The sequence below is a fragment of the Melanostigma gelatinosum genome (genome assembly GCF_949748355.1).
Source record: "Melanostigma gelatinosum genome assembly, chromosome: 15".
Classification (NCBI taxonomy): Eukaryota; Metazoa; Chordata; class Actinopteri; order Perciformes; family Zoarcidae; genus Melanostigma; species Melanostigma gelatinosum.
Window position 1 is genome coordinate 13,111,247 of NC_136648.1, and position 68,583 is coordinate 13,179,829.

The 68,583-nt window shown below is 43.6% G+C and overlaps 10 protein-coding genes across 10 annotated transcripts in view; 8 read left to right on the forward strand and 2 right to left on the reverse strand.

Moving 5' to 3' along the window:
* The window catches only part of nmnat3 (nicotinamide nucleotide adenylyltransferase 3), a 7,363-nt gene extending 6,916 nt beyond the window's left edge, over positions 1-447 (forward strand). Inside the window, exon 5 of the mRNA XM_079285313.1 lies at positions 1-447. This exon is cut by the window's left edge and continues 294 nt beyond it. Coding sequence (XP_079141439.1) covers positions 1-113 — 113 coding nt within the window. The 3' untranslated portion in view covers positions 114-447.
* Positions 448-1,732: 1,285 nt separating this feature from the next.
* On the forward strand, positions 1,733-4,009 carry LOC306789091 (retinol-binding protein 1-like; the record flags this gene model as incomplete). The annotated part of the gene is made up of 4 exons (XM_079284879.1): positions 1,733-1,856; positions 2,213-2,391; positions 2,852-2,953; positions 3,959-4,009. Exons 1-4 carry the CDS (start codon positions 1,784-1,786, stop codon positions 4,007-4,009), a joined length of 405 nt encoding a protein of 134 aa, XP_079141005.1. The 5' UTR covers positions 1,733-1,783.
* Positions 4,010-5,693: 1,684 nt separating this feature from the next.
* Positions 5,694-7,244, forward strand: LOC306789813 (retinol-binding protein 2-like; the record flags this gene model as incomplete). The annotated part of the gene is made up of 4 exons (XM_079285881.1): positions 5,694-5,722; positions 6,086-6,284; positions 6,884-6,985; positions 7,191-7,244. 4 exons carry the CDS (start codon positions 5,694-5,696, stop codon positions 7,242-7,244), a joined length of 384 nt encoding a protein of 127 aa, XP_079142007.1.
* A 3,501-nt stretch (positions 7,245-10,745) lies between these two features.
* Positions 10,746-17,931, forward strand: copb2 (COPI coat complex subunit beta 2). The gene is made up of 22 exons (XM_079284326.1): positions 10,746-10,861; positions 11,343-11,480; positions 11,593-11,679; positions 11,989-12,115; positions 12,266-12,414; positions 12,631-12,777; positions 13,032-13,131; positions 13,221-13,363; positions 13,561-13,760; positions 13,947-14,057; positions 14,152-14,240; positions 14,337-14,443; positions 14,585-14,728; positions 14,918-15,048; positions 15,282-15,489; positions 15,619-15,729; positions 15,925-16,139; positions 16,222-16,360; positions 16,564-16,701; positions 16,804-16,881; positions 17,033-17,191; positions 17,478-17,931. Exons 1-22 carry the CDS (start codon positions 10,859-10,861, stop codon positions 17,571-17,573), a joined length of 2,820 nt encoding a protein of 939 aa, XP_079140452.1. The 5' UTR covers positions 10,746-10,858; the 3' UTR covers positions 17,574-17,931.
* A 4,679-nt stretch (positions 17,932-22,610) lies between these two features.
* LOC306789064 (segment polarity protein dishevelled homolog DVL-3-like) lies at positions 22,611-36,498 on the forward strand. The gene is made up of 15 exons (XM_079284835.1): positions 22,611-23,173; positions 26,156-26,225; positions 28,378-28,493; positions 28,991-29,103; positions 29,465-29,600; positions 30,280-30,370; positions 30,513-30,582; positions 30,813-30,952; positions 31,253-31,329; positions 31,462-31,529; positions 31,621-31,770; positions 33,162-33,293; positions 33,573-33,740; positions 33,851-34,054; positions 35,221-36,498. The coding sequence occupies exons 1-15, from the start codon at positions 23,013-23,015 to the stop codon at positions 35,574-35,576; spliced, it is 2,052 nt and encodes a 683-aa protein (XP_079140961.1). The 5' UTR covers positions 22,611-23,012; the 3' UTR covers positions 35,577-36,498.
* A 776-nt stretch (positions 36,499-37,274) lies between these two features.
* Positions 37,275-46,708, forward strand: LOC306789464 (AP-2 complex subunit mu-A). Its single transcript, XM_079285427.1, has 11 exons — positions 37,275-37,396; positions 38,755-38,876; positions 42,080-42,345; positions 42,479-42,580; positions 42,890-43,045; positions 43,315-43,462; positions 44,261-44,380; positions 44,627-44,762; positions 44,931-45,028; positions 45,198-45,309; positions 45,628-46,708. The coding sequence occupies exons 2-11, from the start codon at positions 38,803-38,805 to the stop codon at positions 45,760-45,762; spliced, it is 1,347 nt and encodes a 448-aa protein (XP_079141553.1). The 5' UTR covers positions 37,275-37,396; positions 38,755-38,802; the 3' UTR covers positions 45,763-46,708.
* Positions 46,709-46,980: 272 nt separating this feature from the next.
* Positions 46,981-53,864, reverse strand: pcyt1aa (phosphate cytidylyltransferase 1A, choline a). Its single transcript, XM_079285348.1, has 9 exons — positions 53,524-53,864; positions 51,846-51,959; positions 51,439-51,535; positions 51,114-51,230; positions 50,845-50,996; positions 50,545-50,623; positions 50,217-50,359; positions 49,927-50,115; positions 46,981-49,199 (listed from the first exon to the last, which is right to left on the reverse strand). The coding sequence occupies exons 2-9, from the start codon at positions 51,957-51,959 to the stop codon at positions 48,987-48,989; spliced, it is 1,104 nt and encodes a 367-aa protein (XP_079141474.1). The 5' UTR covers positions 53,524-53,864; the 3' UTR covers positions 46,981-48,986.
* Positions 53,865-56,904: 3,040 nt separating this feature from the next.
* LOC306789814 (uncharacterized protein) lies at positions 56,905-59,037 on the forward strand (the record flags this gene model as incomplete). Its single annotated transcript, XM_079285882.1, has 5 exons — positions 56,905-56,916; positions 57,016-57,079; positions 57,283-57,327; positions 58,297-58,445; positions 58,555-59,037. The coding sequence occupies 5 exons, from the start codon at positions 56,905-56,907 to the stop codon at positions 59,035-59,037; spliced, it is 753 nt and encodes a 250-aa protein (XP_079142008.1).
* Positions 59,038-59,912: 875 nt separating this feature from the next.
* LOC306789438 (dynein, cytoplasmic 1, intermediate chain 2a-like) lies at positions 59,913-67,807 on the forward strand. Its single transcript, XM_079285391.1, has 16 exons — positions 59,913-60,023; positions 61,969-62,077; positions 62,182-62,314; positions 62,785-62,869; positions 63,549-63,676; positions 63,784-63,873; positions 64,085-64,247; positions 64,363-64,462; positions 64,588-64,713; positions 64,929-65,075; positions 65,275-65,388; positions 65,487-65,620; positions 65,760-65,904; positions 66,016-66,156; positions 66,395-66,520; positions 66,627-67,807. Exons 2-16 carry the CDS (start codon positions 61,970-61,972, stop codon positions 66,726-66,728), a joined length of 1,842 nt encoding a protein of 613 aa, XP_079141517.1. The 5' UTR covers positions 59,913-60,023; position 61,969; the 3' UTR covers positions 66,729-67,807.
* A 134-nt stretch (positions 67,808-67,941) lies between these two features.
* The window catches only part of LOC306789437 (electrogenic aspartate/glutamate antiporter SLC25A12, mitochondrial-like), a 7,904-nt gene continuing 7,262 nt past the window's right edge, over positions 67,942-68,583 (reverse strand). The window contains exon 18 of the mRNA XM_079285390.1: positions 67,942-68,583. This exon is cut by the window's right edge and continues 299 nt beyond it. The gene's annotated coding sequence lies outside the window, so the exon portion shown is untranslated.

Below are 68,583 nucleotides of genomic sequence, written 5' to 3' on the forward strand. Positions count from 1 at the left end.
TGATAGAATATATTCACCAGCACAACCTCTACACACATGACAGCGAGAGGATAAATGAGGACACGGTGCTCAGGCCGCTCGCCAAACAGGCTGTGAAGAGTCTGGATGACTGATAGATGGACTGCTGCAGCATAGAGCTGAACAGTCACTCACAGATTGGTGCTTCTCTTCAGAGACTGGAAGTTCTCTTAACCTCCACTGAACTGCAGCGTGATAGAGGTTTGCACAACCTGAAAACATACAGTTACGTGTTGCAAATACTTATTTGAAAATGAATTTGTCTGAGCGGTGCGTGTTCCTTGTAGCTGTCTCAATGTATGAAATAATAACCATGACCAGGATTTTAGAATGAATGAGTCCAAGTCGTCCCAACAACACAAAATCCCACAATAATCCTGGACTTTTTATCGTTTATTTCTGTTTTTGACACAGTTGACCAACCTTTATTAAAACTGAAACATTTATTGTCTGACGTTAAGATATTTTAGAAAATAAGAACTAAAGACCTTCAAAACTGAATCCTATGAGCAAATAATTGATTATAAGCAGGCAAGGTAAAAGCAGCAAAAATGAAATCATAGTTCAAGGTGCAAATATCCATTAATATGTTCAGGAGTTGTCATGTTTTTTTAAAAATTGACAAAATGGCATAAAATGCTGTCTAAATGTGTGACATGCTGGTTGAGGAATACGGAAACCTTTATTTATTAATTTTTTTGTTTGCCTTTTTATATCTAACAATCTAAGAATCGGCCTTAACATCAGCGCCGTGTGTGTTTGTGTGAGTAGATTGTTCATCCTCGTCGCTAGGCGACCAGAACGCCACATAGGCACGTTTTTTAATTGTAGGAATCTAAACTGGATCCTCTCTTGTGAAGATCATTGTTGGTGTCCCTGCTCTGCAGCAGCCGTTGTGGATCTGTTCAGTTTCGCCATTATCATCCACACACACTGTCTGTGAGCCGCTATTTTTTTTCCACCAAAGGATTTAAAGTAATCCTGACAGTTGCTCAGCTACACGAGGTTTTTTCTCACTGAGGCCAGTGGCTGGAAGCGCCACTGTGACTGATACTGACTAGCTCTGTGTGTGTGTGTGTGTGTGTGTGTGTGTGTGTGTGTGTGTGTGTGTGTGTGTGTGTGTGTGTGTGTGTGTGTGTGTGTGTGTGTGTGTGTGTGTGTGTGTGTGTGTGTGTGTGTGTGTCAGTAAAGGATTTAGACAGTGGGTTCGCTGCAAAAGAGAGATTATCAAATTAATTGAGTTATCTAGGCGAAACAAAAGATATGACAGTCCTGTTGTGCGACATTTCATTTTTCCTGCCAGATCATTTTAAGCTCAGGGGATTCTGCTTTTGTACTGTGCATATTATCCACACTTTGTGGTCCACTCTGGTGATTGTTGATGGCCCAGCATCATAATTATAACATGATTCAAATTACCTCAGAACCAGGCCAAATCTGCCACACGTAGAACTCCATATGAATGCACCTGTGACAATTAATAAAGGAAGTGGATTCATCCTAATCCCTATAGGCAGAGTAAGCCCTCTCCAACATAAGGCTGTTCTACATTATGCATACCAGCATACAATATGTAGGAAAAGCATTGGCAGCCTTGAGTGTTTACGTGGAGGTGACCCAGGGAGGGAAAGTGGGAGGTAATCAGATTAAAGTGAATTTGGTTCAAATTGGGGCTTTTGACAGCAGGTTCTGCACTCTGGCACAAGTAGCCGTCACCAGCGGACCTCTTCATCACTCACTGGGAGGAAGGAGAGCAACCGCCAACATGCCAGCTGATCTGAATGGATATTGGAAAATGATTTCCAGTGATAACTTCGAGGAGTACCTGAAGGCTCTTGGTGAGTTTGTAGCAGGCGATAGTGGAGCACAGGCCTTGGGGGATAACATATCATCATTAGAGCTCTCAATAGCAGCAAAGCTTGGCATTAATACCTGGAAATAATCCTCTACTATTTATAAAAAAATCCTAATATTTGAACTCTTGGGCAGTGATTGCAGCTATCCAGAATGTTGTTTCATGTCTCACATTGTACTATAATGAGAGCAGACCGAATTTGCTGTGATACATATTGTTAGGAATATCAGCTACACATACAAACACTGCTGTATCTAACCATTTGTAAATCTGTATACTACATATGTCTGAAACTTTCTCGGTATCCATTTTCCACCTCCCTCTGTGTACCTGTTGCAGATGTCAACGTTGCCATCAGGAAAATCGCCACCTTGTTGAAGCCAGACAAGGACATCTCCCACGACGGGGACCACATCGTCATCAAGACCCTCAGCACCTTCAAAAACTACAACATGGACTTCCATGTGGGCAAAGAGTTTGAGGAGGATCTGTCTGGAGTGGATGACAGGAAATGCAAGGTGAGTATTTATAGCCAGTGTTTTCCTCAAACTGTTCACGCTTGTCTCAATGAATTGATGTAATGAAGAGCAGCGTCAAATACTGCGGGGAAATAAGTGGGAGAGGCAGAGAACTACGTCAAGACTCACACTTTTTGAGTCCGATTGCGTCCATGAATACTGAATAGGATCAAAGATTATCTGTGGTCCCCCTTTAAAACGCTTTTTTTGTATGTTGATAGGCTGATTACAGATAAGCTATAAGCTGGAGGTGGAATGAGAGAAAAGGGTCACGTGTGACTGTATGTGCAGATTTTTGTCAGAATCATTGTTTTTAATAGGGTTGATGGAAGACAGCCTCTCACTCAGCATACATGTTTATATCCATATGTTCATTCGTCCGCATTGTTAGATTGGAATACATCCTGCACCTTCATGTATTATAATCCCATTGTCTCCCTGACCTGTGACCTCATGCCAGACCACCATCACCTGGGAGGGAGACAAGCTGGTGTGTGTGCAGAAGGGAGAGATTGAAGGAAGAGGCTGGACCCACTGGGTGGGCGGAGATGAGCTTCATCTGGTAAGAAAACATCAGCTCCTGCCATGAATATTAATGCATGCAATTTGGACATTTTAATCCAAATCCAAACTGCCCCTCAGCACTGTATGTGTGCTGTATTTTTATGTGTGACTCTTGAATTGGCCCACCAGCTCTGGCAGCACTAGCATTAGACTGTGTGAGGTGCATGTGCATGTGTATGGAACTATTTTAATGCCAAGTAAATCATACTATTTCTGCATAAGGAACTTCCTCTAAAGATACTGTTTTTAAGGGGAAAAAACAGACTGATATATTTTGGTTCTCGAGTGTCTGGTACTGCATTTACTTGTCCACGCCATGAACTGAGACCCACAGTACATAGCAATAACAGCCACTGTTATTATCTTGACTTTTCCAAATCTAATTTCTGTTAGAAGAACTTCAATCACTTTTGTTTAAACATCGCCTCTGTGAAGTTCACAGTGCGGCCCAGTGTGGCCTGTAATGGAACCATTAGCATCTGAAAAGATTTTATAATTAATGACTAACACATTACCATTTCCATTAGCTCAGCATGATCAGATTTCCCTCTGTGTGATTACTGCTATCAAAGCTAAGCAAAAATAATCTCCCAAATTATTTGGTTGCAAATGATGCCAACAGATCTTTTTAATCAGCGGCTATGAAATTCGTTATTAGTTGGAAAATTCCACGAGCTGAAAGAGGGTTTGAATGTGAAGCAACCGTGGCCTCTGGTGGCAGAAAATACCTTCCACCTATTCCACAAAACTGTACCTGGCCTCTAGCGTGTCCTAAATTATTCAAAATGTTGTGTATTCAATGTCTCCATGCATCCTTTACTAATAACTGACCCATCCTCAGGCCTTCCCACGCATATTTACTGTTGCTAAGTCAGACAAATTGTTATCTAACATTGTAGGCTACAATTCAAGGGAGAGGGATAAGCTTCTGTCATCCACCTGGTCATTCCCATTTGTCAAAATGAAAATCTAATAAATCCAAAATGTGTTTTGTTCTCTGCAGGAGCTGAGAGCTGCAGGAGTTGTTTGCCAGCAGATTTTCAAGAAGACCTAAGATGGCTTTTATTGAACGCGGCGGTGCCCCCTGCTGACATCGGCTTACAGAGAGACGCCAGACACATCCCACGCCTTTGACATACCATCCAACCCCGCTTCGGTCCATCCATACATCTCTCCATATGTGTCTGCCCAATGTGTTTATTGTTATAAATGTAATTTATATTCCACCAAGACTGTTACCGTCGTCTGCAGAAGCCCGTTTAAATAGGCAGGGCAGTGTGTATATCATGTAACATCAACAAATGCAATACTGTGTATCTGTCAGTTTAGATGTGTTGGACGCATGCATCCCGCTACTGTAGGTGTAGCTGATCTGATAGGTGAACCACATTGATAACGCGACGCGCTGAAATGAGCAGTGGGAAGGTAAAGGCTGGCAGTGAAGACAAGAGAGCAGTGAGTTAATCCCATTGTAGTCCTCTGAATGACAAAGCTGAAGATCTGAGTGTGTTTGAAGGCTTTAAATTACGACTACTGATGCTTTGTCTCCAGAATGGATGATGTGTGTATTTATCCCTCCCAGCTCCTTTGGGAATGTGCCATTGATCGTAAAATCAATCAACAAAGTAAACAGTGCTCAATAATGTAGTTTGTCTTTTTCTGAGCGGTTAAACCTGAAATTTCATTTGTGAATCAGACTTGTTGGAAAAAGGAAATGATGTGTTCGGCAGCTCAGTCACACAAACAGACAAAGCGTTAAAAATGGTCGGTTGCTGTTTTCTGAAGTTTCACAGGCCAACAGATCAGCAGTTTGAAGCTCCTTTTAACTGAAAACGCCTTTCCAGACATGCTTTTAAAAAATCCAAGTGGCCTCCGCTTGAGAATTTCAGTGAGCGAAGTGAAGCCCGCGGAGCTCCGGCCAAACATCTTGAGCCACGCTGTGCTCTGAATCAGCTAATCTGTCAGCTCACTTTACGCATTTCCATGAAGCCTACCAATTGGGCAGTCTGCATAAACTGTCCAACTTACTTGCTCATTCTTTGCCACATGGTGCTGCTGCTCGCCCTGCTGTTCAGCCTCCCGCCGGGGCCTATACCTTGCGGGCTCTGTTTATTTATGGTTCCCCAGGGGGTTTGTTATTGATCTCTCCCTGCTCTTGCTCTGACTGGTTCAGAAAAGTGATGGTCTCAGGGAGGGGTTGCAACAGAGTCATGGCGCCAGGATAAAATCTGCATTTGCATTTATGCTCAATAAAACGTTTCTACTAAGTGCAAGGTTGGTCTGCAACTCAACTCTTATTTGGATCAGCAATCGACAGGCAAACGGCTCAATCGGAGAGGATTTTTTAACCACTGCTTCATCTTGAAGTCCCCCTTTGCTCAAAAGTTTTGTTTTCTTATTGTTGCTTCACTTGGCTGTTTGACCTTCACTGTGCAGAATGGTTCATGAGCAGAAATGACACACGGGAGACTGTTTTCACGTTGATCTGCTGAAGGAGGAACACTTCTCTGTGCTCACAGAGAATGGAAGGTGAAGTGGGAGACATCTTGTGGCCAGTAGTAAAAGTTGTTAGCCTTAAGATGTTAGTCCTGGTTGATTTGGAAACACCTGTGGTCACTGGTGGTAATAAGAACTGTGTTCGTTCAGATAGGACCCGTTTATCGATCACTGAGAGCACAAGATGCCCGTTGAGCAGTTGCATGCTTAGTTTCCTGTCAATCTCTTGTGCATAGATCGGAATGGCGGACTCCGCCACTGACAATGCAAAGTATAAAGAAAGGTTTAATAAGTGTAAGCCCGTTTAATAGCTGAAGCAGATAAATGCAAACCAACAATAGTATAAAAGTGGGTTTGCTATGATGGAAATTTCAAGGATTATACCTTTAAACTTTTCAAAAAAAACATACGTACCTTCATGTAGCATTATTCATGGTCATGAGGTCTTGATTTCTGTATCATGGACAGAAATCCAGACCTTAAGTATACTAACTTTGGACAAACTAAACACAGAAGTGAAGGAAATCTCCACATTACTTTATCTATTCCTGTAAAAAAAAAAAAAAATGTATGTGTGTGTGTATATATGTATATATACTAGAATCTAGCTGTTCTGAAAAGGTTTTAAATCAAGTCTCTCTATTCTGGCCCTAGATATTGACTTTGCCACAAGGAAAATTGCTATCTCCCTATCTCAGACCAAAGTGATAGCCCAAGATGGAGACGAGTTTAACTTCAAAACGTTGAGCACCTTCAGGAAGTATGAGCACGCCTTCACTGTAGGGGTTGAGTTTGATGAGCACACCAAAGGACTAGACAACAGAAACATCAAGGTGGGTTGATCTCTCATATACAAAGTCCTTGAAGTCAGTCTACATATTGAGCCTCTCATAATATCCCTGACATCTAATGACTTTGTTGCACAAAATGACATGACAATGGTGCACCTGCAGGCATTTTGGCCATTCCCTTTTCATTATCAAGCCATTACTATTTTCCTGTAGTAAAAAAGATTTTTTTTATTTAATTCATGAAATACCTGGAGGTAACATGGGAAAAAAACAAAGCATTGTATTTTCATAAGCCAGTAAAATATATTAAACTGTTTTTTTGATGACAGTGTTCAGTTATAATTTCTCCACAGAGGCCCACTGACATTTAGTACATTTCCATGCCAAAAGAAGAGCAACTATAATAAGTCTACAGTAGAAGCTGCTTTTATTCAATGCTAATTGAACATCAAGAAGAAAGTAATCCTAATTTGCTGAGTCTTCATGTGAACCTGGTAAAAGTAATCATGTAAGAGGTGGAGGCAGGGTTTTTTTGAGAGGACATAATCTAACATGGTTTAAGTAGAATATACTTTAAATGTGTATTAAATAATGACTTATGTTTGTTGTTTAATGAATGTACTACATGTGGTGTCTTGTAGTGTCTGGTGACCTGGGAGGGGAACAAGCTGGTGTGCACTCAGAAAGGAGAGAAGGCCAACCGTGGCTGGAAACACTGGATCGAAGGAGACAAACTCTACCTGGTGGGTTGACAGTATCTATCTGTCATGATAGTTGCATTTGTATTTGAACCAGAACATGGGCTGATGGATAAAAAGAGGAATGTGTTAGATTTGTGGCATGTATTGCACAGCAGAATGTGATTGTTAAGTATGATGAGGCCAGTTTTAACACTGTTATTGCTCTGCTTTTGTTTTTTATAATTACCCCCTTTATTTCCTCCCACAGGAGCTGGCGTGTGAAGATGTAGTTTGTGTTCAGATGTTCAAGAAAAAAGAATAAAAGTCAAATGTATGTTTTTATTTTTCATTTACTCGGTTGACAAGGTCTTTGTTTGCTCCACAATAACATGGTTTCCCAAACATATAAACAAAATGAATAAAGGTGCTTTTTACACATAAACATAGTGTTGTGTAGGAATAAAGACAAACATGTTACTTTAATTATTTAACTTCAAATGTGTGTGTTTACAATGGGTCTAACATCAGGAGAGAATGAAAGTATGACATTATACAAGGTGGCTGCTAGACAGCCAAACTAATATCAAACTCATGAACTAACTTTTAGAAGAGTTATAACTTCACATTGTTTTATCTGCTACACATTACATTGAACACATCTTACAGTGTATTACAGAGGGGTATATTATAAACTAATGCTTAAACTGCCATCTGCTGGGGAAACATGGTAGTCTCTTGGGGGTGAGATGAGATTATATTATAAATATTAGTATTACATTATATATAACAATAACACAAAAAGATCTAAGCCTCAGATATTACAACTTTCAACTTTAAGTAGTGTAAGACTTTCTGTGTCTGGAAAAGTTGATACAACTGAGGACTATGATTACAGAATGCTATTACTGATAAACAAACTCAATAAACAAATGCGATAATTGAAAGCGACACATTGTAATGATTGTGTTTATTCTAAAGTTAATTTCTAAATGGTTCAATTAAAGTCATGGTTTGTCAGGAAACTAGTTGGTAGATCAGAATCAGAATTAGAATCAGCTTTATTGGCGTACGCATGCAGGATTTGACTACGGTTTTCACATTGCTCTCAACATACATAGAATATACAAATAAACAAGACAAATATGAAAACAAGGACATTAAAGACAACAAAGTAGAACAGAGAAACTAAGCATTTAATATTTAACAACTATACAGTATAAAGATGGATAAGTATATGAAATAATTCCCTTCCCTCTTTACTCGCTATCATCGGTTTGACTGTACACTTACAGGTGTACTCCATATGTAAATGAGCAAAAACGGGAGATGGGGGAGAAGCGCCGATCCTGTCGGTGCTTGGTCTTCGAGGAGGTGCCTTGGTGAACCCCTATGTAAATGGGCAAAAACGGGAGATGGGGGAGAAGCGCCAATCCTGTCGGTGCTTGGTCTTCGAGGAGGTGCCTTGGTGAACCCCTATGTAAATGGGAAAAAACGGGAGATGGGGGAGAAGCGCCGATCCTGTCGGTGCTTGGTCTTCGAGGAGGTGCCTTGGTGAACCCCTATGTAAATGGGCAAAAACGGGAGATGGGGGAGAAGCGCCGATCCTGTCGGTACTTGGTCTTCGAGGAGGTGCCTTGGTGAACCCCTATGTAAATGGGCAAAAACGGGAGATGGGGGAGAAGCGCCGATCCTGTCGGTGCTTGGTCTTCGAGGAGGTGCCTTGGTGAACCCCTATGTAAATGGGCAAAAACGGGAGATGGGGGAGAAGCGCCGATCCTGTCGGTGCTTGGTCTTCGAGGAGGTGCCTTGGTGAACCCCTATGTAAATGGTCAAAAACGGGAGATGGGGGAGAAGCGCCGATCCTGTCGGTGCTTGGTCTTCGAGGAGGTGCCTTGGTGAACCCCTATGTAAATGGGCAAAAACGGGAGATGGGGGAGAAGCGCCAATCCTGTCGGTGCTTGGTCTTCGAGGAGGTGCCTTGGTGAACCCCTATGTAAATGGGAAAAAACGGGAGATGGGGGAGAAGCGCCGATCCTGTCGGTGCTTGGTCTTCGAGGAGGTGCCTTGGTGAACCCCTATGTAAATGGGCAAAAACGGGAGATGGGGGAGAAGCGCCGATCCTGTCGGTGCTTGGTCTTCGAGGAGGTGCCTTGGTGAACCCCTATGTAAATGGGCAAAAACGGGAGATGGGGGAGAAGCGCCGATCCTGTCGGTGCTTGGTCTTCGAGGAGGTGCCTTGGTGAACCCCTATGTAAATGGGCAAAAACGGGAGATGGGGGAGAAGCGCCGATCCTGTCGGTGCTTGGTCTTCGAGGAGGTGCCTTGGTGAACCCTTATGTAAATGGGCAAAAACGGGAGATGGGGGAGAAGCGCCGATCCTGTCGGTGCTTGGTCTTCGAGGAGGTGCCTTAGTGAACCCCTATGTAAATGGGCAAAAACGGGAGATGGGGGAGAAGCGCCGATCCTGTCGGTGCTTGGTCTTCGAGGAGGTGCCTTGGTGAACCCTTATGTAAATGGGCAAAAACGGGAGATGGGGGAGAAGCGCCGATCCTGTCGGTGCTTGGTCTTCGAGGAGGTGCCTTGGTGAACCCCTATGTAAATGGGCAAAAACGGGAGATGGGGGAGAAGCGCCGATCCTGTCGGTGCTTGGTCTTCGAGGAGGTGCCTTGGTGAACCCCTATGTAAATGGGCAAAAACGGGAGATGGGGGAGAAGCGCCGATCCTGTCGGTGCTTGGTCTTCGAGGAGGTGCCTTGGTGAACCCTTATGTAAATGGGAAAAAACGGGAGATGGGGGAGAAGCGCCGATCCTGTCGGTGCTTGGTCTTCGAGGAGGTGCCTTAGTGAACCCCTATGTAAATGGGCAAAAACGGGAGATGGGGGAGAAGCGCCGATCCTGTCGGTGCTTGGTCTTCGAGGAGGTGCCTTGGTGAACCCTTATGTAAATGGAAAAAAACGGGAGATGGGGGAGAAGCGCCGATCCTGTCGGTGCTTGGTCTTCGAGGAGGTGCCTTGGTGAACCCCTATAGGACGTGTCATCATCCGGGGCTAAACGTTTATTTGATTGCTCTTATTTTGTGGAGAAGCTGCCTTGTTCAACACAGTATCTCCACCTAGTGGTGAAACTAAGAAGTACAATACAGTCAAGCGCAAGTTTCAAGTGTGGGCCATATTACATTATATTTTTAGAAGTTGCTGCGGGCCAATTAAAAATGGACCGCGGGCCGTACTTGGCCCGCGGGCCGTAGTTTGGACACCCCTGCCATTGATGTTTTGTAAAGGACTGAATGATGGCCATTTGTAATCAGGCCAATTGTGCTTTGATACTGCACAGTCGGGTTATAATATGGCCTAATTAATGCATGTGTATATTGTTTTTTTGTTTTTCTTCTTATAAGAAAGCCTTCTTGTCACAATGACATTTTACTCATGATTAACAACACTTAATATGTGTAATATTTGTATGTAGCTATAATGAGAAAAAGTTAAGAGAAAGGGAAGAAAAAAGAGAAAGAACATCTTTCACAAATTCAAGGCCATATCAAGGATCTCAGTCACCTCTAGTGTCATGAATTGAATTCAATCAATTAAGTGATGATTTACTTGATGTGCTGCAATGGGCCTCCCACCAAGGTTCTATTGCTCAGTAAATCTCAGACAAGTGCGAAGTAGAGCACATTAATCATCTGAAATGATCATGATATAATGGCACCGCAAAGGCATATAACAAACCATGCAGGTTTGTTTCCTGTCACCGTGACGCCCATCGACTGTAGATCAGACCTTCATGTCACGTCACCACTTCCAGAGCACAACTCACGCGAGATTGAAATGGAGGAAGTTCCACGTCAGTAGTGCTCTGTTCACCAGTCGGTCCCCTATTGCAACTGCTCCCATCTAATTTAACTGATTTTATTGTGACAACACGGGGATAAAACATGGTAAGAGACATTTAATGTAGTCCCCAGCATGTTTTCTTTCCGTACAGCTCATCGGAGTGTCCTTGTTCATGTTTGAAAGAACGGTGGAATTGTCAAATAGAAATGCATCATTGGAAATAGCTTAGCGGCTAACTAGCTTGAGCTAGCAGGATAACTTGTAGCTAACTGCTATTTAAATTGTTAAACAACGACTGTTTGTAAGCTTACGGTATATGTGGTTGCATTTGTTTTGAGTCAGTTGTCGAATTAATTATGATGGAGTGTAGCTATACATTTAGGATTATTGGAATCATTGAAATATATAACATTATGCCTTAATGTTAACATGCTAACGGTTATTTGGCTACCTGTCATTATTGTGGGTCTTTACTCGGAAGCTACCGAGTATCATTAGCTAAATGACCCTGTAATGGCACTCATATTGAGAGTTTGAACGGCGAAGGAACAAGGAAAAGACCCAAATGTCCTCTTGTGTTTTCAGCCTCTGAGGCTGGACATCAAGCGGAGGCTGACTGCTCGGTCCGACCGAGTGAAGAGCGTGGACCTTCACCCAACCGAGCCATGGATGCTTGCCAGTCTGTACAACGGCAGTGTCTGTGTGTGGAACCACGAAACACAGGTGGGATCACTTATCGATGGGCCACCCATACAAAGCTGCATTACGGAACACAGATCAACACTAAGTATGATGATGTTGCACACACGGATTCAGCACTGTTCTTTGTTTCCAGACTCTCGTCAAGACCTTTGAAGTATGTGACCTCCCGGTCAGAGCCTCTAAGTTTGTGGCAAGGAAGAACTGGGTCATTACAGGAGCGGTGAGTTTCATGACTCTGACAGTTGTCATCCTTAACACCAGCAGTTATACAAGCTAGTAGTGTAAACCTGCGAGTGTGAGTTTAACAGGTGTGGTATGTATGTTGTGTGGGCATGTGCAGTAAACCCTTGAGCAGTGGTGCCACATCAATATTTTACATCTGCTGGTTTTGCGTTACATTTTTCTCATTGTGTTTGACTCAAATAGCATATACCAACTGTTTATATTGGAATGTATTTTACTCTCGTCTTATCTTTGTGTTCATTAAGTGTATTGAACTAATATTCCAATTGTTTTTCTCCCTGAGCAGGATGACATGCAGATCCGAGTGTTCAACTACAACACCTTGGAGCGTGTCCACATGTTTGAGGCCCACTCTGACTACATCCGTTGCATCGCCATCCATCCGACCCAGCCCTATATCCTCACCAGCAGTGGTAAGCCCATACAACTTAATATATCATATATTGATGGGTAGCATCCTCTTCTGACATAATGATTCAAAAAAACTCAAAGGTCTCTTTCTACCAGTGTCCTCAAGTGCATTTGTTTTGAGTGCACACAAGCATGAATGTATTTCTGTGCAGATGACATGCTGATCAAGCTGTGGGACTGGGAGAAGAAGTGGTCATGCAGCCAGGTGTTTGAGGGCCACACTCACTATGTCATGCAGATTGTCATCAACCCCAAGGACAACAACCAGTTTGCCAGTGCCTCCCTGGACAGGACGATTAAGGTAGGGGCCGCTTCCTGATGTGTTTACTGCTACCAATTTGATCTTGTCATTGGGACCGCGGGACACCCAGATCCTTCTGCCTTACAGATTTATAATTACTATAAATGAAGCACATTCTTGCCTTTTTAATTATAGACATAATTATGATGTACTTATAATTAACGCTCTTTGAAGTGCATTCATTGATTTTCTGCTGTGTCCTCTGGGTTTTTTCAGGTTTGGCAGCTAGGCTCTTCGTCTCCCAATTTTACTCTGGAGGGTCATGAGAAAGGGGTCAATTGTATTGACTACTATAGTGGAGGAGACAAGCCCTACCTCATCTCTGGGGCTGATGACCGCCAAGTAAAGATCTGGGACTACCAGGTAAATGATTTTCATTTACTGCATTCACAAGAAGGTGAAAGTAAGCCACATAACACGAATCATGGAACTAATTAACTCTTAAGTAGAACACAGGTTAATTTCCTTTTCTTACATTATAAAAAATACACAATTCTAGCTTGCTGAAAGAGTTGAATGCATATTTTCATCATTGGTCAGCTACATCATTTCTGTGAGCATCCTTTAGCATTGTGTCTATATATACATGTTTAACTTTCTTCCTCTTTGTGTTGTAGAACAAGACCTGTGTTCAGACTCTGGAGGGCCACGCCCAGAACGTCTCCTGTGTCAGCTTCCACCCCGAGCTGCCCATCATCATCACTGGATCAGAGGACGGTGAGCAGGAATCACACTCATCCTCAACTCTGCCCCCACAATGCATCTCACCGCATGGCCTGATTGATCATTGCTTTATGCAACTTTAGGTACGGTGCGTATCTGGCACTCAAGCACTTACCGCCTGGAGAGTACTCTGAACTATGGCATGGAGAGGGTGTGGTGTGTGTGCGGCCTCAGAGGCTCCAACAATGTGGCGCTGGGCTACGATGAAGGCAGCATCATTATCAAGGTGAGCAGAAGAGAGGGGGATTCTTACAAATGTGTTTTAATTGAAAATAAACTCTTACTATACGCCCTTACATACTGCTAAATAGTAATATAGAAGAAAAATGAGTTGTGTAGGACATTTTTTTTTATCTTTAAAGACATCAAGATGAAATGTATTGTGTATACAATCAAATATCTCTGTCGACGTCCGCTGTGTAGGTGGGTCGGGAGGAGCCAGCGATGTCTATGGATGCGAACGGAAAAATCATCTGGGCTAAACACAGTGAGGTACAGCAAGCCAACCTGAAGGCCATGGGGGACGCTGAGATCAAGGACGGAGAGAGGCTGCCGTTGGCTGTCAAAGACATGGGAAGCTGTGAGATTTACCCCCAAACCATTCAGCACAACCCTAATGGAAGGTATGCATGCACTCAACCCAGGCCCTTTGGCTGGTTATGAGTATTTCAGAACCAGGCAGACATGAGCACCACCACCACTGTTATGAAAGTGAATGATCCTTGAATATGTTTATTTTTGTTTCCCACATTAGAGGTGAATTTGAAATCATGTTTGTCACTCGTTTATGCATTTTTTGTGTGCACCAGGTTTGTTGTGGTGTGCGGAGATGGAGAGTATATCATCTATACTGCCATGGCTTTGAGGAACAAGAGCTTCGGCTCAGCACAGGAGTTTGCCTGGGCACATGACTCATCTGAGTAAGTATGCTGTTGGAAATAGGTGCGATACTTCCCTGCTGTACACCTCTGTATCAGAGAATTAATGGCTACTTTTTTTTTTTTTCTATAACAGATATGCCATCAGAGAAAGCAACAGTATTGTGAAAATCTTCAAAAATTTCAAAGAAAAGAAATCTTTTAAACCTGACTTTGGAGCTGAAGGTAATGTGAACATTGTTATATCGTAAACTTGTGGTTTTTGAAGTGGATGGTTCCCACTGTCTTCCTCACTGGATGTGTTCCCATTCTTCCCTGCAGGGATCTATGGCGGTTTCTTGCTTGGGGTGAGGTCAGTGAATGGCTTGGCATTTTATGACTGGGAGAACACCGAGCTGGTCCGCCGCATTGAGATCCAGCCCAAACACGTAAGACTTGTATCCAAATATCTTTAACAGCACTGTATGTAAATACTTTATAAAAGGCCTAGAGGGGTTCTTGTCCAGTCATTCGTATCTCTGTTTCTTCATCAGTCTCTCTTCATCCTTTTTTTTTCATAATCAACACAGATCTTCTGGTCGGACTCTGGTGAACTGGTCTGCATCGCTACAGAGGAGTCCTTTTTCATTCTGCGCTATATGTCAGAGAAAGTAGCTGCTTCTCAAGAGAACAATGAAGGAGTGACCGAGGATGGTATTGAAGATGCCTTTGAGGTGCTTTTAACTTTCAGTGCTAAAAAATACTCCCATATCCTAATTAATCTGGGTTGTACCCACAGAGTTCTATTCCATAGAATAGCTTCAACTCAATGCTTTATATTCGGAATGAAGGAGTGTTTTCTTCACTTTAAACTATACCTTACAGTCACAACCTTTTGTGTGATTTATTTATTTTATGTCCAGGTCCAGGGAGAAATCCATGAGATCGTGAAGACTGGACTTTGGGTAGGAGACTGCTTCATCTACACCAGCTCTGTGAACAGACTCAACTACTATGTAGGAGGAGAGCTCGTCACGATTGCTCACCTCGACAGGTACAAATACAGACGGTTTAGCTTGAATTTAAGTAGTAAGTAATGAAATCGAATACCTGCCTCTTAAAAGACCCTGCGTGCAACTTGTAGACTTTATGCTCATAAGAACAATACGGTACGTTTATCACAGTTGCATAGACTGTCTAGAAGGATAACGGCAAAGCTGTAAATGTTTATTTCACTGCTGTTAAGGATGCTGAATCTTTCATGCCAACTGGTTTCTCTCCCTGCAGAACCATGTACCTGCTGGGTTACATCCCAAAAGACGACCGTCTGTACCTTGGAGACAAGGAGCTCAACATTGTAAGCTACTCCCTGCTGGTCTCCGTCCTGGAATATCAGACTGCCGTCATGAGGAGGGACTTTGGAATGGCTGACAAGGTGCTTCCCACAATTCCTAAAGAGCAGCGCACCAGGGTCGCACATTTCCTGGAGAAACAGGTAAGGAAATACGTTAGGATTTGATTTCCTTGTTTATTTAATGCAAGTCAGTTTAATTGCAATAAATATTTCTTAATAGCAGTCTGTGCTTGTAAGATGCTGATGGGTTTTGTTTCTTTGTCTCTTCAGGGCTTCAAGCAGCAGGCGCTGGCTGTGTCCACAGACTCGGAACACCGGTTTGAGCTGGCGTTGCAGCTGGGAGAGTTGAAGATTGCCTACCAGCTGGCTGTGGAGGCAGAGGTAGGAGCAGAGTAGTCGGCTCTTGAAACTCAGTCAAGCTCTATAACGTATCACAAGGCGAGAGTCTTCTTAAAAACATTACCGGACAATTCACAATGGCTCACAACAGTTTGGCTGCTGTTGTCATTTCATGCCATTACTGGTCAGGTTCTCTGTCCGGTACATTTCTAATATTTGTCATTTTGACCCCTGCAGTCGGAGCAGAAGTGGAAGCAGCTAGCGGAGCTGGCTATCAGTAAGTGCCAATTCGGCCTGGCCCAGGAGTGCCTGCACCACGCTCAGGATTACGGTGGCCTGCTGCTCCTCGCAACAGCCTCCGGTAACGCTACAATGGTGGGCAAGCTGGCTGAGGGGGCAGAGAAAGACGGCAAGAACAACGTGGCCTTCATGACCTACTTCCTGCAGGGGAAGTGAGTACCAGATGAGTGTGACATTGGTGTACACATTACAGAATAGATGTGTGTTGTTCTACATGTCGTCTTTTCTCCACAGTCTGGATCAGTGTTTGGAGCTTCTGATCAGAACAAACCGACTGCCGGAAGCTGCCTTCCTGGCTCGCACCTACCTGCCCAGTCAGGTGTCCCGTGTGGTGAAATTATGGAGGGAGAACCTGGCTAAAGTCAACACGAAGGTCAGTTCTGTTATCATGATTATCGTTTATTTGAAGAAATATTGATACAGCAAAGAACTTTGAAACTAAGATCAAGAAAACAATCGGCACCAATCTAGGTGTAGAAAAAGGGTTTAAATTAACAGGATTTTAGATTCTTAAGAGTTTGATGATGTGGATATTTCCTCTTGACCGTGACGCATTGTACTGGGTCGTCATTACAGGCGGCCGAGTCTCTAGCAGACCCCACAGAGTACGAGAATCTGTTCCCCGGGCTGAAAGAAGCCTTTGCAGCGGAGCATTACCTCCGAGAGTCCTGCTTGGGCACCTCTAGGCCTGCCAAAGAGTATCCTCTCGTCACGGTGAGTTGCACAAGTTTTAAATTCACAAATGAGGTTGTGGGCCGACAATATTTCTAAAGCTTTATCTCAATCCTATCTCCTCTTTTTTTACACATTTTTCAGCTCAACGAAGACAGGAATATTCTTGAGGAGGCTCAGGGGTACGAGCCCAAAGGAACCTTCATTCCTACAGTCTGCAAGGTTTGTCTGCAGTGTCCAACATTTTCTTTTGAGCCAACCTTTATGCAATAGTTATCAGTCTAAATGGGATTTTATAAAAAAGTTCAAGATAAACTAGAGGAACCAATGGGCAGTAATATTCAAACTTTATTTGACTCCCTTTTTCTGGCAGACACAGGCCAGTGAGGAGTCAGTGGCAGCAGCTCCAGTCGCTGCAGCAGTAGCAGCTGTGACTTCTTCACAGCCTGAACCTGCTGCTCGTCCAGCAGTGGACAAAGAAGAAGAAGAGGAGGAGGAAGAAGAAGAGGAAACCCCTGAATCACAAAAAGAGGTTGGACTTGTATTTCATCTCTTTTTATCTTCTGATTATTGTTTTGTTTCTCACAATGGTTACTGCTATTTAATCCAAATAAATTAGTCAATCCAATATTGTGTACTGCAATTGTTTTAATGATTAAAATAGAAAAACATTTGGCAGTTGTGTTAATGTCTTTTTCATAAGAAATACAGTTCCAAGTGTTTCACATAAAATCTAAAAAGAAACAGGATTCAGGGATAAAACATGAATGAATAATTAATTGTAATTGAAACAAATGATCCTTTGTGTCTTTATGTAGACTCTGGATGAGCTGGATGTGGACCTGGACAACATGGAGCTGGACGACATCGACACCACAGACGTGAACCTTGATGATGACTTTCTAGATGACTGAGACCTGACGCCACTCTGTCACCCAGCACTCTTCAGAGCTTATTTAAAGAAAACAAAAGAAAGAGACCAAACTCCCTTTCCCCCTTTTTGTATTTGTACGTAAAAATATTATATTGTCATGTCCGCCGCAGTGGCAGGATTTAAGTAGATGAAGATATCGGTATGGTTTTATTCTCAGAAGAGCAGTAGACACGTCTATTCAGACTTTCCTCCATTTTGTACACCACGTATTGATTGCTTGAGAAACTTTCACTAACTGTCCATTGAGTGATAAGGTATATTTACTCTTTGCTTTGTGTTGTCTGTAATGGCAAATCAAAATGCATTCGGTCCAATAAACTTCGGTTGCTGTAAATATTCTCATTTGAATTGAGTGTTCTGTACGAGATGGAAAAACACGGCGATACTACAGGCTCATAGTTTCAATATGTAGCCGTGGGACAGATCCTTCGATTAAAGGGGAATAAATGTAACATCTTCCAGTTAACAGGATGTTAACGTGTTACTAGTTGTGTCATGCCATCCAGCTAATGTCACTAGTTGAGGGTGAACCATTTTTTATAACTTAAATCCTTTTAATTTAGGGTTAAGAAACCCACATTACTCTATCAAAGATCAAACTATTAAAGAAAATATCAAAGACCAATTACAGTAACTTTGTTCAATGCTTAAAATCCTTTCAAGGGTGCGTTTGCACAATCCCACGTGAAGTATTTCATGTGTTGTAAAGCCACGTTTAAAGTAGTCTTCAATACACTCACAATACATTTCCATGTCAAGTGTACAGTAACCAGCCAAAGAGCTGTGACTGTCTAAGTATCGTCATTATGACTTTCTATCATCATTTCGACTATGGGGATATTTTTATTATCAAATCTAACATTATTTTTTTTATTAAAAAAAAGAATTTGTGGCGGATTGGCGGCCCACATAAAATGACGTGGCGGCACCCCTGACTTAAACTGTCTGAGAAGTTCGAGGGAGGTGAGAGACTTTCTGGGTTGGTGGTTTTGCCCGTCCTGGCTCTCTGTCCTCTCCAGCCCCTGCTCACTCCCCAGACCTGCCAGTCCTGGTCACATGACATCCCCTCCCACCGACACACCTGTTCCCACTTTCCTCATCAGACCTGTAGTTTCTAGAAAACACCTAAAACATTTTACTCTACTATATATTTGGAGTTTTTTTACGAGAAGTAATTGTTCTTTGTATATAAGAAACATTCCACCAGCAAAGACCACGCTTCTTATGATTGCAAATTAGTTTGAAATAACGTAACATACATCACAAAAAACATAATAAATAGAACTGAAGCCACCAGGAGATAATTGACAGACTTATACAGGGAGACACAGGTTGTTAAATCAGGAGAAACTTCATTTACAGTGAACAAATACATTTATTAAATTGTGCAAAGTAAAGTTTAAATTTTGGAGAGTCGACACTGGTGGAGGTGTTGAAGACAGTCGGGGCAGGCTGAAGATCTAGATGATGGCATGTTTGAGTGGGACGGCCCTCAGTGGAAGACACCTTGAACACCAGATGTGATGATGAATGGGGAGGAGGGTCACATCGGTTTGTTCTGAAATGACAGCTGACTGCACAGAAGAGAACAGGTCTTTAAAGTTTGATGGGAAATGATTGGCTGAGGGAGGCCGTGGCGAAATCGCCCACTGTCAGCTGATAGAGTAGGAGCCAGAGAGATGTGTGAGTGAATGAGAGCATAAAAACACTGTCCTAATGTTGGAAGTTAGAGTAAATCCCCAAACTTTACATAGTTTTACTGTACTTTACTCTCAGTAAATAATCAATGGTAACAATTTGATATTCAAGGAGGTATTTGGTAATCCTTAAATTATTATCATGGCACCAAACATACTAAGCTAAATTACGAAAAGTGCTAACGGACAAAGTCTATTCTGAATCCAAAGTTACAGGTCAGATATGCTGCTGGTTTACACGACAGGAGTTTGGTGCGAGTATATTACCCCATCATCGTACATCGGACACCGGAAGTACCCTAACGCATGTTGGCACATGATTTGAAGACTGTCCATCCCCTTGTTTGAGACGACTGAAACAGCAGCCCAACACAGCGACATGTCACCGTTCAGGACTCTCACTCAGGAGATACGCGACTGTCTCTCCCCGACAGTTCACGCTCACTGTCACGATCAGGGCAACCAGGGAAGTTACTCTTGCATGTGTCACAACTACGTTAGAGGCAAGACCAGTGTCCAGATATAACAATGATCCATAGAAACTTGTGAGGAGAGAAAGCACAGAGTGAGTGAATGAGAGCATGAAAAAACTGTCCTAATGTAGGAGGTTAGAGTAAATGCCAACATTTTACACAGTTAGTTAATTATTTTACAACTGTATGATTATAAATACTACATTTCAAAATATCCCTCCTCTAAGCAAAGCTCTCTAGGTTTTACTGTCCTTTACTCTCAGTAAATAATCAATGTTAACAATTTGATATTCAAGGAGGGACTTGGTAATCCTTAAATCATGATGGTGGCACCAAATATCCTGAGCCAAAATACGAAAAGTGGTAGCAGTCAAAGTCTATTCTGAATCCAATGTTACAGGTCAGATATGCTGCTGCTTTACACGACAGGAGTTTGGTGAGAGTATCTTCCCCCAGCAGCCTACACTGGACACACTGGAAGCTTGAAGTGAGGTTGAAAAGCTTGCAAGTTCATCTGCCAATTTGCCAGATGATAGACCTTCACGTCAACAGGGAGCCCCCCAGGAAGCCTGACCAGTCATATAAAATAAAATAAAATACTTTACTCGACATTTTGAGGAGTGGTTTTGCCTGTGGCTTACCTCAGAGCTGTCCAGCTGTCCTCTGTGGAGCACCCAGCTTCATCCACAAGATGTCACTTCAACATTCTAATTCATTCCACAACTCTGCTGTGTTCCAGTCCATCCAGCATTCTATTCTATTCTGTTCTATTCTCAAGGGCAGATAATGTCTCCTTTTATGAATTCATTTGATAGTTCATCATGTTTTACATGGCACAGTTTTCACAAAACTCCACACATTATGACCCATTAGCAGTAATGATACAACACTGTATATTACAAAACTATTATTTTGTCTGTTGCTTTGCAGACATTTTAAATCATACATGCAACAAGTCACAACAAAAGTTTAAGCTGTTGCAAGTAACTCCACAAATTATCCTTTTTAACATTGTTAAGCTGTCTATGTTTGCAAATTCATATTCAAACGCTAATATGTTGCATCCCGTGTACTGTATATTATAGCCACACCCAAATCTCACCTGCACCTGAGTTTGGGAATTCGGCAATTGATGGATTTAAGACCTTGAAACTGTTCTGAACTGAATTATTTGGTGGATAATAGTGAAGACAAATAATAATAAGTCTTTCTATAAATCATTTTTTGTTTGGGTGGCACATTTCACTGCTCTGATTGGAAGAAAAGATTACACAATTTACATTTTACTGCTATGACCTTTTTCGACATGTCGGCTGTGCTGTTGTCCCTCCCCAGACAATCGAGGTGCACCTGATACTCTAACCCAGAGGTCCCCAACCTTTTTTGAACCACGGACCGGGTTCATATAAGACAATATTTTCACGGACCGGCCTTCAAGGTGTGGCGGAAAAACACGACGAAATAAAATGATACGATCGGCATGAAAACAAATATAAAATGCATAAATAAATACAACTCACAATAACGCTGAATCAGTGGCAGCCCTGAGCTTGTTTCTCTGCAACGAGACGGTCCCATCTGGGGGTAATGGGAGACAATGACACTCGAAGTGTGTTCCTGATGTCCACTCTACTCCGTCATTTTGTTTTGATTGCTGTCACTGCAGAACATCCCGCTTCACAGAGATGATGTTGGAAATGGAAGCAGGGTTTTCAGTGCTTTAGTGGCGATCTCAGGATATTCAGCCTCGATTTTAATCCAAAACACCAGCAGAGTTGTGACCGAGACAAAGCGTCTTGACATGTCAAGAGGCACAGGCGGATGAACTTGTGAGAGAATCCGGTCATTTTACAAAATAAAACTTCCTTCAGACTCTGATAATCAATAAAACGGAAATAATATAATATTAATTCTTCCTGTGCGGCCCGGTACCGGTGGTTGGGGACCACTGCTCTAAACTAATGCTAACCTCAGTTACTATAACCAATGATATAATTATCAGTGAGGTTATGTCGGCCATATGATTAACATGCAGTAGATTCAGACTAAATCATTATGATGGGCCTTAATGTTGCCACCTGTCCTCTAAAATGCATTTATCAGCTGTTTTTTTAAATTTATATTATGTTCTGCTGTCCCCTTGTATCTCATCATTATGACTTTATATCTCACAATTTTGACTTTCTATCTCATAACTTCGACTTTCTATCTCATAATTTCGAATTTCGACTATGGGAATATTTTTATTATCAAGTCTAATTTTAAATTATTATTATTATTATTATTTTTTTTTTATCTGACGGATTCGCGGGCCACATAACATGACGTGGCGGGCCGTATGTTTGACACCCCTGATCTACCACCTGTGTATTTGTCTTGGGTATATTTCTGTACTCCTAAAATTCACAGTGACAATTCCATTTTTAAGATGCTATTGTGTAAATCTGAAGTATTGACATTAATAAATTACTGAAGACACCCAACCCAAATTCTACAAGGAATTGATTTTACTTAGATAGGCTGGAGCCCTCCTGTGACCAGAGTGTGTGTATAGAAGAAAGGAAGGTTATGGTGTCGTGACTTTTTCTCACCAACATTTCTTTTTTAAATTTCTCCCTGAGCCTTTAATCCCACGTCATATAATGTCCTGTCCCGAAGAAGGGTGGCCCCTCTGGCTGTAGGGGCCTAATGGCCCTGTGCGTGTGTGACCGCCTCTGTCGGCTCATGCACTGCGGTGACTTTACAGGGAATTAATGTCCAACGCTGTCACTCTCCTCCTCTCCTGTGGATGGCGCCCCTCCTAGACAGGCTTGGACGATTTTGAGCAGTTTCGTGTGCAACAAAGTACCGAGCTTGGCAGCTAGCGAGAAGAAAAAACCCCGACCCTTCACAGACTGTTTATCTTTACTGCGTTTTCAAACTGTTTTTTCATTTATTTCTAAGCTTTTATCGGCACATTGGAAGTTGGATACAAACGGGAACTAACGCGATTCAAACCTTCGGACGTTGGTTGGAAGCTTTTTGGAAGAGCAAGGTGCTTCTTCTTTATTTTGTATAGAGGCAGGCATACGGTTAGCTAACGGTAGCTGTCGTGGAGAAGAGAACCAGGGCTACGCAGCGAGTAACGCTAGGTCAACAAGGGAGAACCGGGAGGACCACCATCGCCACGGGGAGTCGGGGCCCGAGAGGGAGCCTGCCAGGCCCGCGGCTTGATGCACCCTGCCTGCTTCGCCTTAGCCGCAGTCCGAGATGGGGGAGACCAAAATTATCTACCACCTCGACGACCAAGAGACGCCGTATCTGGTGAAACTGTCGGTACCAGCGGACAAAGTCACTCTAGCAGACTTCAAAAATGTCCTCAAGAAACCAAATTACAAGTTCTTCTTCAAATCTATGGACGATGACTTCGGGTAACTTGTTTTAAAGGGTTTATTGTGTTTAACATGGGACCAGCGCAACCCCCCCTCAGGTTTTTTTTTGTTTTACGTTAGTGCAGCTAGATTTACGTTAACTTGGTTGTTACTTCTCTCCGCTGGCTTGTCATCAGCTTTAACGTTACCTGGCTGCCGATCGTTAGCTAGCTTCTTGCATTGCAGTTCCTTTGTTAGCTAGCTTAGCTGCTAGCGACGAGCTCGCGGCGTTAGCAGGTCTGGTCAGCGTCCCGACCCCGTTTGTTTACATTGCTCGTGTGACTAGCCTGTGCCTCGACTTTGTGTGACCAAGTTTGGTCTTTGTCAGTTTCACGAACCCCAATGAAAGTCCCGACTGGCATGTAAAGTTATATTAGGTAAAGTGGTAAACGGGGGTAGTTGATAACACTGATAATAACCGGTTAATGCTGTCAGTGGGTGCTTAATGTAGTTATGGTACTTTTCTGGGCGTAATGTCAGGATGCAAACGGCCAGTTTCAGTTAGTCTGTGAGTCCAGCAGGCCCCCGCTGTTGTTGTCTATTAGCCTGAGGAATGCAGAGTTGGACACAGGAATGCCCTGTTCATCACCCTGGCAGCTTTATGAGCACGTCCTTTTGTGTTAAAACATAGATGGAAGAGTAGACGTTTTATGTTCCTCCAGACAGTGCCTTCTGCAGGGGGGGGGTACTATTTAAAAGAAAAGATCAGCCAGACTTCCAAAGTTGTTTTTGGCTAAACTCAAACTAGGGTGGGGGCAACAACTTCTTATCATTTGCAAGTGGGAGAGACATGTTTTGAGAGAACCCACAGCTATTCATGCTGTGAAGAGGGATAGGTTATTCTGTAAATAGACTAGGGCTGGGCGATATGGCCTAAAAAAAAAATCTCCGATTTTTTTACAAAAAATCCGATTCACGATTTAAATCGATTTTTTTCCCCCAAAATTTTTTGCAGATGACAGAAGCTGTTGAAAACAATTTTTTCTTTTATTTTGTGATGATTTTCCCAAGTAGGTTGATAAAAATAAAGTGCAAACAAAACCTGAACATTGTAGAAAGGTGCCTGTAGTATACAAAAAGTATTTGGTCACTCTTTTGTTTGCCTGAATCATTTAAATATAAAATTTAATTAAACATAACATTAAATGGCATTAAATAGTAGCCTTCCATTGTAAACAACTGTGCAAATGTAACTTTTTACAGTAAGCTTTTCTAACTGAATACACTGATACAAACACAGCATGAAATAAAATGTATATGACCCTTTAACATTCACATTTTCAAAAGTGCAACATCTGATCTAACATCAACATAACATATTTTGCACAGTAAATAAGTGCATGTAAACAAAATCAAGTGCATTCACAACATAACCAACAGTATTAAACAGTAGTGCATGTTTTTTCTAAATATTTTTTGCCAGGAAGACAAGCCTGTCTACTACCTCTGGCTTCAGGCATGCACGGTGGCATGTAACAATGCCCCCCCCCACACACTGAAAAGCCTCTCAGAGGGGGCACTTGTAGCTGGCACAGAGAGGTATTTCTTTGCTAAAGTACTTAGCCTTGGAAAGTTAAGTTGGTGACGCTTCCACCAGTCAAGTGGATCGGTGTCTGGGTCAACCTGCTGGACCACAGGTCAGTTGTTGCGGAGTAGAATGACATCCCCTCCAGCTCCGCAGAGATCCTTTGGCGTGTACTATTGTACAGCCGAGGCAAGGCAACGTCAGAAAAATGTTTACGGCTTGGTAGCACGTACCTGGGGTCCAAAGCTTTGAGACGGTGAATAAACCCCGGCTTTTCCACGGTGTATATGGGCACCATATCTTTTGCGATATACATCGCGACTGCATCCGTGATGGCTTTCCACCGGGCACTCTTCTTCTCATGCGGAGTACAGTTGGTGAATGTCTCCAAAATGCTGGGTTGTCGTTGTGAGGTGGCGGCGGCGGCGGCCAGCAGTGAAGCTGCTGGCCGCCATTGTTTTAGTTTGTAAACAATGCGCGCGCACTCTACTACGGGAACCCAACGGGGGGGAGGGGTGGGGGCGATTTTCTCGATTTTCAATAAAACACATCGCCTTAAAGCACACATTCGAATTAATCGATTAAATCGATTTATCGCCCAGCCCTAAAATAGACCTTACTCCAAACGGTCGTAGAGATGGACCAACCGGTCAGACTGGAATAGAGACTAAGACCGTCTCACTGACCATCACTATTCACTGTGGTCTGAAAGGCACCGCTAACCATCACTGGTCGTCTGAGGCACTGGTTAATAAATGCATGCCTGGTTTGTTCTTGGTTCTTTCAAGCAAACAGTCTGTTGAAGAATGATTAACTGGAAAGGTTTGCAAAAAAAAAAAAAAGAAATCCAGTCGAATTGGTTAAAAACACACGGGAAGAACCATGTTTGTACAGGAAATACTTTTTATGTTTTGTTAATTTCAGTGCCAATAGCTTTCCTTTTTTTATATCAGGCTTTGATGTATAGACAGACACGTCTTACATATAATGCCTGAACAAATTGCCTTCCTTTGACGTGACTGTCCTCCTGAGATTTTGTTTAGCAGTGCTGAAGTGTACGGTAACATGTTGCTCGTATGCTTTCCTTGATTCGTTAAATATGTTCTTTCCTCAACTTGATTATATATTACCATCAAGTTAATACTGACATCGGCAGCAAAGTATGAAGGAACAGGTTTATCTTTGCAGAAAGGTTTAGGGGATGCATTTACATTTTTTGACTTTATTGCACAATAATCAGCTCTGACATTTTACCGTGGCATTAGGCAATATTGTATATCTCTGACTGGTTGTGTGTCACACCAGTGTTCAGAGTGGACTATTAAATCAGCTTTGGGTTTCCCAGTTGTCAGTCCGTCCTGTCGGAAGTGTTGCCCATCCCCTGCCTCGTGTTTATTGCCCCGAGAGTGCTATTGTGTTGGTTACGGTTTACTGAAACAGCTTTGTTCTCTTTACAGGGTGGTAAAGGAGGAAATATCTGACGACAACGCTAAACTGCCTTGTTTTAATGGACGTGTGGTGTCATGGGTAGGTTCGAAATGCATTCATTGTCATTCAATTTGTCATTTTCTGGCTTGTTTATATTTTGTTGTTGTGCACTTGTCTGTGTTGGCTGTATTTGTGTGGTTAAGTGGCTGCGTGGCAACTGTTTGCGTGCGTGTATAACAATGATTCCCATCTGTTGGCCAGTGACCACGTTGATACTTGGTCTCTAGGGAGATGCCCCATTCGTCTGGGTGATAATATCATTACCACATAATGATCCCACGAGCAACAGACACATACAAACACTCTTTTTCCCTCCTTGTGTGTTTAAAGCACCTTGAGAGAAAGTGAGCTGCAATAATTTTAAAGTAATTTCATACAAGTCTTCACCTATGCTAGTAACGGCACGCAACACATGCCTACTTGCATACATGTACTTGCGTGCAGCATCTCATTTAGAGGCTCTGAGCAGTAATTCTCCCGTCTCCACAACACAAGAGACATCTGGTGCTGCTTCTCCATTCCTCCCCTCCACTTTGAAATTAGGTTAAAACAAGTGAAATCACAGGATAGGCAACAAAATACCCCGTAACAAAGAGCCTCACTGCATGTCCTCGAATAAGAAGATTGAGTCTCACAAGCTGGGGGAAATACAGTTGAGAGAGTGCTCTGTGTATTGATGTGAACGGCTAATGCATTTGGTTAATTTACTACAGTGTGGTTCTAATTAAAGGTTTTATTTGAGAGTCATCAACACAGGGTTATCATTAGATGTTTGAGTTTATAACCCAGTGTGCTCTGTTGTGGTGATTTTCATTCCACTATGTCGTGTGTTGTTGAAATGTTCCATGTACAATGAAACGTTATCTCTGCTGCAGTGTGTCCATTTGTTTGTCTCCACCATTCATCTGTTGTTTCAACCATGTGATTGATTGTTCTCTGGGGTCCGAGGGCCTGGCTCTCTATCGTCACATCATCACAACAGACTAGCACCCTCAATGTGGCCTGTTGTACTTTATAGTCAGCTGACAACCAGATTTTGTCGATCACATTCTTTTTTTTACACTTTTTCTCAGGGCACCTCAACTTTCCTGCAGTAACTACACTCCTGCCCTTCCTGCACACCAACATGTTTTCCCTATAAATGGAACAAACCCGATGAATGTATAAACTGGATAAAAAGCAACCTGTGTAATGTCCGGACAAGTCAAAACAGTTGATGGACAGTCTAGTCAATCAAGACAAAAAGACATTTGCAGGGATCACCTGGGCACTTTTTTACAATCATCTGACTTTTCATAGTCCAGATCATTTATTATTTATGAAAACAAGCATGAATTAACCTGCCCTAATGTGTGTTATGGCCAAACACAATGTATAAAGTAGACAATGTGTAATTAACATGATGGGTGTGGTGACACTGACATGACACAACCTGGGCATGCTGCGTATAAAATTAAATTTTACCAGTGAACTCCAGTTCAAATGTCTTTTTCTGCTCATTACACCGAAGAAACGGTAGTAAAGAAGAATTATAGTCGTAGCTGTGACATAAACAGCAAGCACATGTGAGCTTCTTACCCAACTGTGTAGGCTGCTTTAAGCTTGTTCATGCTTGCATATCATACAAGTAATATGCTTCATTTCTAACATGGACAAGATCCAAGATGCCAAAGAACTACAGAGCTATGGCAGAATGTCGAAAAAGATAGTGAATGAGCCGGACTAATGTTCGCTGGAATCTGCTACAAGTAAAAAGGGAAGACGATGGTAATGTTGAAGGCCGAATGTCATAATGTTAAAATCTATTGCTCATGTCATTTCCCCTGAAAACTCGCTCATGGTCCGTCGGATCCCACTTTTTCCACACTTTGGTTACTTGGGCAACACTGTCAGGTAGACAAATAACAACTTGGCACACAGTCTGTTACAACTCTCTGAAACCACAGCTGCCTTTGGATCAGCAGGAAATGAGTAGACAACAAATAGATTTCTACATTAGTCCCTAACGGTCCATAACTACTGCCGAGCCTGTAGTTAGTGACGACATACCACCCAGTGCTTGGACATGGTGTAGTGTAAACACACCAGGGCTCCGGCGTGGGTCTGCTGCCCACTTGTCTTTCAGTGTTTTCTTTCCCCTGAGTGTTTGCCTCAGTCCTCTGACTGACCTGACTCTCTCGTCTGTTGACAGTTGGTCTCTGGAGACGGGGCCCACACAGATGCCGGCTCCGTGGCAGACAGTACAGAGGCGGCTCCGCCTTTGGAGAGGACCGGGGGCATCGGAGACTCCAGACCACCCTCTTACCAGTCAGTATATTCAGAGATAGTGGGCTGTATTTCTTTTAGTGTGCAAGAGTGCGATTTAGAAATAGAAATTAGAAAAGAGTGAGAAATAACATCTGCCTTTTTCTTCTTCTACTCTTTTATCATTAGATTATCTTCATTCTGCAAGTTAATGTAGAGCACTGGTGTCTCTTATTCATGCTTCCTGTTGCCAGTCTGTTAGATCTTAAATATGCTTCCTAAAACGTGTGTTTTTAGCATTTGTAAGCGCAGTCTGGTTCATCTGCAAATAAAGCAAAGTGTGTAGAAGACACATGATGGAAGTGAGAAAGAAACCAGACTGAGTGAGCGAAGGCTTTATACTCAACACAGTTTGTATTGTGTTTATGACAAGAAGCGATTTTAATATAAACATTTGTTTAAGTGGCTGTTAAATGAGCTCAACGTTCTGGATAACGACGTAGTGTAATTCTCTCTTTTTAACACCAACTCTGCCGTCTGTGCACCGTCTCTGTCTGAAGTGGGGTAGCAGCCAGCGGTCGGGACAGCCTGGACAATGACACGGAGACCGGCTCCATCGTGTCGCAAAGGAGAGAGCGGGAGAAGCCGCGACGGAAACACACCAACGACCACGGTCAGAGAGATGTCCGCTTCCTTTTTCTCATTGACCTGCATTGTGTCTCACAACTCACCGATGTCATTTAACTGGTGGGGGAAATTCAAGGGTTTTACCGTGCACGGGGTGGTTTGCATCAGTAAAATGTGTTGCCACAAATGAAAAGCTTTGACTTGAACTTCCATTCGATATGATCAATAAGGAACACGCAGGGTTTGAAGAGAGTTATTTAGTAACAGGTGACAAGGTTAGATAAGCCTAAAGAGAAGAATCTCACACCTGACTGACACGCTAAGTTCTTATCTTTTGTAACAGAATATGTATATTTTCATGCCGTGTATTCATGCGTCATCCTGACCCTAACGCTGTCCCACTGCAGGTGGAAGGCAGAACGGCTACTCGTCGCGTTCGATTGGACGCGGGGGCCCCGAATACGACAGCTGCTCGTCCTTCATGAGCAGCGAGCTGGAGTCTACTTCCTGTTTTGACTTGGAAGATGACGACGCAACCAGCAGGTCAGACGTCCTGTGTAGCTGTCCAACTTGTTGTTCATTAAGTTCAGTTCCCAGTGAGGAAACAAAGCATTTTGCCTCGAGCAATGTGTCTGCAATTACATATGATGGGGTTTGGCAGAGATTAGCACAGTCTAATTGTCTGGTGGTTTTTGTGGTTACCCCCCCCCCCCCCCCCCCCTCGGGTTCTCCTCCAGGAGTCGTTAAAATATCTGCAACCCACTTTAAAGACTGCTGTTCTCAGTCTTCAGGCATCTACCAGGATGTTTTTTTACCCCCGTTGATGCAGATCTGGAGAACAGCTTCGTCAGTATATGTGAAAGAAATGTCTGGATATTGATGCCACTGATCATACATCTGTCAGGATATAACTTGTAAATGATGTGGGTTGGATGCCGTTAAACAGTTAAAGCTGTTCCTGACTCCTGGCGAGCACCACTCTCATCATGGAAACAGGTTTTAAGGGGCTTTTTATTTATGCAGGTAACATTCGATTTGATGCTGAGACCAGTTAAATGGGGAAACATTTCTCTCCAGGTCTTTTTATTCACACTATGATGTGTCGTGTTTTCTTTTACTTTGATTCAAGTAGCGCTACATATTTGGTCATATAGTACAACCCTTTCCATGTGCGTGTGAATAGTCTCTAAAACAATGAGCTTTCTTCTTTTCTCGTGTTCAGATTTAGCAGTTCCACAGAGCAGAGCTCCTCTCGTCTGATGAGACGACACCGACGCCGCCGACGGAAACCCAAGGCCTCCAATATCGACAGGGTGAGACGGCACACTTGGGACGTACAGGACTGCACATTCACCGCAGGCGTCTTTGTTAAAATTGTCTCCTAGTTTGTGACTTTTGATTCTTCTTTTCATATTTAATGTCTTTCCTCCTAATTGCCATAATTCGTCTCTCCAGTCTTCGTCGTTCAGCAGCATCACGGACTCCACCATGTCTCTGAACATCATCACTGTCACTCTCAACATGGGTAAGTCACACAGAATGCAACTAGATTTGTCGGGATGAATGGAGAGTGCATTTCTTCAGAATAACGCCTCTTTATGAAGTCACACCCTTGGCCCGAGTTCAAACATTTCTTTCACAAGATGGGGAAATATGCAAATGTAGGTCATTTCTTCCATGTTGATGACCTCACCTGTCTTTACTTCCTCCACTTCCCTCTTGAATACACATTGTCTGTTCCTCTCCTCTTCACAGAGAAGTACAACTTTCTGGGCATCAGTATTGTGGGTCAGAGTAATGAGAGGGGAGATGGAGGAATCTACATTGGCTCTATCATGAAGGGAGGAGCTGTGGCTGCAGACGGACGTATAGAGCCCGGGGACATGCTGTTGCAGGTGTGTGTCTGTATGCGTGTGTGAAAGACAAAGAGAGAGCGACAGGTGTGTGTCTGTGCATGCCTGGGACTTGGACCAGGAAAGTGTGTGTGTGTGTGTGTGTCTGACATACCTGTGTACCTGCCTGATATCTTTTACGCAGATGCCCATGTGTAATGGATAACAAAACGCACTGCATGTGTTAGTATTTTGTTACGATTCCTCTTTTCCCATCAGTCTTTGTTAACATTATGATGTTACAGATGTATGTTTACAACCTTTGAGAGATTGTCTTTCTGCCTTTTTTTTTTATCGCCGTAGGTGAACGACATAAACTTCGAGAACATGAGCAATGACGATGCGGTTCGAGTACTGAGGGACATCGTGCACAAACCAGGGTGAGCAGCAAACTGGCACACATGATGCAAGCGTATGGCACACAGAGTATACACAGAAGATGCAAAACATGACTGAATTCGAGTAAAGTTGAAGCTCAGACCATTCTTTGTGTCTGTGTTTTTTTTGACCAGTCCTATTACTCTGACCGTGGCCAAGTGCTGGGACCCAAACCCTCGGAGTTGCTTTGCTCTGCCCAGAAGTGAGTGTTTGTCTCCTCTTATTCCCTTTTGTCCTTTTCATTTCAGTAAATGAATCCATGCAAACTGCTTATCCTACCTTTAATTCAACAGGCGAGCCAATCCGGCCCATTGACCCAGCTGCGTGGGTGTCCCACACGGCGGCCATGACCGGGGTCTACCCTGCATATGCCATGAGCCCTTCTATGAGCACCGTCACCTCCACCAGCTCCTCCATCAGCAGCTCCATCCCCGAGACTGAACGTGAGTCTCGTCACCCGCTGCAGCTGCCTGTTACTGCTTCTTATCACTGTGTTTTTAGTCAAAAAAACTTACATCCCATCATAACTCTTCATCACAGTTTTTGATGTTGCAATGCACATATTCTGCCTCTCTATTGTGTTTTCTCTTGGCTTTTTGTTAGATACAGTTGACTATTCAACCTACTTTGATCGGAGGCATTAAGTCCTCCAGGATTGTTGATACTCTGGATTTTACTTTATGATCATTCTGCTCTCATTCTGGAGCCCCCACCCTCTGTCCTCCATAAAGTGCAGATGTATCCGTGTCTTCCTCAGACGTGTTAGTAAATTTGTGTTAAGCGTGGCCCTGCCCTCTCACTGCATTCCTGCGACTACTCTCCGTTCCAGCTTTTACCTCACAGCCTCACAGCTGCCATCTGCTCAATAACTCTTGTCAAAACTGAGCCATAACTCACGACTTTCATCTTCCATGTAATCTTTGGAAGAACGGGGGGGGTTCCTCTTTTCTCTCAGGAAACAGCGGTCCTCTCTTGACACACTTTCTTGACCAAATTGATATGACCCCCCCCCCCCCCCCCCCCCCAAGTGATCACATGTTTGTTTATTTCTGGCTACAGTTTCTGGTTTACTGGTGCATTTTTCATACACTCTGCATAATGGGACAACTGTATTGGTGCCAGAAGTTATTTAAAGTGCAGCAACAGTGATGTTTTATTGGAGACAAAAAAAAATAATCTAAAATATCAGTTCAGTTGTTGCCATCATTTACTTTTGCCTGTTAACAACTTATTAAAAACTGAAAAATGTAAATCTACAAGTATCGAACTGTCATATGTACAGTACTCACAAGAGAAGATGATCGTACCCCTTTTATTGGGGGTGGTCACAAGGCATTCTGGGAAATAAATGAAATCACTGATTGAAGTGGCGATAGATTAAACAGGTTGAGGGAAACCAAAAGGTAATTAACAAACATTTATTCTCTTCTCTTCTAAGCTCCCTGAGATGATATGTTACGATGTGATCGTGTTCTACGGAGGACATTTCATTCATTATGATCAGGCTTTTGTTGCGGTTTTGTGAAGACCAGTTCAGTTGTAGTCCAATTCAAACAAAGATCCAGCCTCCTCAGTCTGATTCATGATCTGTCGCATTACAGTCCAGACCACAGGAAACCAAATATTAACTCGGGCAAATTCAAAAAAACTGATTTTTTGGAATCGTCAGCGATACAGTAATGGCACGCAGCTGTGCTCTCGTTGATTTAGTAGGAAACACAACAAATACACCAGCGGTTTTGATTCAAAGCAGGTTCAGTGGTGTTAAACAACCAACTCTGACAGGAGGATGTGGTTGAGCTCCCGTGATAACGTGTCTTCTGATCTTTCCCAGGATTCGATGACTTCCACCTGTCCATCCACAGCGACATGGCAACGGTTGCGAAGGCCATGGCCTGCCCAGAGTCAGGTCTGGAGGTGCGGGACAGGATGTGGCTCAAGATCACCATCGCGAATGCCTTTATCGGTATGTCTGTCAAAGCAGAGGGCGTGATCACAGAGTGTCTCAGTGAAAACCTCTCATTTTATTGCTCCAAGTTGCATATCACAGCAGTAGTGTCTTCTTTATTTCATCCAGAAAAAGATGTGGCTTTGTTGCTGACTAAAACAGTCCAGAAGCACCTGTGGACAGATAAATGTCACATAAATATAGATGATTCAAATCATCTTGGATATCATTCTAGATCCTTAAATAGTCATTGAATGTGATGAGCTGTGCCTAAAGTGTGTGTCTTTGTGTCCTCAGGTTCTGATGTGGTGGACTGGCTCTTCCATCACGTGGAGGGGTTCTCAGATCGCCGAGAAGCCCGTAAATACGCCAGCAACCTGCTGAAGGCCGGCTACATCCGGCACACCGTCAACAAGATCACCTTCTCTGAACAGTGCTACTACGTCTTTGGAGACCTCTGCGGCAGTAAGTGGATGCTCAGATCTGCTTTGAGTGTTGTCATTAAAAGCAAGTCTCCATCTCTAGGTGGGGTGGTACTGTGGCAGTCTAAACCCGTCCTTCTTTCTCTCTCTCAGACATGACCCATCTGTCTCTCCATGAACACGATGGTTCCAGCGGGGGCGCCTCAGACCAGGACACTCTCCCCCCTCTGCCTCACCCCGGGGCAGCGCCCTGGCCCATGACTATGCCCTACCAGTTCCCCATTCTACACCCATACGACATGCAACAGCCCTTCCATGGTGGACCAGGCGCTGGCAGTGCAGGAAGCCAGCACAGCGGTGAGTGCCGTTAGAACATACTGACTCTGGGGTATTGGTGGACAACTACAGGATTCATCTTCTCCATCATCCATGTGTATGCTGCAAACACCATGTTGCCAAAGCACATCTTAAGTATGACGCTTCCGGCAGAGCTCACCGGAGGCAAACACAGAAACAGTAAAAAGATGTTCCAGTCTGTAACTGACATGAATTCATGCTAGCTACTGCTGCATTTCTTGTTATGGTGCAAATTTAACCTAAAACATTTTGCTGTGTTCAACATCTGGTCTTATCCAAAAAGGAAAATCAACATAAATTTGATCGCCGCACTTTCTTTCCAGTTCTAGGCCCAGTGCATGTTTTGATTAGCTTACTTCAAAGGCATGAAGGGAATAACTTCGTCATTTGAAGAATGAAAAACATTCCACCCAACAGCTCCGAAGCTGCCGGGTTTACTTGTTTGTTTTGTGTATTTAACATGTGTAGAAATAGAAAACCAGACGTTGTGGTTTTAGGAACAGTTTGCTTACGCAATGAATATATTTACTGACCAACAGCAGCTGGACCCACTTTCTGCAAAACGCATCTTAGATGTCCTATCCTCATTTTTTTTGGTTGCACACGAACATTGAATGTACTGCTAATAGTTAACCAGGTTACAAGATACAACGTGGATTTTGGAGTTGCTATATGGTTATTTTATTGCTTTTTATTCTCTAGCCTTCACAGTTGGTGCTCAGCTAGTCCCGTCTAAAAGACACAGAGAAATAACATGTACCTTTTCATCTGTCTTTGGCAACAAGTATAAATACAAAATCTAAATATCAGAATGTTCCTTTAAGCGTGGAAGCAGGTCTGGTTTTGAATCCGTCAGTCTGAAGAACACTCCTCTAAAGCGAGCAGCCTGTTTGTGGTAATAAAATGAAAACATGTAATTGCCTTCAGTAATGGCTGCGCTGTCTGGCCTGTGAAAGGCAGTGGATGCTCCGTTCGCATGTCTGCATTAGTCATGCAGCTCTCCTGAGAGTCTCCCACAAACTGGGTCACGCCTGCCTGCGTCACTTCACTGGCACCCAGATGGGAGTGAGTGGCTCAAATGGGTCACTCAGATTGAATGAACGAAACGTGTTGTTTGTGTGTGTTTTACGCTTGGATAATAATCGCATCTTCTACTCTGTCCACAGGAAGCAGCGGCTCCAACTGCAGTAAAAACGAGGGGCGGAAGTCCGGCGGCAGTGGCAGCGAAACCGAGGTCAGGAGCCACCGAGCTCCAAGTGAGCGCTCGGCGGCTCCCCCTAGTGAACGAAGCATCCGTAGCGCTGTCAGCCACCGCAGTGCCAACTCCCACTCGATAGCCTACGCTCCGGGGCTCGTCTACGGGCCCCCCGGCCTGCCCCCCCAGCCCCCACTGTCGACTGCCGCACCTGGCGCCCCACCGGGCAGAGAGCTCACCTCTGTGCCCCCCGAGCTCACCGCCTCACGCCAGTCTCTGCGCATGGCGGTGGGCAATGCCGGGGAATTCTTTGTCGATGTGATGTAACACTGGTGTCTTAGGCCAATAAGAAAGTCGCAGATGGGGCTTTATCTGAGAAGGACAGCATGACAGGATACGGGGGAGGGAAGATTGCAAAACAACAACCAAGGCCATGATTCCACTCTCCTAAAAGCAGAAATGGAACTGTTGTCTGTTGAGAGAAAATGTTCCTCTTTCTTTGTGCTTTTCTTCCTCGTAGTACTAGTGGCCATACTTTCTTCAGTGAAGAAACCCCCCCCCCCCTCAAGGTGGAACCAAAGCGCCTTTCTCCGTTTCCGCTCCTCAGTGGGGCAGAGTTTGCGTAAGGACTAAGAGCAAAGAGAGGGAGTGAGACGGTGTAAACCGACAACTGGAGGAAGATGACGCCGCATTTTTCTACACGGATGTTTTTCATTTGTTCTTCTCTTTGCTCTACCTCCCTTATCTTAATACTCTCTGTCCTCCCCCTCTGCTGTTCACATCAAAACTGAGAGCAAGAAGCCTCTTTCCTTCCTTCTGTTCTTTCAATTCCAACTCACTGACCTCTTAACAAGAAAAACATAATAACCCGAAATGAACACTAACTGTTAACCTTATTCAGACTTTTTAAATGTTTGCTTGACTTAAGAGAGAAAGAAATGGAAACATGTGTATGTAGTGCAAGAGAGAGAGACGGTCCTTCTTACTGTAAGAATGCATTTCATTTATTATATATGTAGTTGGTCACAACTAGTTTAATTTTTAAACGCTAAACAGGAGCATCCAGCTTCAAGAGTCATTTTTACACTGCATAACTGCATTTTCATCTGTTAACCCAGAGCATTTTCAGACTCTGTCTTGTGATAATGTATAGTGGGGAAACAAATTCTTACCATGTCTTTCACACTACTCTTTTATCAAGGAAAAAATGTCTTTTTATTTATAAATATAGTTTTATGACTTAACTTTGCTGCTGTGTGTTGTGTTTTTATTTGAGTGTGTACATGTGTTTGTGAAGCCATAATTAGCCATTTCGGGTTTATTTCTTTGTGTTTGTTTTTTCATGGTCTGTGGGGTCATGTTTGCATTTAAAGGCAGTGGAATTCAGACTGTCCAAGATTAGGAATGTGAAGGTTAGGCAATCTGCTGCACAGATGTGTGTGTGTGTGTGTGTGTGCAAGAGATCAGCCTGTGTTCATTTAGATTTGCTTCACAACTGAATGACCTTATGCAAAAATGTTCCCTGTGGTTCTGGGGGAGACTCTTGTAGAGAGGTAGTTTGATTAAACTTGGACAAAAAAAGTAGAGTTGGATCAGATGGACTCTGCATGGCAGAATAAAAAAAAAAGACCACCCACACAACCATTTGCTGAAAAGAAAAATAAATTCCTATTTCCTAATTCCATTCAGTGAAGGTGGGAGTCAAAGAGCAGCTGTCCGATGAGCTAAAGAGGAATACACCGCTGTGTTACTCAAGAACATTTAACTAAGCAAGTTGAATACATGCCAACATGCCCACCGGTCAATTTTATAAAAGGGACTATCCCACCGTGCTTGCCCTGTACAACGTTAATTATCACAAACATAACCGTTAATGAACTACCATAAAATAAATAATTGACTCGTTGGCTTTACTGCTTATCATAACATGGCCTGGGTGCGGTTTACACATCGCTCCAGCCGCGCCTTTTCCTGTCACAGCGGAACGGCTGTGCGTAAGGACGGCGGGTCAGCTGACAGCTACCAGAGGAAGAGGGGGAAGGAGCGGAATTAGCGGGTGTGTGAACGGGGAACCTACTGGATCTAGCTATAAAGCTATACCTGAGGCCAGTGAGCATCACACTGGTGGCGTTCGCGAGAGAACTAGGGTAAGTTCACCAAGGTCGAGACGAGTACATGTTTCTCATCAGAAATGATCAAATGTATCCCGATAAACGTTTCGGAAAGCCGGCGAAAACTGTTACAATCGGGGGGCGATGCTAGCATTAGCTGCCGCTGCGTCAGCTAACGTCAAGCTAGCAGCGGAACGTTGTATCATGAACTAGAGGCGGGTTTTCTCCTAAAAAATAAAAGCATACATTTTGTAATTTCTGCAATTTATAAACTATTTGATGTTATTGGGGACAGTCCGTGCTCTAATTTTAAATGTGTAAGTTTGTCGATAGTTAATAACGTAAGTGTTGCATGTTAAATGGATGTCAAACTGTTTGCTTTTTATTTTCTCCGGAAGTTCGTTTAACATCTCGCACGACTCGACGCTAGTTGGCTGAACATCGCCGTCAGCTAACCTGCTAAATTAGCTAGCTACCTCTCACTCGGTCTATTCTCCATCACTCTGCTCTTAGCTGAAGGTCGAGCCTCCATCAATGTTATCGCCACTAACGGTCCTTCTTTAAAGTATTTCAAGCCAACATGTTATTAACCAGTCGAGGAACAATTAAGGAAAATATGAAAAATGTATGAACGTTATGACATGGCCCGAGTGAGCAGACATCTTGACTTCGGCCAATAAAAGGGCGATTTAACTAGCTCCAGTCTTGTGCACGGTGTATTCGGTCACGACCCGGATAAATTGTTTTACTGCTCTTGAACATATGCTTGTGTGGTACACTTCCTCTGGGCACCGCGTGTATTCGAGTTGTCTGGCCTCTGTCTTCGAGGAATTTCAAGCACGTCCTTCATCCCCTGGTTTGCAGAAGCTTCATTCTTGAATGAGAGGAAATTGCTATGATTTGTTTGTCTAAGACAACTGCACCGCCTATAAATGAATTGTGCGGTCTTTAGGTTTTAATCTGACTTTAGATTTCATGCTTTAGTCTAACCAGATCCAGGCTGCACCTCGTAGTAAAGTGCAACCCAGCAAGAACAGATTTGTAGCTGGATACTTGATGGTGTGCTGCTTCAACCTGGTAGCTGCTAATCTGCTGCTAATCTTACAATGGAAGGAAACCAGGCTTCGACTGTGGTAGTGGAGTCTCTTAAGCCTGTATTGGAGTGATTTTTCTGTGTGTATGCACATGCACGTAACAAAAAGGAGTCACCACAGTGGGGGCAGCTGCAGGGTATATTCAACTGGCAATAGAGTGGTGTGTGAGAAAGCGGATGTGAAGGAGAAAGCGGATGTGAAGGACAAGCGCTTCCCTGTGCTGTTGGTCGCTGCCTTCACTTCTCTATCACCCCTTTTTGCTTTCCCTGTTTTCTTCCTGCTATCTCGTGCTCTTCTCAGGCGGGGTTTGTTTTCACCATGGCCAGCTGGGACTGAGAAGCAGCCACAATGATCGGAGGATTGTTCATCTACAACCACAAGGGGGAGGTCCTCATCTCCCGGGTCTACCGAGATGACATCGGGTACGTTTCACTGGAGCAACGCTGCAACACTGCTTAGTTATGAGGAACCTCATGTCAGTGAGAGGGGCATGATCCGGGGGGGGGGGGGGATTTTGTCCCTCTTCCTGGCTAAGTTTACATTTGTCTGTTTTGTTATCGCCTTTAAAATGTGTTTTAAAAAATAGCTAAACCAGGATTATATTTAGGACAAGGTTACTAGCCCTTTGACAAAGAACACCAAGTTGGTATGATTTAGAATAAATTGTATTTATTTACAAATACCAAAACATGAATCAATGATGCAATTATTCTCCCAATAAATAAATAATAAAACACAGGGTCATGAAAAAAATGCACAACAATGCAAAAGTACCGTTATACACAACCTGCTCATTCAATATGTTTCATGTTATGAGGTAATGATGCTGTTCACTTTCATTCGTGCTTATCAAGCCACACCTTCTCCTGTATGTAAAAGATTAGGTGCGGAGGATTTTTTTTTATTTTATCTGTACCATATGGAAATGAGATGCTGACTACGATCTGACTTTTACACTCTTTCTTCCTTTCCTCTTCCTTATTTTTTTGTTTTTGACACATTGTTAATGTGATTCACTTTTAATGGACATACCAGGTCTCCATGCTTGCACCCTCTTATCACATCCTGTTGTGTGTGTGTGTGTGTGACCCACATTCAGGGATTGAGTCGAGTACAGCCACCAGTCCAGGGCCTTGTACCGTAGATGTACACAGTGAGGGTTGGCAAGGTGCCGAGAGGGCACAATGCTAGAAATGGATTTTCTTCTGTCAGTTATGGTCACCGCCGCAGCAATGCTGGGTCAGTAGGTTATCGTTTGTGTAGACCAGGGGTCGGCAGCCTGCGGCTTTTCAGCCCCTCTGTTGCAGCTCCCTGAGTCTACATCAGGGGTCCCCAACTGGCGGACCGGACCCAGGACCTAAATCTGATTGATAATTTGGAATTATACGTATTAGGCACTGAGTTTATACTTTAACCGGCACGTCTTGGCACTTGTTCGGCAGTGCAGGAAACACACCGACCAATGCATTGTAAATCACATCAGGTGCTGCAGCTCAGCCAATCAAATATGAGTATTCTGACATGTTTCCTGACTCGAGCGAGGTTTACACACACACCATGACACTGGGGAGAGACGAGGAAATAGAAAGAAGAGCAGGGAAATTGCGCTGATCGAAGAAGATATCTCTCATGACGTTCTCCAAAAAGCGACAAATTTTATTTGGTGGAAAATGGGACAAAATGGCTCTTTGGATAGGAAAGGTTGCCGACCCCTGGTGTAGACCCTTGAGGCATTTCTAATCCTTTAACGTCGAGCTGTAGTTGTCGTGAGGCACAGAGGAGATAAGGAAAGAAACAGAATGTATAACACGGTTCATCAGCAGACTGAGCCTCTAAGATGCCATTTAATACTCCGTTTGTATTAGATCAATGTAAGGTCTGTAGGTTTGTCATACAGACGTATATGTGTGAGGATCTCTATCTTGTCAGTAAAGTAAATGCGGTTGCTTAATTTCTTATCAGCAGTGGCACAAACACTGCGTCTGCTTTCCTCTGCCTCCTCAGACTGTTGGTCCTCTCTGTTGCTGCAGCAGCTCAGAGTAAACCAGGCGTACTGTTGCGGTGTATGTGCCGTGATGTTGTGTCGACATCTATGGTCACACCTGTTTTGTATTGCAACAGATATAGATTCAAGAGCATTACAGTGCAGCTGACTTGTTCCCAACGTATTCAGTCCCAATGATGGTGTCGTAATGAACACCATGTTACTCACACTGTCTGTGTACGTGATGCATGAAAATGTCTTTGTGCATTTTTGTCTCTTTCCCCTCCTTTTTTTGCTTCATCCTTTTTTTCCTCTGTATCACCATTATCCTCCATCTGTCCATCTTGGCCCCTGTAGGAATAGGTAAGAGATGCTCCAGCATATCAAGCATGACCCCGCCTCCTCCCCCACTGCTCTCATGGCCACCGGTCAATGACTCCCCTGAAACCCCCGACTGCATGCCCATCGATTCCACAGGTCAACGTCCCGATACTTCCTCTTAAGCATGAGTCACCTGTCATGACGTTACAGTGGTGAATACACCACCTGATACTGAGATCCAACAGATGGAGCCGATGCATTCAGCCACTACTGGAGCCCTTCTATGAGTCCGGATGCTCACAAACAGCCCCACTAGTGCCTCAGCATGTAGTCTTGAGCATGGGGTATGATGGTTGGTTCAGTCCTTTTGATCCTCGGATTCTTCTCCGGTCTTTCATAATGAAGTTGAGAGACTGTATCGATCATTCTAGGTTCATTTGATTGGGTCATTTGTAGAGGTGGGCCTTGAATTGCGTCAAATCTGCTGCAATCAACTACAAGTTTGGGTGTGGTTAAAATGTTGTTGACGTTTGCTACAATTCAAAGAAAAAATAATTTTTGCAAGGTGTTAATTAATACTTGTTAATATTGCAGCAGGCAGACATCATGGCAGCCTCTTGGTCCATTTCAAACTGTAGCAATCAGTAAGAGGGTGGCTACATGTTCAACCCGCAGGCTTGGTTCGTTTTAACATTAATAATATTAGATAAAAGTAGTCTGGAATATCTCTAAGATCGACAGTTTGGACCTCTCTGAGTTCTCAGGAGGATTTAGTGTTCCTGTAAGAACACGCTGCATCCTCTGCCCTGTTATTCATAAATCCACATGAATCAGGGTGCTACGCTATGCTTTAAGTAAACATCAAAACTGAATATAAATGTAGCCTGTCAAACGTTTTAAAAACAAAAATAGCCCATCTTGAATCACATTTGGACAATACATTGTTGCACCTTATTTTTGTTCCCATGGAGTCCATATAATTATGATGCTGTATCCTGGGTGTCCCCCTCCCTCCTGGTAATTATCCCCATTTACACACAACAGCACTCATTGTCTCGTCTCAACGCACCAACTCTTTTTGATAATGGCTCATTCCCTGACATGGGTGGATATGCTGTTGAGGTCTGAAGGGGTTATTTACTCTGAGTCCACTGCAGAACTGGACATCAAACTTCAAAGCAAATATTTCCACAGGGTGGGAGAGGGACAGTCTCACTGTTCTGTAAAATCCTGAAACGATTCTCTCAACTCCCGACTCAAAGGTCCGCCTCTCTGTGTCTCTCGTCCCGTTCCCCCCCCCCCCCCCCCCCCCCCTCTCAGGCGTAACGCGGTGGACGCGTTCCGCGTCAACGTGATTCACGCCCGGCAGCAGGTTCGATCCCCGGTGACCAACATCGCCCGAACCAGCTTCTTCCACGTGAAGCGCTCCAACATCTGGTTGGCGGCGGTCACCAAGCAAAATGTCAACGCCGCCATGGTGTTCGAGTTCCTTTACAAGATGTGCGACGTCATGACGGCCTACTTCGGCAAGATCAGCGAAGAGAACATCAAGAACAACTTTGTACTCATCTACGAGCTGTTGGATGGTAAAAAAGATATCTATCTATCTATATATCTATCGCTCTGGGTGGACTCGGTTCTTTCCATCACTCCATGTCCTAGTTTTTCCTCCTGCCCGTCTTATCTCTCACCGGCGGTTATCTGTTTGTGTTCACACAGAGATCTTGGACTTTGGATACCCCCAGAACTCAGAGACTGGAGCTCTGAAGACCTTCATCACCCAGCAGGGCATTAAGGGACAGGTCAGTGAGTCTCGTACTAGTACCGCCATGAAGGTGGTAATGTTCAGTTCATGCAAATTGTACAAAACATTAAAGGAAATCTGTAATGTCGGCATTTTTTGCAGAGCAATTAAACTGCCAATCATTTTCGAAATTGAACTGGTAAATATGTTTCTGTTTTTCTCTCCTTGGTTCCCCTGAACTGTGATCTTGGACACTTCCTACTTCAGCACCAGGTAATAACCAACGATCCATTTGATCCACGTTTGGAACCCTGCAGCGCTACCGATCCCTTCTCATTGTCCTCGTTCATTTGCCAGCCGTCTCCTCTCGGTTGGTAGTGATACAGTTTCTCTCCCTGCCTCCCAGACAAAAGAGGAGCAGTCTCAGATCACCAGCCAGGTGACGGGGCAGATCGGCTGGCGTCGCGAAGGCATCAAGTATCGCCGCAATGAGCTGTTCCTGGACGTACTGGAGAGCGTCAACCTGCTCATGTCCCCACAGGGTCAGTCTATAGGGCCTCGTCTCTCCTAGTTAATATGTACATGCATATTTGTGAATATACAAAAACAAATATTTGGTAGCTGTTGTGATGTGCTTTCGGTCACATGTCGCCCATCTTCCTCAGCATATGGGTTTGGAGGGAGCTTCAGATGGAGAAAATAGTTTTTCTCAGCTAAGAATATTTAGAAGTCCAGACCTTTTTTTTGTTTTTGTTTTTAAGTCTCCAAAACAACAAAATAGAGATAAATATGATTTGTATTTCCTGTCCAGGCCAGGTCCTCAGTGCCCACGTGTCGGGCCGAGTAGTGATGAAGAGCTACCTGAGCGGAATGCCAGAGTGCAAATTCGGCATGAACGACAAGATTGTCATCGACAAGCAGGGCAAGGGAGCCGTCACATCTGACGACGCAGGGAAGAGGTGAGTGAGCCAACAAGCAGACGGCATGTTGAATATCTGAAACCATATTTTGATAAGCGAGGCTGTAAGTCAACTCTGACTCTTTGAGTATGGTGCTTTTCTATATTCTTTCCATCTTGGAAACCCTGACAATGACAATTCATTGTTGAGTGAAACTTTAAGAGACCACCTTGTCTGTTAGCCCTTTGTCCTTGTTATGAGCGTTGTCCTTGTTATGAGCGTTGTCCTTGTTATGAGCGTTGTCCTTGTTATGAGCGTTGTCCTTGTTATGAGCGTTGTTATTTTACAACAAAGACGGGCTGTGCAATTTATTTTTTGATTTTTCTTTCCTTTGGATGCATCTCTCCTTTCTTTCCCTCTTTCTTTTCTATGTGCTGTACCTCAGTGATTTAGGGGGAGGAAGGTACTGTACTGACAAGTGTCCTCACCTTCTGCCACCTACACACACACACACACACACCTGTCTTGTCTAAGCACTTTCAGAATCATCTCATGCACAAATCAAACCATACCGTGTTAACTCTTCAGTGTTGTGTCCCTATTTTGTGGAATAGTTAGTTTTGTTTGATTACCCCATCTAACATCTAACAGGGACTGTGTTTTGTGTTACTGCAACTTCCACCAGGTTTAATGTCTCGATAGTAGCAGTTGTGTTCCCATGTGTCCTTTGTTTTAAGTTATGGTCATTAATTGAGGGAGAGTAATGGTTTTATAATCATTAGATATCGTTTAGTAGTGCTAAACAAGTGAATTAATGTTGCATCGTCTCGTGTGTCTGATGTATTTTTCTCCCGACAGTGGGAAGCAGTCCATAGCCATCGACGACTGCACTTTCCACCAGTGCGTGCGTCTCAGTAAGTTTGACTCTGAGCGCAGCATCAGCTTCATCCCCCCCGATGGAGAGTATGAGCTCATGAGGTCAGTGGTTACAAATATTTCCAAAGCATTTGTTTATTATTTTTATTAAGATTGAATTGTCCAGATAAGAGGGAGCGGTCACAGGCCATGAGTGACACTCGTATTTAAAGTAACGTGTGCTAGTTTGTGTCCTCGTGGTATTTTGAGAACGGCACCGAAACAACCGAAGGAAATCCCTTTTTCTGCTTTTGTAAAACCAAAATAATTTTGGAGCATGACGCACTTTTCTCCCCTCCCTCTTTACAGGTATCGCACCACTAAAGACATCATCCTGCCGTTTCGAGTAATTCCTCTCGTCCGGGAGGTTGGGCGCACCAAACTGGAGGTTAAGGTGGTCATCAAGTCCAACTTCAAACCCTCGCTGCTGGCCCAAAAGATCGAGGTGAGCTCTTATCAAAGTCCAGATGCTAATGAATGCTAACAACCCTTAGTAGCACACTGAGGTACATTTCTACTCTCAGCGTGAACATGAACAAATGTGATCGGAGATTAACGTTTGATTGCCGTAATGTGTTAAAAGTTTTGCGCCTCTTCATTATCAACTCCTCAGGTGCGTATCCCGACACCCCTCAACACTAGCGGCGTGCAGGTTATTTGTATGAAGGGAAAAGCAAAGTACAAGGCCAGCGAGAACGCCATCGTATGGAAGTGAGTAGTGAAGAGACAACCAAACTCTCCGTGTCAGGTTAATGATTAACAGTCTGTTTGTTTACCCTTTTTGTACTTCTCGTGAGTTTTAAAATTTGGATTTGTTGTTGCTGAAACCTGTAAAGCACTTACAAAACGTGTGTGTGTGTGTGTGTGTGTGTGTGTGTAGGATCAAACGCATGGCTGGGATGAAGGAGTCTCAGATCAGCGCTGAGATCGAGCTGCTGCCGACCAACGATAAGAAGAAATGGGCCAGGCCTCCCATCTCTATGAACTTTGAGGTCAGAACACATAATGTGTTGAATTTGAAACTGAAGTTGGTGAACAGTTTTATAATTAGGCTTTACTGCCTGATTCAAATATGAGAGATTCTATTTGCTTACTGCATCGCTGAACTTTGGGAGTTGGCAACCAAACGGATGGACTATGCAATACATTTAATCCCAGTAACGATCATGCAAATCACAACCTGCTTACTGAGAACACACACACACCCTGCTCACTTGATGATCACGCCCAGAGTAAGAACCAGCGACCTGTGTGGCCTACAGCTCCCAGCATGCCCAGACACGTCTTTGCCTCTCTTCTCGTCTCTGCAGGTTCCCTTTGCTCCCTCTGGTCTGAAGGTGCGCTACTTGAAGGTGTTTGAGTCCAAGCTCAACTACAGTGACCATGACGTCATCAAATGGGTGCGGTACATCGGCCGCTCCGGCATCTACGAAACGCGCTGCTAAAGTTCCGCCCGCTCCAGGCAGCGCAGTGACCACTTTTCCTCCCGTCGATCCTGTTAACATTCGTTTTTCTTCTCCTGCCCCGCCCCCTACTTTGTCTCTCAATCCTTAAATCTTATCTCATACACCCCCCCTCCCAACCATCTCCACCCTCACCCCTCCCTAACTAAGTGTTGGAGATTGAATTACATCGTTTAAAAATAAATTTAAAAAAAAGTAAATATGATATGATGCACAGATATATGCAAAATGTGAACCATTGTATCGTATATATCTCGTAGTGATGAGTAAACCTGTAAACCAACTGGTGTCTGAAAGAAAAGAGACGAGTGAGGCAGATGGGGACCAGGGGGAGAGGACTGGAGACGCTCTCTCGTGTTTAAGTGTTATTATTCCACTATCTACTCTCCAGTTACTTTAGAAGTCCCACAAGTCCAAGAGGTAATCCCTTGTAAGATGATTTGTAGCTGTTGTGGTTTCACTAAATCCCAATATTGTTCTTGTGAATGAACTTGTCTCGGTAGAGTCTACCCCTTTCAAATTGAGATGTCTGATTCTGTGTTGTCAACTCAAACGTTCCGACTGAAAGTCTCTTCTGGGTAGTTGATCATGACCGAAGCTGTTTTTTGTATTTTCTGGAGACTGTATTGGTTCTTTCCCTTTCTGTTTTTTTCCCACTAGTTAAAGCAAAGGGGGACGTTACAGTTTAGAGGTCTGACCATCATCCCTATAAGCTAGTTTGTGACCCAATCTTCCTGTTTCTTAAGCACCAAGATCAACGCTGTCACACTGTTTTGGTTCAAATATGCTTTTGGGGGGGTTGTGACAGTGGGAGTGTGTTTGCAGTGAGGTGAAGTCTCCCCCTGGTGTTTGCCTCGTCACCGTCTGCGTCGTCATGTTTGTAGCCCTGGTGACCGTTGTGTCCAATAAAATCTGACTATGTAACCGAGCACGCCTCCCCTCAGTGTGTTTTCTTTCCTGATGTCTTAAATGAGGGAGGGGCTGCTGTAGGAACAGCAGATTTGGGGGGTGATCTTGGTTACAGCATGGCTCTAGCTAGTCCAGTATTCATCCTGTCTACTCATTTGAGAAACATATTGGCGCAACACCTTTTTTTTTTTTTTTTTTTTTCACATTTTGAAGGGAAACAAAGCTGATTTGAATAAACTCAGCATATGTAATCCAGGAAAACAGTTTCATAAAACCACAGGAGACAAAATAATTGGTCAAGAAATGCTTTGGCCAACATGTTTTAATACATTTTTCCTGTCTTGCCCTTCCGCTACATCCAGGACATTAAACAAAATAACCCCAAAGAGTAAAATAACATTAAAACGCTGTTAAAACATTTACATTTGTATCTAGCAGTAGTGGCTGTTAGTGGCCTCGCCACTCAACTCGTGGGCATGCTCTGACCGAGACGCTCACACTGATTCCACAAGAATCGAGACGAGGGTTCCCAAAAGTAGCTTAGCACCAAAATCACGGCTGTAGTTGTGAACCTTTAATAGAAGTAGGAATTGATAGCCGTGTGGAAACCTTTTGAGTTATTTCTCCCAATCTTAGAAATCAGATTTACACCCACAAGTGTAGAGGCTGTCTGTGACCGCAGCAGAAATTGATTTAAGTTGTTTCTGGGAAACCAAGCCTAGAACAGATCAATCCAACATCTATATTAGTCATCACGACAGTATTGCATTACATCTTCAGATCACCTGTGATGTTGACATTTTCCAGTAACATAGGAGACCCAACACATGCATTAATCACTGGAGATACAGGACATGCGTGCGCACACACAGGCTGGAAAATCTCATCTTCGACCCAGTCGCATTGCTTCAGTGCTGCAACGGTTCAGAAAGGAAAAATGAATGCTCGTACTTTGTGCTCATCTCAGAAATCAGTTCGGGGAAAGAGGAGGTAGCTACATGAACATTGATCTGATACAGAAACCTAAGCCCCGAATGTTTTGTACGGCCTTGTGTATCCCACCACGTATGTGTGCTACTAATGACGAGGCCATGATCAGAAAAGTGTGCTTATGACTTCAACTAAACAGAAGATGTCATTTGTTATGAGGATTGGGGCATTGGTACAGTTCTCAGGTCTGCTTTGATGTGTGAAAACTTCTTTAAAGTTTTCACATGTATCAGATGGAAGTTATTACTTCCCTCCAGGTGATCTGCATTAGAAAAAGAATCATATCTATGTATATACTTATATATAACTTGCTCATCTTGATTCATTGCTCGAGGGGTAAACGCATCTCTAAACAAAGACTCATTATCTGTACAGAGGATGAAAGGAAAGATGAAATCTACAAACATCAACATTTAAATGGGTCGTCGTTGCAGAACCTTCTTTTTACGCCACGAGAAAGGCGTCCAGTTATAACTACCGGTAGTCTTCTAAAGACTGATTCTTGTCAGCAGACAAAAAACTTAAATTAAATGTATGATTAAATACAGTAAAGCCAAAGCTGAATCTGTCAACAGGTAGTTGACAGAAGACCCGTGAGCATGCTGACGTAAGAGCTGGCAAGCAAAAACATCACATGCACAAACACACACACACACACAGCCTGAAAGCAGGCAGACAAAGTTTTGGGGAAAAGTTGCTGTTTAGAAGACGCATAACACTCGACTCTCAGGTTCAGCTCAGATTTGACGTAATCTGGAATTGAAAAAAAAGAAAAAAAGGTCAGGTTGGTTTTGTTAGCATAAGCAGAACATGCTCCACATGAGCAGACCGTTTAAATGTCCAGTTTTTCAGACCTGCTCTGAAAAACGTCCCCCGGAGATGCTCAACAGCGTCTCCGTCACTAGATGTGCCGTTCCAGTGAACCCTAAACCTGCAAGCCCTCCCGCTAACGCATGACAAACACAAAGCCCCTACCTCACTACGACGCCTACCTTGAGAACACCGTCACAGATGGAGCAGTAACCCTCGCAAACGGGCCTAAGTGACAGTGAGTGACTACTGACCTCCACATCAGAAGCGATAAATGAGACTAGTGGTGACTTTTACTGACCATTACACAAAAACCGGAAACAAAAAGGACAAAGCTGGCAGTTAAAAACAAATGCCGTGCAGAAAACCGCCTGTTAACGTGACACTGAAGTGTTTAAAAACAAAAAGTAAAATCATAAACAAAAAGAAATGGAAGCAGGAGCTCGATGAAAACCTCTCGGGTATCTAGTAGCGACTGTGAAGGATTCGAACGCGCTCTAGTTTTCGTCGTCGTCGTCCTCGCTGATGAGGTGCCCGCGGGCCCCGCTGTGGTGGGGGGGAGGCGAGGGAGGCGGGGAGGTCTTGGTGAAGAAGGGGAGACGGAAGGTGGGAGAGGGGGAGCGCTCCTCGCGGGTGGGGCTGCTGTTGGGGCTCTGCCTCGGGCTGATGGCCTGGAGCATGCGGCCCTTCCCTTCCTTCAGCATGTGCTTCTGTGGATGTGACACAGAAACACAAAGAGATCGTCCGTTATAGCAACCGAGGACACAACCGGCTCAATGCGAGCACGAGGCGGGAACACGGGACGGATGAAGGACTAAAAACCTGCCGTCAGAAGGCAAAGGTTCTGTGTCTACACACTATTGTGTTCGTGATGCTCCGATATTCATTTTGACTTTGTCCTTTTAAATTTAGCAACATTATATAAGACACACTAGCTGTTCTCTCGTCAGTATCCTAAACTAAATAAGTATAATAAGTATATTTCCCAAAATGTCAAACTATTCCTTTAAGGAATTTGAATGAATGAATAGAATAAGAAACAAATGTTGGGTCATTGGCATGAAATCTTATCTTAGTAGAAGTTGCGTGCACAGTGCTTGGCGTGTTCTGTAAACATACTAAAGGTTTATGAATGTTTCTCATACTTCATGCAGTCAGTGGTTCAGCTGATACCGGTTCAAGGTTCAAAGCCTTTATGTTTCAAGCGCAGTATAGTTGTTTACTCAAATAATGAAGGCTTTCGAAAATGTGTATTTATTACCATCAAAGAAACATAATAGCAAAATGATCAGGTGTGCCTTAGTATGTTATTACGTGTGTGTCACTGAGTTGATAAAATCTTGCTTCTCCCAGCACATCAACAGTGTGAAGGCAAGATGTGTTCTCAGTCCCACTGCCGGATCAAACGCTTAATAGAGACCAAACCAACATCCTCACCAGAGCTCCCTCGGGGCCAAACATCTGCAGGAAGTTGCCAATGAACTCCCTGGATTTCTCCTCCCACTTCTGGATGAGGTCGATGCTCTTCTCCTCCACCTTCTGGACGAACTCTTTGCTCTTCTCCTCCACGTCGCGTACCTTCCTCTTCACCTTGTCCACGCGCTCCTGCAGGTGGTACTTCTTCTCCTGGTGAAGAGCGGACACAGCAACGGTTACAAAATGAAAAAAAAAAAAGACGCTCCTTCACACCGATCCTCACACAGTTAAACCAAAGCTCAGTTTCGTACATTAATGAAGCTGACGTTGAGTTCCTTCGCTGTGTATCCTCTCTGCAGGTTGCGTCTGACGTACACGTCGTAGTCACGCACTATGCGTGTGATGATGTCGGAGGTGGAGATGCCCTCTGTCCGCAGGGTGGGAGCGAACATACCTGTGGAGGGCAGAGGGGGATGAAAAGTTACACAACAATAAGAAAAAGGATCAAAATATGTTTTAAAATGCAGTACTATACTATATATAGTACCATATGGGGGCTTTGGCAGCAGTAGTAAATAATGAACTGGATCCTGTAATTACTTGCTTACCACCACCACCTTTGGTTACTTTGCCACTCACCAGCTTCCTTGATGTGCTTGTAGACGTCATCACTGCCTGCAGAGCTGTATGGGATGTCGTCATGGGCCACGAAGTCAATCTGGAGAGGTCGTCACAACACACATCAACACAGCAGATTCACATCTACAAATTGTGCAAACACACAAAATACACGAAGAAATAGCAGGCGAAAGGTGACCGGTGGCTTCGTCAACTCATTTTTAATTTCTCAACAGTTTTCGGTCACACAACTTAAGGTGTCAATGAATAAAACAGAGCAAGTGTCTCCAATTGTGTCGTTTCTCAGTCACGTCCACTCACGCGGTGTTTTTTGAGGAACTCGGGCGACAGCGTCCAGGGAGCGTTTCGCACCACTTCATCGACATAGCGGCAATGTCTGATGGCGTCGTATCGCTCGTCCTCATTCATCACCGTGAAGCCCTTGTATTTGTGGGTCAGGTCATCGCTGCACACTTTGAATAGTCGAAAAGAAAATACAGAAATGATTGTTTGAAATTGTTTAAAGCTTCACACTTATGAAAGAAGCAGCTGATAAGGTCTGCTGTTGTGACACAGACATTCGCACTTACCTCCTACGATGAGGTGTGTATTTGGGAAGAGGCATTTAGCCTGCATGAGCGCTCTGGCGTGACCCGAGTGGAAAACATCAAAGATGCCGTCTGCATAGACCCGCACCGGTCTGTTAGCTGCACAGAGAGAGGCGAGACATGCAGAGAGGAAAGACATATTGATTCTGGACAGAGCCAGTCGAAAATTGCACTTGTTTGTTCAGATGTACCGGTACTCTGTGACTGAGAAGAAGCTTACTGATAAAGAAATAGAAAAGCAGAATGTGTAAGAATTATGAGAGGAAAGAAAGACATCAACGGGGCAGACTGGAAGAATGGGACTCACGCTGTGTTCCCCTCTTAGCCTCCTCCATGCTGACTCTCTCGTAGGGTTTACCAACAGGCACCAGCTCATCTGCGAAAGGTGCAGGGTGCTTCAATCCCTAGAGGACCCAAGAGTTTAGAGATCAAGGAAGCGTTCTCATCTATTCATACAAAAGGTTTTAGACGTATACCATCGTTTTCCCTGGTTGGACGAAATTGAATTGTGTTGCAAACTACTCATTGGCCAACATAAGGTCTGACACACAAAGCAGATAAAAGTTCTGCAGAGACAACTTTACTTTTCATCCTTCTGTCGATACATCAAGCCATGTATACTATTCATGTCGAAAACAGCGCATGCACGGAGCATTTAGAAACAGCTGGACAAACACGCCGCTCAATGACAGCCAAAGAACACAGCTGACTCACCACAGTACATCTGGGGATTTTCCCAAGCCTCTCTCCCTCCTCGGTCTCCCGGTTAGAGCTCTCTCTTCTCCTTTTTCTGGACAGCAGCATTTCGCTGGAGCTTTGGGCCTCCATCTGTGTCAAATGCCAAGACAAATGCAATTAAAAACCAGCCGCATACGTCACATACAGCACGCACTGCTTGGATAAGAAAGGGACAGACAGATATCAATAACAGAGGGAGAACACAGTGTGTGTCTCCGCTCAATGAACCAGGAAGCATTGTATAAATAAATAAATAAATAAATAGAGGCTTTCACTGACACACATGAAGGTCAATTGGAGAATAGAAGCTTGTTCCTTCAAGACAGAACATGTTGTTCCTAAACATAGACAATGAAACATGTCCAGTCTTCTGTGATTCTGCGGATATTCCCACAAATCAAGAGTCAAAGATAAAGTTTGACATCAGGAGATCCTTCACCACATGTCAGCAGTCCGCCACAAGTGGGCCAACTTTCATATTAGTTGGCGACCGATTTCAGCTGACTTTGTTCTGGAGGCCAGATAACAGTCCACTGGATGACTTCCCAGTGACTTCACACACACTGGTTTATTTAAGGCTACTTTGCTGTTTAGTGAATCGTTTAAAGTTTTGAGAAAGATTGTATGTATAGAATGTCAACAAACTCAACATCCTGGGTGTCTGTACTAGACAACTAATCTCTTTAATCATTACTTAATCTGCTGATTATTTTCTCAATTACTCTGTGAATCTTTTAGTCTATCAAGAAAAATCTGAAAACAGTAAAAATAAAATTTGATAATAAAATAAAAAAAATGTTTAGCCTCGTCACTTCTTTAACTTGCTATGACAACTTAATAACCCTTGGCTGGACTATTGCTGCGGTTCAATTACGAAAGTGTGACTCGGTGCAATGAGAGACAGATGAAGCAGTACACATTCTCACATACCTGATCCAACACAAGGCATTTGCAACAGCTGAGAGTGAGAAGCCCTGCAGAGCTCTCACACAGTGACAGAGGAGATTTACATGACCAGCAGATGTGATCATAACTGAACAGGCTGCTATAAAAAGAAATCAACAAGGACAGTGCCAAATCTTAACCACATGCTTTGCTACAGAGGTCCATGATAGCCCCAGCAAACATATTTAGTAAGGAAAAGATATTTATTTTTTACTGAATAAGACTTATATTTACAGTAGGCAAGGGCTAAGACTACTACATATTTTGAGAAAGTGGAATTTGAGATTGTCATTTTTCTTGATAAATGAATCAAATGGTTCAACGATGATCAAAACAGATGCCAATCAATTGTCAATAGACGAATTGTTTCAGCTCGAAGATTACTCACTGTTAACTAGCTGTATATATTACCATTTCTCGCTTCTGTTAACTTAACTTACTTGTCATGCCAGAAGTTAACTTGAGTTAGCATGATACACACACGGATCCTTAGACTGATGACAGTTAGTTGTTTTACTCATAGAATGAACTAAGTTAAGTTAACAGATGAGTTGCGCTGGAGCCACCGGTTGTGCAGCTTCTGTCAAACCCTGGCTTACTGGACGCTTTCGCCTATTACACAAAATCTTAAAATCAATATGCTAACTACCCCCAATAGCAATGTTAGCTTACGTTTAACAACTTTAGGTTACTGTTTAACGTTACTTACTGTTCACTCTTTTGTCCAGAATGCTGCTTTGCAGGAGTGGGCGTCTTCGTAATGCAGGTTAGCTAACTAACAGCAAAAAAAAGCTAGCTAACCCTGCTACTGTCGGATGCTAGGTAGCAAGCTGGCTGTAAAGCTAGTCGGCTTGTTAGCTAACCTTAGCCGTTAGCTCGCTGGTTAGCTGACACCAGCAACAACGGTAAATACGTTACGAACAACCCTGTGGGTCCGACGCACTGAGGCTCCTTGTGTTATTGGCCGAAAATACAACTATGTGAAGGACAGAAAAAGTATCAGCAGTGACAGCTTGTACTACAACGCTGACAGGTCAACAACCCAGGAACTACAAAACTTCAACATCCTCAAAGGATCTGATATAACGAGTGGGACATTTCCGGTGTTGTCTCGCGCTGACACCTAGTGGACAGTGGAGGTTCTGTATGCTGCAGAAGGACCTTTAGGGGTCACTAACTGGCGGACCGCGGTCCGGATCCGGACGCAGATGCCGTTGTATCCGGACCCTGGACCTAAAACCGATTGATCATATATATCATGATTATATATTTAAAAAAAGCTATACAGCCTTGATTATAAGAATGATATTAATTTGTTGGTGTTTTTCCTTATTTGTTGAATGTAAATGGATTTTTATTAGGATTTTATGTAATGAGTCTACACAAAATAGTCATGCATAATTACCCTTTTTGCTATGAAACCTCTAAATATGATATGTGGTGAAAAATTACCTTCAGATAACACATCATTTGTTAAATTAAGTTCACCTGTGTGCGATCAAAATCAGATTAGGCATTAATCAGATTAATCAGGCAACAAAGAGACCAAAGATAAGCCTGAAGGAGATGGACAGCTCCACAGCAGAGTTTGGAGTATCTGTCCTCGAGGACCGCTTTAAGCCGCACACTCAGAGTTGGGCTTTTTGGAAAAGTTGCCAGAAAAATAGTAATTTCTTGAAGGACTATAGTTTGGTGTTCCCCACATGTATTTTCTCATGCTCATGATACTTACATAATTTTTATTAACTGAATTCTTATTGTTCTTTAATTTTTTATAAAGTACGCTGGCTGTACTTTGCTTTGTGGGTTCTTTTCAGTCCATTTTGACTCAGGAACGGCAAAATGTCTTCTGCAGCAAGCAAGAGAGACGTTGCATTCAAATATCTGCAATGTTACAAGATGTTAGAAGAGGAAAACTAGGCACTGCCCGAACGTGCATGGTGGTAATCTGGTTAAAGCGCAGAGGTAGTGAAGCTGTGGAATGATGGGTCAAGAGCTGAAAACATTACTCTCGAGCTGATCCGCTCGTGTCCTGCAGAGAGCTCCAGGACAAGCTGTAATTCCACTTGAAGATCAGAGGGGCACAAATTAAAATAATTGATACCTGGTAAAATGTCTTGTGATGTAGAGTGTAACCAACATCCCAGATGTTAGATCATTGTAACATATTTACATTTTTCCATCACAAAACAATGGAGGTAATATTTACAATCTCATTCAACATTGTAAACCCTGTGTAACATGCACTGGTTTGTCAAATTTAAAGACAGCATGAAAATTAATTCTTCAGGGAGTTCATCTCATCAGTTTATCAGTTCAAATTGCCACATGGTTCATCCAGATAGACTTTATCCTACAAATGGCTCAAATTGTTTGTGAAACATTGGCAATATATGGAAATAATATACAACTGTTACTCTGACAAGGCAGCAAATATTGACATTGAAACAAAATATTTTTTTGCCCTAATTACACCTTTTCTGAAACAAGTTGATTTATTTTGTGAGGTGGCTGTTTATCTCAGCGTACAGGTAAAATAAATGTATGTCATTTAAAAGTAACAGGTACCCTTACCCTTCCATTTTTGACATGTGTACAGAGCAATTGCAGTACAATCTTCACCATTAGCCACCTGGCAGAGCCCCTACAGACTCCCTGTCTCTTCTTGCACTCTTTGATCGCAGCCTCACCTGCTGGTTTGAAGGAGAGCATTTGCTTCACTGTTGAAATGACAAACACTGAGCAGGCATGCAAACCCCCGAGGAAAATGACAATGAAGGAAGTTAAGATAACCTGAGAATGTAATGAAGCAAAATCAGTCAGCTGACTGATTCACTCTGTCTTTCATTCATCTGAAAAGCCTGAGCTGGGTGTAGCTGTTAGGCCTGATTTGACAGAGCATGTCCTTTGCGTGTTCTAGCTTGTGGGTCAGCTGAAACAAACACAAGCAGAAAGCTTCTGACTTATGGGTTACATCATCTTTTACGACTATTAGCAATCCCTAATGCAGCCTGTTCACACTTGTAATAAAGTGTGGTTTTTTATATAACATGGGATTTCTCAGGCCTTGCCACAATATATTCTGGATCGCATCTAATAGTTCTACACTTGAACCAAAACTGATGTTTCTCAACATTTTGTCTCCAATTGTGACAGGAAGGACACAGAGTATAAGACATGGGATGAAGGTTCTGGTGGGAAATATCCTGAAAATTGTTCGACACATTTATTGAAACAGTAACTTTATAACTTTCTTTGTGCATTGATGTGGATTCTTTCTATCTAGCAATTCAGGAATATATCTATCAATGTGGAAACGAATAAAAGTGGCGTGTTGAGAACTCTAAACAACAATTTCCCAGGCTGTGTTACTTGGTGACTTGGTGTTTGGACAAGCTAGCCCATAATTCTTGCATATTTCTTGAGGACTTAAACAGCAGTTGACTGCGCTCGACCCCTATTTTTTGACTGGCCAAGACCAAAGTTAAAAGGACATTTCCAGCTGTTTTGGGACGGAGGGTTCATTTTTACCTTCCAGGCATGTTTTGTCAAGAATTCGGCTACGATGGAAGGGGGTGTGTCGCCATGTTTTGCAAAGTGGGTCCATAAAACAAAACAGAAAATGTTTGTTTGCTTGTTTGACAGCTATAGATTTAGGAAAACATAATGCTTTTGAATGTGTGGTGTGAGGGAACCAACAACGCCACCTGGAGAAATACACCTCTAGAAATATAAGCTTAACAATTCTAAAAACCAATATCTTAAGGAATGCATAACTTCTACCTCCACTCATGGCTTCATCAAGGACTATGACTCCAGCAACTGGACTGCCTGCGCCACCAGTAGGAGCCCTGCTGTCACAGGACGGTTTCTTGTGGCTTTACAAGGAGTCCTATTTTGTTTGAAGTTGGCCTTTTATCTCTGGTTCATGCTCAGTGTCCTAATGAGTTCTTCCACCTCTCAACAGAAAATGCATGAGGGGTGGAGTTAGGGCTTCTTGCAGCTCAGCGGCCAATGGAAAGGCCCCAGTATTAACGACAGTATTTATGAACAGTTATGTTGTGCAGCAGATTAGACCTGGACTGGGGAGATGCAACAACAGGTAAGTTGTTTTCTTATCCACTCTAGTCGTCAAGTTTAAAAGTAGAGCTATACATATAAGGTAACCTTTGCTTTGCAATGTTTATGTTGTGTATTGCAGACGTCCAGGATGATTTCCCAGGTGTCCCTGCTGAGGAGGCTTTGCTACGTGCTGTTAATGGCAGGTTTGTCTCAATAAAGTGCATGAAATGATTCTTCTTCATGTAGAAGTTAAAACCACACCAATAAAAAGTTGAATGTGATTGAATTGTATCTGTTGATAGCGCTGTTCATATGGTCACAAGTTGAGCGTCCCTTTAATTGCTCTGTATTGCTTTGCAGAGTTTTGTTGTTTGTGGTGTCTAATATATTCTCTGCCTCCCTCCAGGTTTGCTAGAAGCAACATCTCTGATGAAAGTGAAGAATCCCGGAGGTATTTCATGTACCACCTTCTTGCAGATACTGGCACTCTGCTTTCAATACTATTATGCTGGCAGTGACGTTCTTCATACAAATAATTGTTATCCTGTAAAGGGGTTCACCAAGGCACCTCCTCGAAGACCAAGCACCGACAGGATCGGCGCTTCTCCCCCATCTCCCGTTTTTGTCCATTTACATAGGGGTTCACCAAGGCACCTCCTCGAAGACCAAGCACCGACAGGATCGGCGCTTCTCCCCCATCTCCCGTTTTTACCCATTTACATAGGGGTTCACCAAGGCACCTCCTCGAAGACCAAGCACCGACAGGATCGGCGCTTCTCCCCCATCTCCCGTTTTTGCCCATTTACATAGGGGTTCACCAAGGCACCTCCACGAAGACCAAGCACCGACAGGATCGGCGCTTCTCCCCCATCTCCCGTTTTTACCCATTTACATAAGGGTTCACCAAGGCACCTCCTCGAAGACCAAGCACCGACAGGATCGGCGCTTCTCCCCCATCTCCCGTTTTGCCCATTTACATAGGGGTTCACCAAGGCACCTCCACGAAGACCAAGCACCGACAGGATCGGCGCTTCTCCCCCATCTCCCGTTTTTGTCCATTTACATAGGGGTTCACCAAGGCACCTCCTCGAAGACCAAGCACCGACAGGATCGGCGCTTCTCCCCCATCTCCCGTTTTTGCCCATTTACATAGGGGTTCACCAAGGCACCTCCTCGAAGACCAAGCACCGACAGGATCGGCGCTTCTCCCCCATCTCCCGTTTTTGCTATTTACATAACTGTGCAAATAATCAATAATACTTATATTTCTATAGGATTTTAAATGGTCCAGCTGATCCTAACATTTGAAAACCTTACATACATTTTTTTCGAGTGATTATAAACATAATGCCTTGCAAATTGGAATTTATATTGCAATTCTTTCCCCCCCTTATAATTCCAGATTTTTTTGTTCTTCCAGAGAATCCAGTTAACATCGGCTCTGATCAGGCACATGATTTCTTTACTAATTCTCCACCTAAGAGGAACATTGATCCAAAGTGGTACAGAGGCACTCCTGATTTCCAGTCCTACTACCGCTTCTACAACAGTATCGGACACATTGAAGGAGTAAGTTGAGGTTCATTTCAAATAATTATATAAATGGTTGTACTTGTATTACACTATTCAGCCGAGGAAAACTTGTTTTCATTTCCTCTCTGATATGTTTCTCAATCAGCTCTATGAGATCGACAGGATCAGAATGTTGTATCAGCAGATGCGTCACTTGGAGGTAACCTATGGCCCAGATGCCTCCAGTTACCAAAATGTAATGGGTGTGCTGACTACCACCGCACCACCAACTACTACCACTCAGCCCCCTCCACCACCCACCACCCCTGCCCCCACACCAGACCCTCTGGAGAATGCTCAGAGGATCTATCTGTGTAACCCCAAAGACCCACTGTGCAAACCTCAGATCGTCTACCTGCCGACAGGGGCTGTTGCAGTACTGTGTGACCCACGAGTCAACCCCACCTGCAGGCCCAAAACGGAGGAGGAGATAAAAGCTGTTGCTCCTCCCCAACCACCCCCAGCTCCTCTGGCTCCCAAAAAGTCTGTGCAAACTCCCCCTCCTCTTACTGTCAAAGGTATGGAGTATGTCTGTGATCCATACTGGGACCCTGACTGCCTCATCGATCACCCTCCTCCCCCCATTTAGGAAACACCAGAGGCACCCGCTGAAGGGAAAGAGGAGGAAGTAGCAGAAGCCAAGGAAAGTGTAACTGAAGAACCAGCCATCCAGAAAAGCCCTGGCGTTATGCCGATCCAGCTCCTGAACCACAGTAAAAACAAAGAAATACCTAAGAGATGATGGCCTTCCATACAGGGTAAGACTACAATATTAAATCGCAAGACCAAACCAGTGCAGGACTGTGAGCAAATCCACTTTAAAATCAAAGGTTAATGTTGAAATCATGCAAATCATCAAATGTTGTACAGACATGTAGACAATGCCTTTACTGTGTTCGCAGTTTTCCACATGACAAACCACACTGACTTAATTGTATGAGTGTTCATAAGAAATGCACAGAAACCTTTGTATGGAGTAAAAACATAAACAATTATAATAAAAAAATGATTGACAAATGTTAATAAATATGTGTGATTTTATATATTTTTAATTTTTTTTTTATTGTTTTGACGAAACAACCAAACAGTTTGTAAATTAGCTAAAATTGTCTCAATTTCAGGAAGCTACAACATTAAAATGCTGCTTACATCATTAATGGTATAATAATCATATATTAGAATCATTTTATTTTAATTTAAGACTCTGGAATTGGACATTCTACTTCTTTTATTTCAATACTTGTATACGTAATTTATTGATTTTGTGGCAGTGATGATTTTAGTTCAATAAAGGATCGAAATACTTCTTTCACTACTGCTGCCGAACAAAACCCATCAAACATTGAGACATTTTTCAGGAAATTGCTAATTCCGCCAGTAGGGGGCAGTGATACTCTACTTTAACAGTTGTGCGGCCAACCACCGAAGAACAAGTCGGCAGCGGAGTTAATTAGCTAACTGCCTCTCTTCCAGCATCATCAGTCTCCACCATCACTTCTCTTCTCTTCAGGCTTAACGCACGCAAAACAGGATTCTATTGTCATCTATCTACGTAAATCTAATATCTGATACCAGGTATTTTACCACGCCTTCATAACCGTCTTGTTTTTATACGTGTCAGTAAACGGGACAGGACAGCAGGGAGGTTCGGGCGTTGGTCGGCGATGCTACCGTTATAGTCGCTCATTGTGACAGTAGGCCCTACCGGCTGCCATGGAGATTAGCATGCTAGCACAGCTAAACTAGACGTCTGTGCCGACAGTGTAGCCGTTAATTAGTTAGATTATAATAATGTTCGAGCCAGAAGAAAGCCTCCGTAACATAACGCATTCAGTAAATACGCGATTTGTGATGAATACACAACCGATGAAATGGCCACAATAGCGAGTTTACATTGTTATCTGCAGATTTGTGAGGGCGGTTATTGGTGTTGGAGCATCTCGGTGGTCCAGCTGGACACTCCCGACACAAACATAACATAATACATTGAGGACATGTATGTATTATTATGAGGACATGAATGCGACCTGATGATGAATGATCATGATTTTAGCTGGTGTATACGTTACGTGTTAACGTTATATGCTGTGTATGAATAGCCAATTAGCCACACCATCACTAAAACGCTGCTAGCTCTGACTTTTAACATTTGTGTCAGAGTCTAATATACTAATAATATGTATTTGTAAACATAACCAGGGTATTTTACAATTACCTAGCTTTTACAGATTTAGTATGTGTATTTTTTGGAATAATCCACCCTCTCAGTCGTTTCATTTCATCAGGAGAAAACAGATAAAGGGAACCTTGTTATGAACAGCTGGCTGGTGTTCACATGTCACCAGTATGACCGGCCCAGGGCTAACGGGGAATGCAGCACTGATACGTTACTGCTGCAAACAACACAATCTGGATATTGCAGCACTGATATGTACTGATATGTGTACTTAGTTCAGCATTCAGTTTTTTGAAGTGTTTTTTTTTTAACCAACTTTGCCTCAGTCTAGAATAAGAAAGCCAGTTTGATTTCTTGTTTCATGATTTAAATGTCATGGTAATTGAAGTGTTTCTCTATGTTTAAGATAGCATTGCATCAAAAAGAGGACAGGGACCAATCATTATTTTGTTTCTCAATATATATATTTGTCATTTTGTCCAAAATCGCATTACTTGTTGCAACACTCCAACACTCATGTCATACTTTAGTTGACTACCATGTTTACCACCATGAAAATCTTCAGCTTTGAGAAGCTGAAAACTTAGAATATTTGGTATTTTTTTTGCTTGAAAAATGACTAAACTGTTAATTGATAATCAAAATAGCTGACAATTTTTTAAATCAATTTATCAAAGAATCATTTCCACTCTAAAATAGATTTGCTGTGTAGTTTTGAAGCATTTGCAATTAGACCGTCTCGGTGCTCAGGGTTGATACATAAATTAGTGTTGGTTGGTAGATACACCGCAATGCTCACATGGACTAACAGGGCAATTAGGAGCAATGAATAATAATATCATAATAATGTCCCTGAAAAGAGATTTATTTTCGCCTTCACACAAGGTCATTTTTAAGTCACAGTACAGGATGTACAGACTGTGTGTGTTGCTCAAGGTGATATCTGATGTTCACACTGAAGCTTTCACTCTGGTCCTCCACTTGAACGTCAGTCTCCGGCCTCCCTGCTTACCTAAACATTAGGGCTGAAGTGATGAGTCAACGATTGGTTGTTTGACAGAGGATAATTGGCCACTCTTTTGATAACTGATGAATCAATTAAGTCGTTTTTTGTGATGGTTCCAGCGGATAACTTGCTGCTTTTTCTTGTCTGTATTAATAGTTGTCAGACTACCAATATTCGTTAGTTGCAGTGCTACTAGACACGCTGTAAGCCTAGTATTTCATTTGCTGATATTTAGTTGAGGATCCTGGACAGGGCTCATGATGAGTGAAGCGAATTGATGAACCATAATTACATAACTCATGAGCGTCGCCCTGTAACACCCTCTCGTCCTCCTGCAGTATGTCTGACAAGAGCGAGCTGAAAGCTGAACTGGAGAGGAAGAAGCAACGGATCGCCCAGATTCGAGAGGAGAAGAGGAGAAAAGAGGAGGAGAAGAAAAAGAAGGATGTAAGTGGTAGAAACAGTAGCTTCAACGTTTCTAGTATTGTACGTGTCACTTGAAGAACCTGCTTGGCTGCTGCTTTGTGTTGAGCCTGCTCTGTACTCTGTAGGGAGACTCCAAGCGAGGAGCTGAGGTGGGTGGTGGGTCCTCAGGTGGTCATGAAGACTCTGACCTGGAGAGGAAGAGGAGGGAGGCGGAGGCGCTGCTGCAGAGTGTCGGCATCACCCCTGACATACACCACGGTAAACACACCATGCCCGCATGCTTCTATTTCTACCTTTCACCCCCACTTATCTGCCATCGATTTCTGGTTTGCTTGTTGCAGTGTTCATAAAAGTCCCCTCTAACTTTGTGTCTGGCTTGGTTTCTGTCACTGCCCCCCCCCCCTCACTCAATATCTGAACATTTTATATGTTTCTGCATGACACCTAAAACCTGCCTGCCATTTATTTGCATTCTCTCTTCTCTCCTTCTGTCCTTTTTTTTGTTTTGTCCTCCTTCCTGCATGCAAACTCACTTACTCACTCACTCGCTCCCTCACTCACTCACTCGCTCCCTCACACACTTCTTCCCTACCTCCCACCCTCCCTCCCTCTCTCCCTCACTCACTCACTCACTCACCCATTCATTGACTTACAAACACACACACTCACACTCACAGCTCAGCCCCTGAGGGTAGTAACAGAAGATACATGTCTGTTTCACTACCTAGTCCCCGCCCCCATGTCTCCCTCCAACAAATCAGTGGGCAGCGATGCAGGAAGCCAAGACTCTGGGGATGGAAACGCAGGACCAAGGTTTGTGTATGTGTACGCGCGAGTGTGTGTGTGTGTATGAATATGAGAGACGGAGATAGAGATTGGTTGTTTAAGGTAATTTTAATGTAATTTTGGGTTGTACCTGCATGCCAAGTGTGTGTGTATCAACGTGTTGAAGATACTTGATGAGTTCTGACCTCCTCTCCTCTTTGCCTTTTCACCGGCACGCTGACGTTTCTCAATTAACCCGCACTTCGTTCTTCTTCTCTCTTTGTCTTTCCTCTTCTCTGTGTTCTGTCTTTCACATTTCTTGATTGGCTTACCTTTCTGCCTGTCCTTTTGCATTTGGTTCCATCCTCTTGTTTTCCTTTTTCTTTCTGTCTGTCCCGTCTTTCTCTGACTAACACCGTCTGGTGGTTTGGCTGTAGGACATTGCATTGGGACCCTGACCCCTCTACTCTGCAACTGCACTCCGACTCTGAGCTGATGGGGTACTGCTCCTCCTCTCTCCTTTAGCTTGTCTTCCGACTTTACTCAGTTTGTGTGGTTTCACCTTAGATTTGTCTAAATGTGTTAGTATTATGTCTGTACATCGTTATTTATGTCTCTACATGTACAATTTTCATTCCGTTCTGCCTTTCATCGCAAACCTTTGTATGCGTGACCTTATTTCCACCATGGTGTGTGTGTGTGTGTGCGTGTGCGTGTGTGTGTGTAGACGTGGAGCCGTGAGGCTGGGCATGTCCAAAGTGACCCAGGTCGACTTTTCCCCGAAGGAATTAGTAGCCTACTCCAAAGAAACACAGACGCCCACCGAGGCCCTGACGCACACCGATCAAAAAGCAGGTAAACAAACATACCGGTATACACCAAAAAAAGAGTGTTGTCCCAACTTTCTACCTTGGTTTAATCAACATTCAATAAGAACTAAATCAAATCTGTTTGTTGTCCAGATGAGGAAGAGGATGAGCAGATAACTGCTCCCCCAACTGCAGAGGATGCCCAGGAGGACAACGGTGAACATGGCGATCAGCAAGACGAGGGTAAGGACAGAAGTTTGTAACACGTAAACTCTCAAAGTGTGAGCTGGTTGTTGATGACCTGTTAAATATTAATACCAATAACTGTGGCAGGAAATCCACTGTGCTTTAATGTTGCTGATTAATAGGGGGAAAAAACTGTCATTTCTATCCATCCAGCAACATGTTACCTTTTTTTCTTCTATCTTTATTGAACTCTCATTCATGTGTACAGACACTCCCAAAGAGCTGACAGAAGAAGAGAAGCTGCAAGTCCTGCACTCCGAGGAATTCCTGTCATTCTTCGAACGAGGCAGCAGAATCGTGGAGAGAGCTCTTGCTGAGCACGTGGACGTCTGCTTCGACTACAGCGGCAGAGACCTCGAGGACAAGGAAGGGTGAGGCACACGGAAAAAAAGTGTTTCAAGAAAGTAAACAAATATCTAAGATAGCAGTTTAATGATGGCAGGCTTGATCATCCTTTTTTGTTGGGGTGGGGATTTTCCTTCGCAGTGATTTGCAAGCAGGTGCAAAGCTGGTTCTCAACAGACAGTTTGCAGATGAGCGCTGGACTAAAAACAGAGTGGTCACCTGTCTCGACTGGTCACCTCAGGTGGGTTGTATTTGTCATTGATCCCCACGGAGAAATTCATCCTGTCAGATGTCCAAACCCGCACACCTGGCAGCGTGTCAGTGAGAGCAGACTCCTGTGTTGATTAATGCTGTTGTTCCTCTCAGTATCCAGAGCTGCTGGTGGCCTCGTATAACAACAATGAGGATGCTCCCCATGAGCCGGATGGAGTGGCACTGGTCTGGAACCTGAAGTACAAGAAGAACACACCCGAGTACATCTTCCACTGCCAGGTAAGGAAATAATTCACCATGAAAACAGTATCTTGAGGAGAGGTTACATGGGGCGCCTTCGTAGCCCTGTGGTTACAGTGCATGTTACCGCAATGTGCCAGGTTCAATTCCAGACTTCAAGAGTCAAAATGTATAGTTTTAAGCCTAATACAACCAAATACCCAGGCAGAAGCAAATATACTGTTTATAACAGTACGTTTTTTTCCTTCCTCTAGTCAGAGGTGATGTCAGCCGGGTTTGCAAAGTTCCACCCCAACCTGGTGGTGGGTGGGACATACTCCGGACAGATCGTCTTGTGGGACAACAGGAGCAACAAGCGCACCCCTGTTCAGAGAACTCCTCTGTCTGCATCTGCACACACAGTAATGCACTGGAGCGCACACACCTTCATGTCGACACACTCTCACAAACTATTCCATATACGGTCTTTTGAAATGATCGACTACTACTGTGTGTTTTTGTGGTAGTTTTTCCAGCCAATTCGCTTTTTTGTCTCTGCATCTGTACACCTGGTAAGTGTGTGTTGTTCTACTCCTCTTAACTGTGCTCTGCTCCGTTCAGCACCCAGTTTACTGTGTGAACGTGGTAGGAACCCAAAATGCTAACAACCTGATCAGCATTTCCACCGACGGCAAGATGTGCTCCTGGAGCCTCGACATGCTCTCCCAGCCACAGGTACGCTGAGCTCGTATGGACGGATTAATGGCGGACACGCCGCCATGAATATCAGATGGTAGAGTCTGACCCTGTGCGTGTGTTTGTTTTCCCTGCAGGACAGTCTGGAGCTGGTCTTCAAACAGAGCAAAGCAGTGGCTGTCACCTCCATGGCCTTCCCTCTGGGCGATGTGAACAACTTTGTGGTGGGGAGCGAGGACGGCTCGGTCTACACAGCCTGTCGCCACGGGAGGTGTGTGATCTTTGACCTCTGTCCTCATTAGCACCAAAGGCAGCGGTTGCGACTTCTAACAAATTGTGAAAAAAAAAGCCTTGAGGGGAAGGAAGGTAATTAGCAGAACCTTTCGCTGTTGTTTTTACGTGCGTTACAGTAAGGCGGGCATCACTGAGGTGTTTGAGGGCCATCATGGTCCGGTGACCGGGCTGAGCTGTCACAGTGCTGGAGGACCCGTTGACTTCTCTCATCTCTTCATCTCCTCCTCTTTTGACTGGACTGTCAAACTCTGGAGCACTAAGGTGAGATATTCACACGGTCACTTGCAAAGCTGGTTTTGTTGAATCCCCTTTCAGTCACGATACCCAACATTAATCCAACTCTCCCTCTGTTCTTCCCGTTCCTCTGTACAGAGCACCCGCCCGTTGTACTCGTTCGAAGATAGTTGCGACTACGTCTATGACGCCATGTGGTCTCCAACACACCCGGCTCTGTTTGCTTGCGTGGACCTGGCCGGACGCCTGGACCTGTGGAACCTCAATAATGACACCGAGGTACACACACACACAATTCACTGAATAAGACCTTTAATTTCACCCCCATAGCTTGACATTTTGGGAAACGCACCTGTTTTTGTTATGGCATCAATGTTCTCATCTGACTTGATTGATTAAGCGTATTTCCTACTATTCTTCCATGAGTCGCATCTACATGTGGCTGTGTAACGGGGGAACACTGATGGCCATACATGAATCTGTAAGCTGCTGTGTGTGTGTGTGTGTGTGTGTTAAGGTTCCCACCGCCAGCGTGTATGTGGAGGGCGCTCCAGCACTGAACCGCGTTCGATGGGCTCACTCCGGTAAAGAGATTGCCACGGGGGACTCGGAGGGGCAGGTGCAGGTCTACGACGTAGGGGAGGTGAGATGTCATGTTATCGGTCTTTTTTTTTTTGACGGCACTCTCTCCAGCTTTTCCCTTTACATGCTGATTACATGCGTTGTCCTTCGTCTCTCCGTCTCTGCAGCAAATATGCGTGCCTAAGGCCGACGAGTGGACGCGCTTCGTCAGGACGCTGGCTGAGATCAATGAGAGCCGAGACGAAGCCGAGGAACTGGCCAACGTCTGATGCTGCAAACGCCGCACCGACGACCGCTCATACATTTCTCTCGAGCACACTACCCGACACTGCCAGAGGAGCAGCGCTCTCCTCTATCTGGCTTCCAGCTTTTCCACCTACTACTACATGGATTGGCCTGAGGAGATTTGCAGAGCTAGAATGCATAGAAAAGACCCGTTTTTGAATGTGAGAGTGAGTACATTTGAAGGGACGATGGATGTCATGTGTAGCAGTAAAGCAACCACAGTTTACGTGGTTGAAAGTTAAACTGGCAAAGGAATACATGGAAGTGATTTTCAGCACAGATGTGACTTCTAGCTTTGAGAACATCTTCAGGGTTTTCAGAAACTGCTCTTCTCCTCAGGCCTCAGCCCTTTTTTAAATATGCAAACCTTTGTACTTGCACCTTTTATTACCATTTGAGTGTTTTTACATGTTTTAATATTTTCGGGACACGCTTGTGCACATGGCTGTCTAAGTAATTCAGCAGAGCTAAAAGACAGAAAAGCTGACACATCTCTATCAGATCCTCTTTATCCTCCGCAGCACTTGAATTTGATGACTAGCAGCTAATGTGCTCACACATGCGACCTCTGGGCTGTGCGGAAGTGTGTCATTCTTACATTCCAACCACTACAATATTTAATATTTATTCTGGTGGTTGCACTTATTTAAATATTTTGTGTATCGTTTAAAAAAAATGCTGCTTTGTACTAAATGCTTTAGTACATTACTAAGATTAGCACTGCAAGCTATTTACCAGGCAAACATCTGTTACTATACTTGCCTTGACGAGTATAATTTAAGTGATTTCTGTACCAAAGGTTATTGTTTTATACTCTGTACCTGTGTAATGAGTAGTAGAAGTTTCCTGACTTGTCCTCTTTATGAGGATCCAAATAAACTACATTTAGATTTAACAGGAGGTGCAAAGCTGAGGTTGGAAACTAGTTTACCCTTTACCACAGAACATGAATGAGTTTTATTCTTTTCCATCCAGTCGTTACCTCCCTCCAGGATGCAGCAGTCCGACCTCAGCAGACTCAAACGCTTTCTCTTTAATGTTTAAAATGAGCTAAGAATGCACTGTTGCAACCATATTTGATAACATGAACAAGATCAGTATTCTGCATATACTTATTGTACTGTATGCTTCCCTGCTGCTGCTCATGATAGTTAATGGTTGCACATTTCCATTGGAATAAAACTCAAACTCAGTCAATTAAAACCATATTGATGATTTATTTCAATAAAATACAGTGAATGAATTGATACATTTAATTTATTATTATCTAATTATCTCATGATTCAGATTTTATCAAGAAAACACTTGATTGTAAGTCAGTAAGAGTGATTGTCCCCCACGTTTCCATGACAGTAGTTACTGTATAACGACGCAGACCGAACGTTATCTTGTAACTCTTTCCTTCCCGTCAATGAGCCGTCTCACCACAGTTAGTCAATATGTACAGTAGCTAGCCTCCTATGGAAGGACCAATCGAGAGAGAAACCCAACACCATGCTCAAAAATCCAATATTTTCTATGCCCGCTGTCCAATAGGAGAAAAGTCCTGCTCGCACGGAGTATCAGACGGAAGACGGAAAACAGAATGAAAATCAAATCAGCTAGTCATGAGAGAGAAAGGGAGAGGAGTGCCCGAGGCTCCGATTCATACGAATGCTGGAGAGAAGAACACAAAAGATGGGCGACGCCAGGAGCCTCCAGCCACTGAAGATACAACACAGTCAGCGCTCCGGTCCCGTCGCCGTCTGCTCGGTCACATCCACAGCTGCAGCCAGCGCTCCACCTCCACTACTGGCTGGGGACCAGCGGAGCACACCGTCACCTGGTGTTGTTTTGAAG

Excerpts from the sequence above, each read along its gene's own strand:
- copb2 (XM_079284326.1), top strand. Across the intron at positions 13,132-13,220 it reads CATCACTGGATCAGAGGACG|GTACGGTGCGTATCTGGCAC; the intron begins GTGAGCAGGAAT and ends ATGCAACTTTAG. Across the intron at positions 16,702-16,803 it reads AAGAGTATCCTCTCGTCACG|CTCAACGAAGACAGGAATAT; the intron begins GTGAGTTGCACA and ends CACATTTTTCAG.
- LOC306789064 (XM_079284835.1), top strand. The coding sequence starts at position 23,013 with ATGGGGGAGACCAAAATTATCTACCACCTCGACGACCAAGAGACGCCG. Across the intron at positions 31,330-31,461 it reads GACATCGTGCACAAACCAGG|TCCTATTACTCTGACCGTGG; the intron begins GTGAGCAGCAAA and ends TTTTTTGACCAG. Across the intron at positions 33,294-33,572 it reads CATCGCGAATGCCTTTATCG|GTTCTGATGTGGTGGACTGG; the intron begins GTATGTCTGTCA and ends TTGTGTCCTCAG.
- LOC306789464 (XM_079285427.1), top strand. The coding sequence starts at position 38,803 with ATGATCGGAGGATTGTTCATCTACAACCACAAGGGGGAGGTCCTCATC. Across the intron at positions 44,763-44,930 it reads TGCTGGCCCAAAAGATCGAG|GTGCGTATCCCGACACCCCT; the intron begins GTGAGCTCTTAT and ends TCAACTCCTCAG. Across the intron at positions 45,029-45,197 it reads GAGAACGCCATCGTATGGAA|GATCAAACGCATGGCTGGGA; the intron begins GTGAGTAGTGAA and ends GTGTGTGTGTAG.
- pcyt1aa (XM_079285348.1), bottom strand. The coding sequence starts at position 51,959 with ATGGAGGCCCAAAGCTCCAGCGAAATGCTGCTGTCCAGAAAAAGGAGA. Across the intron at positions 51,536-51,845 it reads AAATCCCCAGATGTACTGTG|GGATTGAAGCACCCTGCACC; the intron begins GTGAGTCAGCTG and ends TGGGTCCTCTAG. Across the intron at positions 50,997-51,113 it reads TACACACCTCATCGTAGGAG|TGTGCAGCGATGACCTGACC; the intron begins GTAAGTGCGAAT and ends GACTATTCAAAG.
- LOC306789438 (XM_079285391.1), top strand. The coding sequence starts at position 61,970 with ATGTCTGACAAGAGCGAGCTGAAAGCTGAACTGGAGAGGAAGAAGCAA. Across the intron at positions 63,874-64,084 it reads TGGCGATCAGCAAGACGAGG|ACACTCCCAAAGAGCTGACA; the intron begins GTAAGGACAGAA and ends TCATGTGTACAG. Across the intron at positions 65,076-65,274 it reads TGTCTGCATCTGCACACACA|CACCCAGTTTACTGTGTGAA; the intron begins GTAATGCACTGG and ends TGCTCCGTTCAG.